This window comes from Chanos chanos, chromosome 13, assembly GCF_902362185.1.
Source record: "Chanos chanos chromosome 13, fChaCha1.1, whole genome shotgun sequence".
NCBI classification, from domain to species: Eukaryota; Metazoa; Chordata; class Actinopteri; order Gonorynchiformes; family Chanidae; genus Chanos; species Chanos chanos.
In genome coordinates this window covers 9,044,101-9,105,048 of record NC_044507.1, presented here as the reverse complement: position 1 = coordinate 9,105,048, position 60,948 = coordinate 9,044,101, and the positions used below count along the sequence as shown (strand labels likewise).

General features: G+C 39.2%; 2 protein-coding genes across 3 annotated transcripts; both read left to right on the top strand.

Annotated features, from left to right (window-relative positions):
• The first annotated feature begins 17,200 nt into the window (after positions 1-17,200).
• Positions 17,201-22,448, top strand: th (tyrosine hydroxylase). 2 transcript variants are annotated; one of them, XM_030789971.1, is made up of 14 exons: positions 17,201-17,305; positions 17,559-17,639; positions 17,803-18,009; positions 19,005-19,179; positions 19,276-19,364; positions 19,468-19,535; positions 19,627-19,677; positions 20,175-20,320; positions 20,607-20,742; positions 20,965-21,034; positions 21,126-21,182; positions 21,318-21,413; positions 21,924-22,057; positions 22,289-22,448. In XM_030789971.1, exons 1-14 carry the CDS (start codon positions 17,201-17,203, stop codon positions 22,446-22,448), a joined length of 1,575 nt encoding a protein of 524 aa, XP_030645831.1. The 2 variants fall into 2 exon arrangements, with proteins under 2 accessions (XP_030645831.1, XP_030645832.1); XM_030789972.1 differs by lacking the exon at positions 17,559-17,639 and having other exon boundaries at positions 17,201-17,284; positions 17,806-18,009.
• Positions 22,449-26,232: 3,784 nt separating this feature from the next.
• On the top strand, positions 26,233-31,004 carry igf2b (insulin-like growth factor 2b). Its single transcript, XM_030789808.1, has 4 exons — positions 26,233-26,408; positions 27,247-27,397; positions 28,835-29,016; positions 30,396-31,004. The coding sequence occupies exons 1-4, from the start codon at positions 26,334-26,336 to the stop codon at positions 30,630-30,632; spliced, it is 645 nt and encodes a 214-aa protein (XP_030645668.1). The 5' UTR covers positions 26,233-26,333; the 3' UTR covers positions 30,633-31,004.
• The last annotated feature ends 29,944 nt before the right edge of the window (positions 31,005-60,948 follow it).

The following is a 60,948-nucleotide window of genomic DNA, read 5'->3' as shown; positions in this document are numbered from 1 at the left end:
AAGCACAGAGAGACTGCCCACTATTGCGATATGCTCCTTTGTCTTAACATTCTGTGTATAAAGATTCAACTGCTACCAGTATCTGCTCTTTAGTTTTAGACAGATTAATAATTCTCAAATGTTACAAAGGTTACTCTGAAACAAGAGAAAATAACAAATTTCACAGAACATCTTGGACCTAGTACGCAAGAAATGATTAACATTGTTTGTGAATGGATGTACCATGTCAAGTTTAAAATTCAGCCCCCTACCAGTACAACTGAAGGAGCCAAGTGAAGTCCAGGGCAAAATGTGGATATTAACACAAGCACTGATTGTTCAGATGAACTTGTGTCAGCTTGATGGAGTCAAACTGTCTTCTGGAGCACTCGGTGACGAGAGAGAAGGTGCCCACTCCCGCTCCAGTGACTCTGAGTCTGCCTGTCCTCCCTCAGACAGATTGTCACGCTCAGTTAAGTAGAATGACACTAAACAGTTGAAAAGAAAAGCCAGCTAGTTTAAGACAAATGTTAGATTAAACTGAACTTGATACCAAAAAATATTATTATTTCCATTTTTTTGGAATCAAACAGTGCAAGACAGAAAATAGTGTTATGAATCTTCTGTTGATTTTCAAATGGCTGAACACAGCAGAACACAGAGATCTATTTTACATAATTGCACAAGTTTGCAGGATTCATACACAACACAGCAGCTATACTCTCTCTTAACTCATTCAAATGTTTTGCCACTGGCAATTATATAAATTCCGAACGACAATAATTTTCACAATTCCAGTTACAATTCAAATTCCAACAACCTACATTACTGCAATCTGCATTACTTTTACTCTGTATTACTCTTTCAACAAGGATTGGGAATCTTTCCTGAACAAATAGATGTTTCTTCCTTTTGCCATAAAAGGCAGAAGGAAACTTCAGTTGAGATCCTCAAGTGACACTGCATGCAGGCAACATAACAGTTAATTCTGCATTTTTAAAAAATATTTCTCTTCTGTTTATTCCAAATTGTGGGAAAATGTTTGAAATGTAATATGTTGGCTGTGCAGCTGCAATCTTTTGCTCACTGGTTGAACTGCACACAGCAGTACTTTCAACAGTTATTAAATCAATTAGTGTTCCATAGAATGTGTTGCAAAAGCCATTGACTTTGAGGAAACAGCACTCTCTACAGGTTTGGTGAATTTATGCAGGTGCAGTTATTCAGTGAGCTAGTCACCCACCACACTAGTCACACAGGCCCAAATACCTAGATAACTTCGCGGTGAATTACAGAGCCAGCTGGCAACACACTGAATATATAAGGAGTGTTAGCACAGCACAATATGCACAAAGGCAGGTGGGAGAGGATGAAGTGTGCCTCGTCCAACCTCCAGAGGGTGATGCTCAGATGACACCCCTTATTCCACCTCCAAGACCAGATGACTCCAGCTCCCATCCTGCACTCATGCTGCAAGAGGAGTGTAGCCTGTTCTTTCAGGAGTTTGAGGAGGTGCAAAGACTTTTTGGACCGGACATTAGTCTTGTTTGCCAGGTAAGAAGAAACCTGAAACAGTGTGTTGAGGGAACAAATGATGATCCATCTCAGTATGACAAGGTGATTGAGGAGAGACACCGCACTGTCTAGCCCTGTGAGTGTGACGCCACGTCAGGCCACTGAATCGCAGCTGATGTATTCCTCTTGTCATCATGCAGCTGGTTCTGAATCTAACAGTTTGTTGTCAACACTCCTTGGCAGGTCAACCCACTGTCACCTACTATCATTGTCAACCCTTCATTTGCCGTACCTCAGTTGCCTATTCATTCAAACCAGCCTGGCTCCATCGTCTGCAGCTTCCATTCGGGATACAGACCACGGAAATCACCTATACGGGGCCGGTACTGAGCTTTTCAAATAACGGATCTTCGTAGATCATTTGATACTAGAAGAGGCCCGTTTGGTAGCAGATTCTTATCCTCATTCACCCACTCCCTACACCCATACAATGGCTGTCTTGACTGAGAAAACCCCACCAGTTCACCCTGAGTAAGACAGCTGCAGTAATGCTGAGAAGGAAGAACATCCCTAGCCTTCAAGCCAAGGTGGAAGCAGCGATGCCTCAGCTCCAGAGTACTGAAAGGCGGCTGACTAAAAATCCTGAGAAGGCTCAAATGTACAACGCTGAAGTCCAAAAGCTGGTTGACGCAGGCTATGTGGTGAAACTCCATGACAGTGACATTGAGCTAGACAGCAAGTTGTGGTTCATTCCTCACCACATGGTTGGGCATAAAGGTAAGTATCACACTGTCTTCAATTGCTCATTCCAGCACAAAGGTGTGTCACTCAACAGGATGCTGCTTCCTGGACCAATGCTGGTCCCCTCCTTGTTGGGAGTTCTACTCCGGTTCCACCAAGACGCCATCGGCATCAGCGGAGATGTAAAGAGTATGTTCCATCAGGTGCATCGTCTTCCAGAGGACAAGCCTCTACTTCGCTTTGTGTGGTGGGAAGGGAAGACTGAGAGCACACCTACCATCTATGAGTGACAAGCTCTACCTTTTGGAACTACTTGTAGTCCCTGCTGTGCCATCTTCATGCTTCAGAGGCACATCGCTAACCACTGCGAGGCCAACGAAATGTGAGAGTCTCTGTTGAAAGGTGTTTTTATGTCAACAGTTGTCTCCAGAGCATACCAGCCAAGAGAGAAGCAAAACACTTCATTGACAAGTTGTGAGCTGTGCTGGCACCACGGTTATTATAATTAACGAAAACTAAGACTAAAACTAAAACTAGTAGTGAAAAAATAATTTCATTAACCGAAATAAAAATAAAAACTGTAGTTTTCAAAAACACGAAATCTAAATAAAAACGATAATGAACAATGCAACATGAACTAAAACAAAATAGAATTGCAGGTAAAGGCTTCGTTTTCGTTTTCCCCTGATTTGCACTGTGATTGCTTTGTGCACCTTAAAATTAATTTCTGCAGGCACCCCTGCAACCAATCACAGGTGAGCCCTCCTGCTGATCAAATGTAGCACCAACCATGTGCGAATGAGATTTTCTGAAAATGGCTAAAGTTGCAGGCAGGAAGCGGCACAGTCCTATATGGTAACACTTTGACTATGACCCCACAGCAGACAAAACTAAGTGTGTTCTGATGAAGAGCAACGGTAACATTTGTGGGATACAGCTAAAAGGGAAAAATCCCACTAATTTGAAAGTTCACCCGAGAGGCTCAGACAGAAAAGCACACAAAACATTCCAGGAGTTAAGGGAGCAGGAGACTGCTAACATAAGCTCACTTTCAGACACTGTAAGCTGAGGGTGGTGGGATTCCAGTACAACTGGATAGTTTCCCAGATGAATACAGATTGTTAAAATCAGGAGAACCCGTACCATCCCACAGCTAGCTGCTTACTTTAGCGCCAGAGTTTGACTCAGCAGCTGAAATCATCAGAGTTGGACGACGATTACACAGACCTGAAGGGCTGGCCATTTGTCAGCACCAGTTCCGTTGCTGTGAGTGCCATAGGTGGAAAGCCATGCCAGCAGTCCCAAAGATGGCAGACCTGCCACCTATCTGACTCTGTATCCGCAAGCCTCCGTTTCACTTCACAGGAATGGCCTGCTTCGGGCCATTCCTGGTCAAGGTCGGAAGAGGGAATGAAAAGAGGTGGGGCATTATATTCAAATGTCTCACCACTAGAAATGTACATCTGAATATCTCGACCAGTACAGATATTGATGGATTCCTAATGGCACTTTGAAAATTTATTGCCCACCATTGGACACCTGCAGAGTTGTACCACAGACAGTGACAGAGGTGGTTCTGTGGATTGTGTTAGTGGAAGTCGAGTGCATCCTGAACTCCAAGCCCTTGGGGTATGTCTTGTCCAATGTAGCAGACTAGGACTCCGTAACCCCAAACCTGCTGCTCATGGGGCAGCTCGACAGTGCCCCTCCCCCAAATGGTTTACCCCGAGTCGGAGGCCCTGAGCAAGTGTTGGTAGAGGCAGAGCCAAATAATCACGGATCATTTTTGGAACAGGTTCAAAACGTATTACATGCCCAACCTGCAAACCCGCCAGAAGTGGCACAGTTCACCAGCACACATCACAGAGGCCAAAGTCATAATGGTGATGGATCCACAGCTACACAGAGCTGTCTGGCCAATCAGAAGAGTCATCAAGGTCTTCAAAGGAAAGGATGGCTTCATCAGAACCACCAAGGTGAAAATAAATGGCACAATCTAAACTTGTCCAGTGGCATGGCTAGTAGTCCTTCCCAAGATTCCAGAAGGAGAGATGGATAGTGATCCCCCATCTTAGCATGGTGGGCCTTTCCAAGGAGCAAATATGCAGCATGTATTTGGGGGGGACTGTTATAAAGGCCATTGACTTTGAGGAAACAGCACTGTCTACAGGTTTGGTGAATATGTGCAGGTGCAGTTATTCAATGAGTTGCTTCTGTCAAACAGTCACGATAGTCACAAAGCCATAGGGATACGCATTAATAAGCACTTCATGTTCATGGGTGTTGTGTGTAAATGGCTATGGGTGAGTGTTGCTTACTTCTTTTAAGTTATTTGTTTTTATAGCTTTGCATGACATTAGTTGTTACCGAATTCTTATATTGCACATTAGGCTATGTTCATCTGGGCCAGCTAACGTAGTCAACCACTAACGCATCTCCCGTGGTCATTACTGTTTATTTCTGCACAACGATGATGTAATTCATTTCCTATGGTGTACTACTGACTCTTAATATCCAATATTATGTTATAATATGTTGTTGTTTCATGTAGAAATGTAGAGAATATACATGTATGTGGAGAAATAAGGTGCTAACCTTTCATGACGCAGCATCATTTAAGGCAGCAGACACACAGTTTGATCATGGTACTCTCCTTATGGGTAAGCTATTTAACTGATGTTGATATTAGTGCTTTGCAGTTGCAAATATAAAGACTTGTATTTGTATGTTATTTGTTCTTGAAAGGATGATTGCACTGGATGTTTCTAATACTATTATGTGTACCTGTTCATGACTTTGCAGATCCAAACATACCAATACAGACATGCATACACTCCAATGTATGAATATCCATTAGGGGTGTGCATCTCTCCCTTATAAGACGATCTGATACGTATCTAGATACATGGGCTACGATATGATTCTACGATATGATACGATACATTTTAAGAGGGTACGATTTGGTGCGATCGGATGCAGTCTGACACAGTTCTTAGCATTTGTTTAATGTAGACATTCATTTTCCATTACAAATTAAAACAAGCTAATTCTATAAAAGCGGCATTGCTTACCTTCGAATAGATATATTTCATAAAAGACTAAGGAATCCCGAGCATTTTTGTATAACCAAGTATATTTGGTTACCTTAGACCTCGCCGAGTTGCGGCTGGACAAAGTGTTTAATATCGGTGTCTTCATATTGGGTCTTCTTGCTTGTGCTCGCTGCACTAGCGTCCACAGATCCCTCGTCGCCCGCAGCGGTTTCACCATGCCATGTCACCAGGTGAGTGGTAAGATTTGTCGTGCTACCACTGTACTTAATCGCTGTTCTACAGACCTTACAAATGGCCAGACTTTTGTCCAATTTTCCTTCCTTCTTATAAGATCCAATTGTCTTCCAATCTTTACTTTTTAGATTTGATGGTGCACTGTAAACCGTGACAGCGCTGTCGGACGTGTTGTTCTTGTTTTTACCTTGTAAATAAGGCTGACTCTTGAAAAAGGTAAAAGGTCAACGCTAGACGCTGTGCAGATTTATTAGCAAATGAGGGGCGGTCATTGTTATTTTGAAAGGTATATGACTTGTAAGTTATACCAGTGAGTCTTCTGCAGCAGCTAAATACTAAAGTAGAATTAACAGCAAAGCTTCAGTCAACCGATTTGTAACTTTAGAAATGGGGCATCAACCGTTTAATGGTACATTTAGGCCGATCCAGGGGTCCGCGTATTGATGTACTTGCATGTTTAACGTTGAAATCGGTTTCCGATTTGTATCGATGAATCGTTACACCCCTAATATCCATGTACATTTACTTCCTTTGTGCATTGCCGTAAGACTTTGTATGGCTATTTGGATTGACTGTACCTTGCTATTTGGATTTATTGAAGACTGAGCATTGTTATTTGAATTTATTCTGTAAAGTGAGAAAATCTGCAATTGCCTCCTGTTATATATGCTCTGACCGGCATACTATGGTGAATGCCACTCCCACCATTGAGTTCACACAGTCCTTACCAAAACCAACATCACAGAATGATTTACATTTGATGTGCTCATCAAACACCATGACCATGTCAAGAAATATTGGATATTAAGTTAGGTAAATTTAGAGTAATGTCATTTCGAAAATATAAAATAACATTGTTATATATATATATATATATAGTAGTGCACTATTACCTCATTGCCAAAAAAGGAATATCATTACAATAATGCATTGCTTTACTCATAAGTAACACCCCATTCTTTGACAACAACGACACGGGGTCACAAGGTCAAAACAGAGCTCTGAATATTTGTACAAATGTCACTCATTAGGAAAATCACGACTCGAGATGCATAAGAAGAAGCTGCCCGGGTTCAGATGAAGATCAAATGTCATTTGGCAGTGTTGTGCTCTCTGGTTGCTGTCAGGCAGAGCCAGCGCTGTGTGGCAGAGAGGAAGTGACAGGACCGGTAGCCTTCCAGGCACAACTGGGCCATCCTTACCAGACTCTGTCGCCGTGTGACATTTAACAGTGCTTTTGTACTGGCTAAGGTTTTTAATACAATTGTGTAACATTTTAGAATAACCAAGCCAAGTAATCACCACCTCATTTGAAAACTGAGTGTAAAACCTTGGGAGAATATACACTGATTGAGAAACAAATTTAAATATCCTCAGCTGTCCGTGTTTTAGTTACTCAGTCAACTATGTTGGTGCCATATTGGAGTAAGATATATGTTGATTTGGAGACTAGTTTAGATTTGTACCCTTTAGAAAAAAAGAGAAACAGAAGTGATGTATTCACTCTGAATGATGTTAAAACAATGTAGACACTAAAAGGTGGGAGTATTAAATAAATGAAGTGCATTAAATACACTAAAAGGGCTCAAATCCTCCAGAGCTGTTAGAAATATTGTTCTGTAATAGGGCCAGTGTGATGTATCCTCAGATCATTGCTCAATAAACAGTGTGAAGGAGTAGGCCCGTTTGACACGAAGGGTGTAATTTGTGAGCAATAAGATGGCGTGATCTGCATAGTGTGGGATTCTGCCAGATAGACAATGGGAGACACCTGCAACTCACAGTAGGCCTTTTTACAGGCCAGACTACAGCTATACTCATGTCATTCACTCCCTTCTCTCTCTCTCTCTCTCTCTCTCTCTCTCTCTCTCTCTCTTTCTCTTTTTCTCTGTCTCACTCACTCAGCACAGGCAAAGATATGCAAGCGACTGCTCTCACAGCTGCCTGACAAAATATTAGCTGAGTGCATCATTAGGGTCTGAAAGGGGTGATGGGTTTTGGGGATGTTTGTCAGATGCCTGAAATGCGAGTGCCTCTCTCTCCCTCTCTCTCTCTCTCTCTCCCTCTCTCTCTCTCTCTCTCTCTCTCTCTCCCTCTCTCTCTCTCTCTCTCTCTCTCCCTCTCTCTCTCTCTCTCCCTCTCTCTCTCTCTCTCTCTCTCTCTGTTTTTGGGGGCTGGTCAGGCTGGGTGTTTGCTCCACACATGTGGCCATCATTGATAACAGCCCTCAGTCACCCTGTCTATTTGTCTCACAGTGGGAGGCGAGCCAATAGCTCCTATCTTTAGGATCTCTGACTGTTGTGTAAATCACACAGGCATATGTTCAAAGATGGAAGTACATCAATAAGGGATATTGTGGATGTTGCTCATCCAATTAAGATCTATTATTGTGTTTCTATGGGGGAAAAAACCATGTTTGCCTGATCAGTTAGGGTCAGACAGCACAGACGTTACAGTAAAAGGAGAAAGTCATTGACTGCGTCATAAAGACTGAAACTAAATTTGGCTCCTTTGACTTTGTGATGTAATAGAGGGCTAACAATGCCTTAAGGCAATGATGTCTGTTTAACCCAAGCCCTGGTCAAAGATCACACACAGATTGTGCTCTGTATGCGCATGAAGACCTGTACACACACTCACACACACACACACGCACATACATTATATTTATAATAATACACCAGTTATTCACGGATATGAAAAAAATCAAAGAAATTTGTTTGATGGCAACTGCTCATACATATTTCTTTTTATATGCTCAGAATAATACGATTGGGTGATTGAGTTACAATGAAGTGGCCAAACTGCACAATCGCATTATTGATGCAAAGAGATAAGTGTATGGACAGCCTGTCCTTGCATTCCCTGGTCTCCATTAGGTCCTCCTCAACCTAACTGAAGGGTAATGTGTTGTCTCCATGGCTTGATGAGACTCAGCGACACTTGTGAGAATGTGAGGAGGCGGCAAAGACATCTTGCTCAGCTGCAACCATTATTAAGAGGAAGTGATCAGTCTTGACAAGTCAAACTGCACGTCTGGGCGTCTGTATCACAGCTCTGGTGTGTAAAATTTTCGGTGGAGTGGCATCGATCCAGCTTATATGGCAGTCTCAGCTTTCTGGTCACGTAATGCTTCAAAAGCAATTTACTTTTATCTGCTCCAATAAGCCATTTTGGACACAGCATATTATTTGGATTGTTTTCCTCCATGCGTTCCATGACAGAAAACCTTTTAGCAAACTCTGTGCCCAAACACACACACACACACAGACACAGACACACATGCAAAGCTTTTTCTGTTCACATTTGTGATGTCATTGCAAAAACAGCCTGGTCATTTTTCACAATTTTTCAGTCAGTCAAGTTGTAAACCAATTCTATACTAAAACTATTGAACTTTTTTCCAGTATGTCACATTCCAATGGAAGAAAATATATAATTTGTTTTAAGTATCTAAAAGTATATGAATTTCATATAAGTTCAAAAAGGACTTGTGGAAATGCAGCTAGTCATGCTACAGGATGTTAGAGACATGATTTGTTTAATTTGTTTATTGTTTGAATTCTGCGCATGTTAAGTAAGCAGTTATTTGAAGGGATGAAAATTAACTTTAAAAAAAAAAAAATCCATGCAGCACACAGGTATTATTCAGAGATTTAACTACGTGCTACCCTTTCCCCCTTTAAAGACCCACCTCTGGCAATGGTTGCAAAACCAACGTAGTGAAGTGCATTTCCATAAGTGTGGTGTCTGTTTAGTATTGAGGAGGGCACTGTGTCAGATCTTGGCTTAAGGGAGGACACAAAAAACCAAATCAACAACATGCTGTTCTGGGGGGAGAATCATGGGGTTCGTCTCTGTGAATAATGTCAAGACTATTTCTCTGGGAATTAAGTTTAAAGTGATATCTCACAGGACAATTCTTCTTCTTATTTCCCTTTCATGGGAGCTTCCCAGAGTGCCGAATCTAAAGATGAAGGAGATCTGTGCGGAGAAGGCTGTGCTTTCTGCAACAAGAAAATGTCAGAGTTTAATTAGAAGGTACGTCAGTGAAGTAAGGGCTCTCATAATTATCACATTGGGCTTCAGTGTGCCCTGCGGCAGGGACTGCACATGGTGCCATTATGAAAGGTAAATCCAATAAAGCATCCACTCTCAGAGAAGCTTCTGGACTAATGTGTGTGTGTGTGTGTGTGTGTGTGTGTGTTTGGAGGGGGGGGGGGGGGGGGGGGGCAAATTTGCCCCCAGGTGAGAGCCCACTGCAGCTGGAAAGCAGGAGCCTCTCATTTTCACGTGAATCGGTTTTGAACTGCATCACGAGGACATCTTGGTCAGTCAAGAGCATTTTTTTTTTGTTTATTCATATTCATTTCAGTGATAGCATTGTAACGTAATTGTTATTGTTTTGACGGGTGAACAATGAATTGATTTTGGCAACATCTATGAGTTGAGTTCAGAATGTTAGTGTAAGTGTCACGTGATTGGTTGTGTCCTCATTTTATCATTAATCATTTTCATCTACTTCTATGCCCATTATATGTTCATTGAAGGGGAACATACAAATCATTTCTCATACTGAAGTGCCACCAACAAGTTCTCAAAACAATTATAATGATTGATGAAAAATATTCTTGAGTGATTTATCATAGTGTGAACAAATCTCTTTCCCCTCTGGAGGACAGATGATCTACAGTCACTGATCAGACATGACACACTGCTAGCCATATTCATCAGGACTTTCCTGGGCGTATTAAGAGTGACATATCCTAACATGAGGCACTGTTAGGATTAGTAAAAAAAAAATCCTTTTACAACCTAAATTACAGCTACTTGTATGGGCAGAAAACATTGAGGACAAACATTCAGCAGAGATCAGCACCCACGCTGTGTGGCTGTATTATAAATGTTGGTGGAAAAGTTGTCAGTAGTGTCTTTTAGATATATTTTATATTTCATCTGCCCATATTTATCAGCTTGACTGAGGCCAAGAGTAAACCTGGTGAATGGTCTGTGTGCTGTGCTAGGTTACCTCATAAATACCCGTGGTTGTGAGTCTTCAGTGCGGATATTGTAATGTAAACTGAAAAGAAAACAATCAAATTGATTTTTATGGCTTCATTTCGGAGAACAACACCTGTCCTTTGAGCTGTGGACTTGATCATTTGCTATGGCTTGAATGAATGAGTGAGGTTATTCATTGCTTTGTATTTTTGTCCATAAACTGTGTGTAATGTAGATTTATGGGCTTTGATTTTTTCAAATTGTATTTGGTTATTAATTTAAAAAGTCATGATGCATGCCATATCTCATCCTTTCACTACACTGCTATATTGCTCTTGTTGGTCCCACCTGGCTCACTGTGTGTGTGTTTTTTTTTTTTCTTTTTTTCGCTACAACCTTTCAAACACAATTTCCCATTCTGGCTCAAAAAGACGATGAGCGACACAGGCAATTGGTCTCCGACAACAAAAATAGAAACCTCTCATTTCAGTCAAAATACAGGGGTTATAGATTGCTCTCCCTCAAAACATGTTTAATTGTTGCACTGTAGATGGTAACAGCATCCTTCATTTTTTTTTATTAAATTGTCATTCTGTTGTTTCAGAGGGTAGATTGTGTTCAGACTACAGTAAATATGGTGTTCCCCTGTAGGTCATGTCAGAGGTAAACAGGCATGTCAGGTATCATGAAATATTAATATACAGTACTTATAAGGAGCTATAATTATGTACAGTGGTAAAAAAGAATGGTATATATTGAAGGATAACACTTTCTTTGAGTGAGCCTAATCAAAATGAACTAAATGAACTAATAACTGTAGCAAGCTCTGCATGTGAATGCTTACCATAGCGATGGCAAAAGACAGGATGCATTGTGTCAACTCTGCTGTATTTGGTAACGATGCCATTATAAAGCATCTTACGGGAATCAGTGGTAGTAGTTCATCCATTGTATAACTGAATGTTTGTGAGCATGTGTGTAGGCTGTAGTACAGTGTTATATGAAGCTTACACAGTTTGTATAACACTTTTGTGTATATAAACCATTAAGAAAAAAGAGTTACCTTTTGGGTCATGCTAAGTATGTACACCACACCCAGTCTTGCTTGAGACGGGGGCAGTCACATTTGCCAAGACAGCAGTCAACACGACTCATTGAGCACTCATCTTTCCTGGAACACTTTTGACAAATTACATGTGTAAAAAAGTAGTGCAAGTGCACTCTACATGATTAGCCATTTTGTATGGCAGCTGTATTTTGACACATTTGAAAGTGTCATTCCAGTAGGCAATTACATCCATGATGGATGCTAAAAGAAAACTTTGGGGAAAAAATGGGTTTGCTTTCGTAATCTGCTTGGTATATGTAATACAAATAACAAAAATGCTGAAGTATGTTGAAACCCGATTTGTTCTGTCGTGCCAATGGTATAAGGAAATTCTGGTTAATGGTTTGCTGTCAATATTAGACTTAATACTAGTATCACTTAGCTGTGACCATAACCTTGTTTCAGAACCTGAACCCAGTTATTCTGAAAGTCTCTATTTATAGCTCAGCACTCTGAGCACTGAACCTAGAAATTATTCAGAATAGCCTGAACATATATAAAATAATAACATTAAAGTAGCAAGTACAATAATACTCTTTGAATTCAATACCTCTAGCTAACTAAGTTCCTAGATCACCACATTGAGTAACTTGGAAATAATTTACCACAAACTCAAAGAATACAAATGAGAACGTACACATTTATTACAATGATCAAATTCAAACAGTATAGAATGAATCTTATGTTGAACAAATTGGGATTTAGTTAAATTTAAGGCACATCCGCTACACACACACACACACACACACACATACACAACAGCAATCTAAACAACACACAAGAAGACAAAAAACTAACGACAGACAATAATTATATCCTCGCTAAGTATGAAACTATCTGACTGATGTTCTAGTGGCGTTATTTGCAGACAAAAGGGTAGTGAGGGAAGGAGAGTACAGGGGAGAGGAACAACACGTTCAGGTATGAGAAACCAGAGATTCTGAGGTTGACTGTAGAAGCGTCGGTGCCGGGAGAGTTTTAAAGCAACGCGGATCCTCCGAAGTGGTGAGACTGGGCCGATTCTTCGCAGAGATGAGCAGGGCGGAACGGACGGACGGACTCGGTTGACGCTGTGTCAGAGCTAAACCAAACTGAACTGTAGCTGAACTGTAGGATAGCAGGGCGCTTGGCATTTCATCTGCTGCTATCCTTTGGTGGGTGTCTTAGCCTAGAGGGATAGTGAAGGGAATGTTGAATGGACTCGAGACAATTTACAGTTACAATTTACAATTTGGTATTTGGCAGACGCTTTTAGCCAAAGCAACTTACAATCAGTGCATCAGTCAGATTCCTAATACCTCATAAGGAGAGATCACAATAAGACTGAGCGTCAATTTACCCCTTCGTATTGCGCCCCTGGAGTACTTTGACAAAGGGTCCATTTTCCATTCACAGGATGAACTAATCATTGGTATTCATTGGGATTGTTGAGTCGTCAACTCTGGTGTGTGTTAGGTGTTACAGTGTCTGAGTTTTTGCATTTTCTCTGAATGCATGAGGGCTTGGGCCATGGTCAAAGGGACAGGGACAGGTACAGAGACAGAGAGGAGGTAGAGGGAAAAGGTGTCAAAAAAGGGTGAGAAGAAGGGGGGGTGGAGGGAGAGTCAATTACAATTTCTGATGTACAACCAAGTAAACTTTTATTAGCCCATGTATAGCAATGTGAAAAGTCCCTCCTCCAATTGCCGCCCGACAGTTCACCAAACAGATTTGTCATGTTTTGTAAGTAAGGAAAAAATGTTGCAACTTAAGGGTAAAATGGAGTGGGAGATCGACAGGCGGATCTGGGCAGAGGCGGCAGTAATGCGGAAAGGGATGTCTGGGCTACCCTCCTCAGCCTGGAGCCTCCATGACCCAGTCCCAGATAAGCGTCAGAAAATGATGATGATAATGATGCAACTTGCTCTTAGGAAAACATTATCTAAGCCGCTTATCCTGATTAGGGTTGCGGGGGGTGCTGGGGCCTATCCCAGCGCTCATACGGCAAAAGGCAGGGAAACATCTTGGACAGGTCACCAGTCCATTGCAGGGCAGACACACACATTCATACCATACCACAATCATTGCCCCTAGTGTCTCCAATTCACCTCACCTACATGTCTTTGGACTGTGGCAGGAAACCAATGCAGACATTGGGAGAACATGCAAACTCCACACAGAAAGGACCCTGGCCACCCAGCAGGGAATCAAACTCAAGACCTTCTTGCTGTGAGGCAACAGCGCTACCCACTGCGCCACCGTGCCGTCCCTTTGGAAATAGTACTGTCTGGAGGCAGTAACATACAGTCATAAGAGATAAGACTACACTCACTAAACCACACAAAACAATTCATTTTCCTCTCAGTAACAGGTGACATAATTTTTGCACCATTTACACCTGCAGTTGTACATTCCAAGATATGTCCAATAACTATATCCTATTTCCAAAAGCAAAAGGAGTTTTCCATTGCAGGGAGTGATTTCTCCGGAACAAAAGAAACGTGGACATTTTGTCTTTGAACTTAAAATTTTTAAGAGGACAGTGCTGGGCCACCACTCAGCATCAGCACATCCCTATGTCCACATACCCAAGCTTTTTGTCTGCGTCTGAGTTTACCATGGTCCTTATATGTTCTTGTATTGCATAGTAACGCTAACCAAACCTTAACTATTAGTCTTTAACCCTACAATCAGTATTTAGGAAAATGCACACAGCTCAATGTTTTTTTTTTATTATTTTGTAACATTCTTCATTACATACAAAAGAATATTTATTTGTTTTTTTCCCCATTCTGTGAGCCTAATGACCCTTAGGGAAACGAAAGGCAACACTCAATAGAAGGATAGAGTGTGGAGGATGACGAATAATCAACCCAGCTGGGCGCCCAGCAATTACTCTGTCTGAAGTCCAACAATTACGTGGGGAGAGCTGCAGAGCTCAATACATGCAGGCTGTTGGAGAATCAATACATAATTGCCATAATTGTTGTCATAGTGCCGGTGTGGGTTCCTGTGAAACTTCCAGAAAAGGAGAAAAAAATGAATAAACAGTAAGCAATGAATGGCAGTGGCATGTCACCTCATCAGGTGCAACATTTGGGAACAAAGGAGGCAGCGCGTAAGGTATCGTGAGGCTCGAGCTGACTGCAACGAGTCGGCTGGTCCAGGATTGGTCGAGACCTAACAAACCATGCCAACCACAACAGAGACCGTCCAGCTCTAAACTGGCAATGTCACAGTTGTTTTTTTTTTTTCCTGGGACTCAAACACAAGGTGGCCCAGTGTGAGCAGGAGTCATAAGAAACTGCTGATCAGTGACAATCATTAACTGTGGCATTACAGATATTTTGGTCTATCACTTATCATCATACATTTGCAAAAGTAAAAATAAAATACAGGAAATCTTAAGAGATGCTGTGCAACCATGTTTATTGAGATTGTTTTCATTATTAAGATTGTTTTCATGTCCACAATGATAATATCGTCCAGGACCTGTCTAAATGCAACAGGATAAGAAGAAATGCAGTGGATAAACAATAACTTGTCAGACACGCACCAGCTCCTCATAAAAAAATGTCTACTGCCACTCTGCTTTTCAAACTAGACTGATCTCGCAATGATGAAAAATAGAGCAAACACAAAGCACGCTTTAGCAAACGAGGTATATTTTGCGGATGACATAGCTGTTACTCAGTTTTTATAGTCTGGTCAACAGGAAGCTATGAATAGATACAAAACAGTTTCTTAAGACGAGATAAATTTAAAAACAAAATTAATAGCATTTCACTTTGTTTGATTCTGTGTATAAGAATCCTCAGTGGTGCCTTTCATTTTCACAACTTTTCATTTAAAAAAAAAATTGCTTATGGACTTTTTTTCTCTGAGGGTTATATTAGAATAAAAGATTATACTTTTCCCTATGCTGTTCTTTATTTTATATGGATGTGTTTTGCTTGTCAGAAATTTTGAATCAGACAGAGAAATGTTTTTTTAGGAGTTTGCTATGAGTTTGCTATGAACTGAGAATAAAAATAGAAGTAAATCTAATAAATTAATGGCTAAACCATCATTTATACTTACAAACTACTATCAAAGCCAAACTACTATCAAAAAACATTATACAAAAAAAATGCATGTAAAAAAAAAAAAAGAAAGAATGTTTCATAAGCATGGGTTTAGCATGATTTCATGGTCAATATGACTTTAAATAAGGTGGAGAATCGTACGAGATAGTCCTAATGTCAGTGTGCTTTATCTCCTTCCGTTCGTCTGTCCCCCTCAATAAAGGAAGCCCTTTTGTCTCCATGCCTGAGGCAACATTAGTGTTCTTTAGCATTTCCACTGTGCACGCTGAAGACATAACCCCTCTGTTTGACCGCGGCTTCCAGTTGTAACACCATCCAAGGCAAAGACTTTGGCTAATCCCTTTAGTGCTTGTGCCTTTGGGCTGCACGCATCACATCTTAATCATGTTACGCATCAAACTGTTTTCAGCTGGAGGTAACACTCCGCTTGACACTTGAGCAGGGAAAAAAAAAACAAAAACAAAAAACGACTTGCAACAAGGTTTTAATCACAATAAAATTTGTGAAGAGGAGGCAAGTGAATATTGAACTGAGTTGACAAAGTGACTCCATTTTCCATGGCAGACTTTTTACAAACCTATTATAACATGATTGCTTAATTTACAAATCTCATGACGGATTGTTTCTTATGAAATGGGAAGGGTATTGTACATAAGAACGAAAACATTTCTCTCTCTCTCTCTCTCTCTCTCTCTGTCTCGCTCACTCTCTCTTTTTGTAAATTAGGAGTTGTACATAGATTTTTTGTATAATCAATTAAGAGTTTCTGAGGTGCTCATGGTGCTCCTAAAACCATATGTTTTTAATACCTAATCAGTTATCGGTTACTACTCTGCAAAATGGAAATTTAATATTATGGATGCTATTTGCCATTACTTATTGATGAACAATAGTTATTGTCAGTTGAAGATTAGATACAGGGTAATACAGCTCAGCCAGAAAGAACACTGCCAATAGCACTTCATCTAGGTAGAATGTTCCCTACGAACCACACTTTCACCAAACACTTCTATAAGAATAGGCTATCCTGTGCTAATTAAAAACATAATTTATTGCAAGTTTCATTTCAAGTGCTTAAAACAAAGAAACATACATGTACCTAATGCTCTGTAGTTTGTAAATGTTTAACCTTAAAAAGTCTAAACTATCCTACCACACACTGAGGGTAGTTTTATAACATCAGTTTTTGTAACTCTTCATCGCTCAGTGGCTGAAAAAGGACTGTCTTTCGCTTGAGACACACTGGAGGACGTGAGAAAACGAAAAGACGTTGCGTAGCTGTGTTAATAGAATCAAATTAACCATGAATAGGGGCGCGAGAGGTAGGAAGATGTTTGACGACAAAAATGAGGGGGTCTGAGTTTGACGTCAGTAAAGAGAAATGACCCCTATAAATATGGAAGAAAAACATCGTCTGCCTGGAAAAACGATACTCACATTTCAAACGGATCAAGCGACCCACTGTGATTCCAAACAATCCTTTGTACACGATTTAAAAAAAAAAAATGCTAAAGTCTACCAGCTCAACATCATCCACCAAGAGTATCCGCAGGGCAGCGTCCGAACTTGAACGCTCTGATTCTGTGACGGTAAGAAGCAATATTATTACTGTTTCTGAAACTTACATCAACTTTATATAATAGCCTATCGTTTGCAGAGACTAATAACGCTGATTTTTTGAATAGGTTGATTCTGGTTTATTTTGACTTATTCTAGTAAAAAGAAGGCGCTTGAAAACCTGGCATCACCGGTAGAATTACGCACAAGAACGCGCAATAATAGTAGCAGTAAAGTAGAACACACTGTAGAAGTGGCTGTGATAGTAGCTCGAGTTCGAAGTACTAAGTCTAAGCTATACGACAGGTTTACATAGACTGCATTGAAGTTCTTATGCGCTTTTGGAGATGTAAATCGCTACCTTCCAATGTTCACAAGGTAAGCAAGGCTATGATACATACTATAGTTTGGAACGTACAAACTTAACATACCAAGTTAAGCAAGCCTGTGACATATAAAATAGTTGCCATAGACTTTATAGACTCTAACAATAAAAAAAAGTTCATCAAAAGTTGATAAAACTGTGCTACAACATATTTTTCTCTTTGAGCAGTCTCCAAGATTTGTCGGGAGGCGACAGAGTTTGATAGAAGATGCACGGAAGGAGAGGGAAGCGGCGGCAGCAGCAGCGGAGGCAGCGGAGGCCAGTGAGCAAATTGTTTTTGAGGAAGCGGACGGAAAGGCTCTGCTCAATCTGTTTTTCACTTTGAAGAATTCAAAGAGTCCAGCTTTATCACGCACTTTGAAGGTGTTTGAAGTAAGTGAGCTTGGATAATGTGACAAAAATGGTTGGAGCCTTCTGAGAGTTTCTTTTAGTTTAAACATCGCTATTTTAACAGCTGCATAACAAGATATACTTAGTAATAGTAGGCGGCACTGTCTGTTATTGCAGGAGAGGCGACTTTTAAATCGTTTTAGTGTCTACTCACGCGAAAATAACGTAGAGAGGAAGTAGGCACGGGTACAGAAAAGTGCTAGTTACGGTATAGTGTTTGGCGCCTGCAAAAATCCATCGGTCTGAGTTTTATGAAACTATTACATGACAGAAAACAATGCAAGGCAGAAAATTAGATAGCCTACTATGTAAATTTAAGATGAACAGATTGAGAGCATTCATACGACGTTAGCGCAAAGTGCTTTACAAGAAAAATACATCAGAAATACATCATAGAGACAATACAAGAAGACGTTTTATTTTGGTGTTGTTCATGCTGGCAGTAACTTAAATGTAACTTGAATGTGTTCAAGTATCAACCCTTCACGGGTACTAAGTGCAGTCTCGGAAGTACGCAAGCGACCTCTCGATCGTTTGAATTCTCAGCCATTGACAAAAAACAAATACTGATTCAAAATGTGTGTTTTTTTTTAAAAGTATGGGTTAAATTTTATTTTGTCAATAATACACATGCTGTCTCAATCTAAATAAATGAATTTGCCGTTTAAATTTAGATACAATTTGGAGCTTTCAAATGAATTTCTTACAAAACAAACTATTTTTCAGAAGCATCTCTCTTCTGATATTTCATTTACAATTACAAAGACTTATATTTTACGGTGATACTGAAAATTCACGGCACTAAAATTATTAAGATGTGTCAGCTGTCAGTCTTAATTGGATTTTTTTTTTTAATTCCGTAGTATGTCCACTGTAATTGTAGGTTACTTTATACTGAAGCTTAAATGCTGCATTATATAAACAAATCCACAAAGTATGGCTTTACAAATGTTAAGTGCCACTTCTGATTTTAACAGACTTTTGAAGCCAAGCTCAACCATCTTGAAACCAGACCCAGTAGGAAACCCAGGGATGGTCTTGGGGATCTCGATTATTTCGTTCAGTGTGAGTTGCACCTGTCAGATGTCAGCACACTCGTAAGCTCCCTGAAGAGGATTGCAGAAGATGTCAGAACCACTAAAGAAATTAAATGTAAGTCCTTTCTTGTCAGTACACTCTAACTGATATATTCTTACTTGAATGTGGTAGTGTCTGAGGCTTCACCTATTTTTTTCTACGTTGCTTCAGTCCACTGGTTCCCAAAGAGAATTGCAGAATTGGATAAGTGTCATCATCTAGTGACTAAGTTTGATCCCGATTTGGATCAAGATCACCCGGTCAGTAAAACCAATAAAATCCTTCTGTGTTCCTGCATATCGAGACAAGTGAAGACTTTGGAAGGTTCATGTTGTGTTTTTTTTTTTTTTTTGGTGCGTGTAGGGATACACAGACCCGGTGTACAGGGAACGACGAAAGATGATTGGAGAAATTGCCTTCAAATATAAACAGTATGAAAAATATTTTAAGCATTCTGTCTGAATCATTAAATCCAAACACTGTTGAGGCTTATATACCTGATCTGTATTTCTGTCTTATCAGTGGAGAGCCCATCCCCAGAGTGGAATACACTGAGGAAGAGATTGATACTTGGTGAGTATTTTAGAGAACTCTATAGCATCTGTATTACATAAAGATTTTTTAAAAAGGGTATTAGCTCAAGCATTCAAACTGAACTCTGTGTTTCCTAAACTCCCAAAGGTTGTCTCTTCCAATAATGTGATTATTTACGACATGAAAAAAAAAAAACGGATTTGTGAGTCTGCTCCATAGCAACATGCTGTTCTAACTCAATCATTGTATGGCAGAACAAGCTACACAGCTTTTCAGAAACTGGTTAATACAGAAAAAATCTACTTAAGCGAGACCCTGTATTCTATTAACACAGAGCTAGTAGTATTTTTTCCCTGTCGGATCAGGTGAATATCTCTGTCAATCATCTCTCTCTCTCTCTCTCTCTCTCTCTCTCTCCCCTCTCTCTCTCAGTAATGTTTAATATTGTGATAAGTAGCAAACTTGAATGGCTTCATTTTACCTTTATTCTTTCCTGTGGAATTTCATTTGTCTTTGGTGTATTTTTTGTCTGCTAGGAGACAGGTCTACACCACTCTTAGGGACCTGTACAACACCCATGCCTGTAATGAGCATTTAGAGGCTTTCAGACTGTTGGAGAAACACTGTGGCTACAGCCCTGACAACATCCCTCAACTGGAAGATGTATCCTGTTTCCTTAGAGGTACTAAGACTTACCAGTCGTATATCGTAAGGAGTACAAATGAATACAGTCACAGAAAGAATTGTTTTGGACTTAACTTGTTACAACAGTGTTTAAACGGGGTGTTTTTTCTTCATTCATTCAGGAGAAAACATTATAGCCTTCAGCCATAAACTGTCCAATCAAATCTTCTTCTTGTAATGTCTTTATCCATCTGTCTCTCTCTCTCTCTCTCTCTCCCTCTCTCTCTCTCTCTCTCTCCCTCTCTCTCTCTCTCTCCTTCTCTCTCTCTATTTCCTTCAAAAAGAGCGAACAGGATTCCAGGTGCGACCAGTTGCGGGGCTTCTCTCAGCGAGGGACTTTCTGGCTAGTCTGGCATTTCGAGTGTTCCAGTGTACTCAGTATATCCGCCATTCCTCCTCTCCTATGCACTCTCCTGAACCGTAAGAATCCGTCATTACACCTCAATCCATTCTTTATCTTAAATTTGACATATTTTACCAACATTTCATTCTCATTCTACTGGAATGTCTAAATGATTCTGAGGTCAAGTTAGCCAGTATCATTACCATGTACCTTGTAGTACTATGTTAGTGCCATTTGTCAGTTAATATTACATATGTATTTCATTGAATTAACAACAGTGGTGTGTTTTGTTGTTTTAGGGACTGTGTGCATGAACTCCTCGGACATGTTCCTATGCTGGCTGATCGGACATTTGCCCAGTTTTCTCAGGTGATTGGATCATTCATGTATCTGCACCTTTTAAGTAATCTGTTGTTGATAGGCTTGAGGACAAATTGCTAAACAGTTTGTTTTCTTTCAGAGTATTGGACTTGCATCTCTTGGAGCCTCTGAGGAAGATATTGAGAAATTGTCTACAGTTAGTGCATTTCATTACATTTCAAAACAAAACACTTTTTCCTTTTCTAAATATATATTTTTCTTGCCTCTGCCATAATGTTTTTTATATAACATTCCGTGTTTTGTTTTTTTTTGTCATGTTTTTTTTTTCAAGCTTTACTGGTTTACTGTAGAGTTTGGACTGTGTAAACAAGGCGACACAGTGAAAGCCTATGGGGCTGGTCTACTATCCTCCTATGGGGAACTGGTGGTGAGTAGCCAGTTAGACTTAATGATCACTGAACATTGGAACAGAGCTTTGGTGTAAACACATTATTGACGTAAATACAATTTAAGAAACCTTTGAAAGAGGAGTGGTACAAGCATGTTTCAGCTTACTATCTCAAAAATATGAAGGGGTGCTCAATAGCTTTTAAAGCACATGTAATGGGCACAGCTGCAGACCAATGTTTTGGCACACACCACCTAATTTTTAGTATAGTTTCCTGAGCTCAGAGAATTTGCCCTGCAGAGATAGTCAACAGATATTAACTTATCATCAATGACTCATTCAGCTACTACACATGAAAGAATCCCTCAGTAAGGGCTTAGTAAGCAAGTGCTTTATAACTGTCAAATTACCATCTTCACTGCATATTTGAATGCCCGTACTTGATGATTCACTTTTTTACATGCTTTTACACTACAATATCAAGGTAACATTTAACATGGCCACAAGGCTCTGAAATCTGATGGCTCTCAATAATTTTTTCGGCACTAGCATTCCCTCTCAGATGAACCAGACAGACGAGAGTTTAACCCAGAGGTTGTAGCTGTCCAGCCTTACCAAGACCAGACCTATCAACCTGTCTACTTTGTGTCTGAGAGTTTTGCTGATGCCAAAGAGAAACTGAGGTAACAGACCTCATTTGACCCTTTACTGATTTCATACCATGTCACTTACACATTCCATTTGAGGTTTTCATAAATTTAAACATTGCATGAAATAGGGGCACGGTTAACATTTTCATAGCCTTGAAACTATGATATATGAATATACTATTGCTTATCAAATATTGCAAACTAACTGCCTACAAAACCCCTGCATATTCTAATGAGGTCGCGTGTGATTATTTCTCCTATCAGAGTGTATGCGACGAACATCAAGAGACCATTTTCGGTGAGGTTTGATCCATACACTTCCAGCATCGAGGTTTTGGACAATCCTCTGAAGATCCGTGGGGGGCTGGAGACAGTGAAAGATGAGCTTAAGCTTCTCACAGATGCCCTAAACGTGCTTGCGTGATGTTCTGCGACCCTCTGATTGGCCTCCCTTCTCTGCAGTTTGACGTGTGGCATTTTCATTGTCCTGTTGTGCTTCTTTGTACATAAAACTGCCTAAAGTTGTTGCTTTTAAAAAGCTGGGTGGCTATCTTGAAACCTCACATTGGAATTTATTTCCAAAGACCTTAATGGATCACTTTGTGACTGAATTTGTGTCTGTTAGACATATACTTTTTTTTTTCCAGATGGATATTATCCATTGAAATTTAAAATCAAATTATAATTAATGAGTATGTTCAGAATTAAACACTGTATGCGTATTGAAATGATGACCTCTGTATTCATCTATCTCTTTAAAAAAAAAAAGTCAACATATAAGAATCCTCAATCTTTTCCAAATACGAATGTATTAATATATATTTCAAAGGAGTTATAATTTGCATGGAAATAAAAAATGGTGATGTTGTCATTATAATTCTTTAAATAGTGAACATATTTTGATAAAATAAAATAATGATAAAATATATGACAAAGAAAATTGTCCTCAGATATAATGTATAATGTGTTATACATGTTTTTTGCAATGTGATCATGTTTTCTGAATAACTGCCTAAACAATGAATTGTCTTTCAGAGTACACAATCTACATGCTGTAGCTCTCAGTTGCAGTTGGAAACCCCCCCCCCCCCCAAAAAAAACCGTTGTGCTTCTCTCAATGTAGTAATAGAATGAATACATCAGTTTATCTATGCTTGCCTTAATGGCAGTTTAAGTGCTGCTTCTGTAAAAGAATATGACAAAAAAATTAAATGATAAAAACATAGTTCTGTCCTGTGTATGTCTGATTTAACTGTATTTAATACAATTTATTACGCACAAACTCCAACATTAGTATATAATATACCCTGCACACACATGGCAAAAATATTAGTCAATCCTCCACAAACAGTCTCTGACAAAGTAGAACTGAGAATTCTGTCTTTTGACAACTATTTAATAAGAAAATTACACACTGTGAATAAAACAAATACTATCAACACACAAACATGTATAAGAGCAATCACTAAAATCCTGTTTTCAGAATGTGACCTCTGATTTATGAATAAAACAAACTTAAGAAATTGTTCACACATTTGTTACAATTCTCAATATCTGTTAAAGCTCACTTGGTTATTCTGTCACCTAAAGTGTCAAAGAAAAAGGTCACTGCACCAAAGCTTTGGCAGTTTTCCTGTAATCATAAAATTCCTCCTAAGTGCAACGCTGTGTTAAATTGAGCCATTCTGTAATGCTTAATGGGCTTTCCAAAGGACAACAAAGTGTCTTAAAATGACAAGGTCAATTTGTACTGCATTCTAATTCTTACAACAGTGATTTACTTGTATTTGAGATTGCTTTTTTCACAAAACAGTAGCTATGTTTTTTTCTCTCTGTCTGTCTATGTTTCTTTCTTTTTTTCTTTCGTTCTTTCTTTCTCTCTTCATTTGAGGGCGGGGACAGTAATATAGCCTACCTTGATAAAATTAAAATATTCATTTCAATAGTCTGCCAGTCTACTAATTTTTGACTTTGTAGATAATTGAAGACATCCGTTAGTGTTAATTTTATGCATTATTTCACACATAATAAGTATACTTCCATTAAATGTTTTGGATATGTAGATTCACAAATCTGTACACCTCTGTGTTACTAATAAGAATATTTGACAGACTGTTTTCATTTTCAGTGAAACTGAACAACAAAAATGACCGTTGAGTTGTATTACACAAATATCCACCAGGTGGCAGTGCGATGTCAAAGATGATGAGGTTTCTTTGCTGTCAGTGTCCTGCAGTTCTGATTCTGATCCCAGGGGAAAACTCTTTTCTTCCAACCGCCTCCATGTACTGTGATCATCCCAATGAGGGTAACATAGGACACATCACAGAACTCAAATATTTTGTCACTGTTTGCTGACCATTCTGCTGCTTTTTCTTTTTATTTCACAGAGTCAAAATTTGTCTGTTAGGAGACCCCTCCATAGAATTTATGTAATAACATCCTTAAATGTATGCTATGTGCAAGAACAACTGTAAGCAAAATGCCGTTAAACAATCTGTCTAAGCAAAAATCTCTCGTTTTATGGGGGCAGTTACATCAGTAAAGGATCTGTATACATGTTATTTGACACATGTGCCGGTAAATTGCCCTGGCTTAAAATATCAGAGCGCCCTGACCTCGGTGCACCCAAGTAATTAAGGCCACAATGCAACTGAATGAATGGAAGAATAAATGATTTATAACATGGTCCCACAATCCCTTTAGAATTTCCCGCTTCCTCTTATTGATCGACAATCTTGGAGCTGGCGGGGGAGACTTAATGTCTTTATAATGGTTCTTCCAGTAACTCTGACCATTGATAATTTATAAGAGCCTTCTCCTCTTCATTCGCAACGTTCTGTTGCCAACGGGGGCGCTAGTTGTCTGTAATATGTGATGGATATTATTTATTCTCTGTCTATCTGTGTACCTACATGTTTCTCTCTCTGTCTATCTGTCTCACTGTCTGTCCATCTCTCTGTGTTTCTGCCTATGTATGTATGTGTGTATGTATGTATGCATGTGTGTATGTATGTATGTATCTGCCTGTCTGTCTGTATGTCTATCTATCTCTTTCTCTATCTATTAGACCGGACTACCTACTCTTGTTTATATAAAATACATTCTTCACCCTCACTACTAGTTGAATGGTTTCCTCCAGTGAGGAAAAGACTCCACAGAATCACATTAGGATACTGACTGTAATGCCTAGTCATTTTCAGGTCTCTTGATTTATTCATTCTGTTTTAGCAGAGTTATGAGACACGAGCATCTCTATCCATTTTTAAAATTATCATTCAGATTTGTATAAATTTAAAGTGTTAATCACATTTTCACCATGCGATTTAAACTTACCTGTGTCATTTTCTGTTTAATTTAGTGGCTTTCAGCTATCCAGGCAGCTAAACCAGTCACACGAACACTGTAGGAGATGATCTTTGTGCAGATACAGTCCTCAGAGGAGGGGAAACAATATCCTAACATGGGGGCAAATAAGTACACTAGGCCAGTAAAATGGAGATGAAGAGTGGTTGATCTTGAGTTTGAGTGTCATATTTGTACTTTGAAAGTCTGACTTCATCCTCAGAAACATTCATGTTCAGCAGAAATATTCAGCAGTGTATGATGCTGAAGGAAGCTATTCTTTGAACAGGGGCACAGGACGCATATTAAAATCCAGAGCAAATCATGTAGACAGAGTACACATGCCTCACGTGCACATGTTGGCCTAGATGTATCAGATGATTAGTAATCTTTTTCACAGCAACAAACAGATAAATAAATGAGAGAGAGAGAGAGAGAGAGAGAGAGAGAGAGAGAGGTCCCTAAAGCTCTACATCAGTGGACAGCCAAAACTGAGTAAAACTACATCAAATCTGTCTCTGATGAAAGGTTATCAAAATATCCATGTCAGATTTTGTGAGGCAAAACTTGCAAGGGAAAGTGGTCGAAAAAATGTAACGTTAACTGTACCAAAAGGTACATTCGACGTCAATGGAGCTTGTTGAAATAAAAGGAAATAGTGGTTAATCGTCTCATGAGCTGACATGACCACCCGAACTCACCCACCCGCACCGTGATGGACCACTTTTCCTTAGAAGCCTCGCTTCAGACATGCGCGAGGCGTTCAGGGTAGGAGGGTGGAGGGGAAGAGGGGGAAAAGGGGCGGGTTTTGGTATATAATACTTCTCTCTGAGAACTTTTGCCTGTCGCCTGCTATTTGGGACAGCTACACACAACATCTCAACAGTTACAACAGCTGGGAAACTACTTCACCTGCAATTTCACTACCAAATACGATCGACTCTTTTTTTAAACAACCACTGACATGGAGGAGCAACAAAAACACGGCTACCACTCTGTTTGCCACACCTGCTTAAGAAAGGAGAGTAGCAGAAATAAGGTAAAAAAAAAAATGGACATACTACTTTGCAGCACATTAGTGCAAGTATAGGAAGCGCGTTTTTGTTTGTTCGTTAGATCATTCAGATTCCTTACAATATTTAATACGGGAGTATTAAGAATAGGTGAACGGCAAGTTAAATTCATATCAGATGGATAGACGGAATTTGTTTATGACACGACTTATGCTCTCTAGTTTTGCACGTGGCATTTATTCTCTACGTTTATGGTCTTTGACAAGCGAATCTCTGTTATAATCTTAAGTGTTTTATCAGTTCGAGGAGAAATTTAGTTAGTGCGTCCCTTCGCTGAACTCGATGTCGTTAAGCAAACCAGCTCGGCACGAGGGGGCGACAACACTGCGGTCAGAATTTTCAGGCTAGAGAATAAGGGCATTAACCTACATGCTGAGTATGGGGATTAAGATAGCTGAGTATTGAGTTTGCTACTTGTTGAACGTTGAGTAAGAAAGAGACAGATGTGATAACATCGCTTTTCGCTCACAACAAGCAATTCCTCTCCTAAGTGCATAAGTCAGATAATGCAAGCGCTGATGGTTGTGGAGGTAGACTACATGTCTTTTCGGCTGCCTGTTTTCTCTACGAAAAACATTATCTCTAACAAGTGATATAAAGTTGAAAACAGTCGTTTATACGACGCAAAACGGTGTCCAAACATGTTTGGTCATTGTTTGGTCGGCTTTTTTTGTTATTACTTGTAGCAGTTTACTGTACACAGACTGATGTAAGATAACATCTATGATATGATAACCATGTAGTGTTATCTCCCATGCTTGAAAATCTGACATAATTAAACATTCACGCACCTTCTCCCTCCAGATCAGAATGATGTCCTCGTCAAGTCGAATGCTGATGTGCGCGCTGGCTTTGACACTGTACATCGTTGATATCGCCTCAGCAGAAACACTTTGTGGTGGAGAGCTAGTGGACGCTCTACAGTTTGTGTGCGAGGATAGAGGCTTCTATTTCAGTATGTTCTTAAACTTCTTTTACCGCTCCACTCCCTTTTTCTGTTTTACCGCTGTGTGTGTATGTTTGTGTGTGAATGGCATACAATGGGATACCGCTGTGGCCGGGCACGCAGGTATTCTTGAGCGCACTTGCAAAGACCAGCTGTGACCGTGGAGACGCCAGCCTTTGCAATTGTGCTGACTGAGCGCATTCTCTGGCTATATCTCCGATTGCATATGAAAGGGACGCACACAGTTAAGGCGCACACTGCTAAATGAGCCACAAAGGGCTGTTTGTTTACTTGCACATTCCGCGAGGCAAAGTAATAGTACCCAAGTGGCATTCCATTCACCTCTCCAGAAATGTTCCCAGGCTACACTCAATTGGAAAAAGTTATTTGTCTCTTAAGTCAAGTATGAGATGAGGCTGCTTTATCAGTGGGGTTTTGCTGAAAATGGTTAACTAGAAATGTTTTTATAGTTGTAACATAAATGTATATGTTTAAAGAACAAATTGGCCCCTGTAGTTATTCCATGTGTTATGTACCAGAATGTAATCTGTAGAAAAAGGCAGCGTGGACCTTTAAATCTTCTTCCCTGGCCTTCAGTCCTAGTGCAGAGAGCAAACAAAAGGTCGATAACATAACATTTTAAATATTTGTCATCTCCCTCCCACCAGCATGGACAAACAGATGGGGCCTTTGTGTTCTTCTGGCCACTGAAGCCTCACTACCCAGAGAGATCATTATCCAATTGGGCCAGCACAGCCCCCCCCCCCCCCCCCCCTCCCGTTTTCACTCATGTTTTCTAACGGACCATCAAATATCGTCTGTTTTCTCATGAGATGCCTAGCGCTGTGAACAGTACAGCTACTACGGATGGAGCTTGTGTTGATTCTTGAGGTCATTTCCTCACTCCTTCTCCTGTCGTCTGTCTCCAGTATCTTTTCTCTCACATGCCTTTGCAACCCCCCCCCCCTTCTTTCTCACACATGCACATACTTTATCTGTGCTGAGCTGGCAAGGGACAAGGTCAAAAGGATATCCGTGATTTTCGCTATTTACTCAGCATAGGCATGGATGTGACCTCCCTCAGGTTCTCAATTCTCTGACCACTGCTACATGGAACATTTATTCAGTTGTGCATGTGTTTGTGAAAAAGACCTCTTAACAACTTAATTAGAAATCATCACTAGATTAGTAAGTGAAAACAAACAAACAAATAAACAGACTCTTATTTTGGCCTCACACTATGAAATGAACCATCATCTCAAGGAAAGTTTTCCTGTCAGTTGTGATTGTCTATAAAAAATATATGCCAACTAAATAGCAAAGTATCGGTTTCAGTATCAGTTGTATTTTATTTCTGTTCAGATTTATATTTTGTCACATGCCAGACATGTTGTGAGACTATGTCCTCTTCATCATGTAACCTTTTTCATTTGTCTCTCTCCACAGGTAGGCCAACAAGCCGAACTAACAATCGGCGCTCACAAAATCGTGGAATTGTAGAGGAGTGTTGTTTTAGAAGTTGTGATCTGATACTTCTGGAGCAGTACTGTGCCAAACCTGCTAAATCGGAAAGGGATGTCTCAGCCACCTCCATGCAAGTCATACCAGTGTTGCCAGCACTAAAACAGGTACATGAGCACCTCTGTGAAAAAAAACAACATCTTTCCACAGTTATCACTCTTTCCATCTAGATCTCTCTGTTTTGTATCTGCTGTACCCACACAAACTTGCATGTGGGATGTTAGAAAATTCTATGTTGTGAAGTGTTTTTTATCTTGAGAAATAGTCAGAAGTAAGCGAGTATTCCAACAAAACTGCTGACAGAGGTGGAAAGTGATACGATTCAAAAGTGCACAGGGATATTTAGGAGAGGTCAACTGATGTTTTTTTCTTTTTTTTTTTCGGGCAGTTCGTTTATGGTACTTAATGTACTCCGGGTGCTTGAATTGGTTTCATCAGAGAGATATCAACATTAAAGTAAAATGCAGAGATTTTCTTAGACATATTACAGATTATATAGTAGACACTAGCATGAATGTAAAACGTTAAGCAGAACTGAGTAGCTTTGAAAGATAGAGCTTTCTTATGTCTCTAGTCTAAGAACAGCCTTGAATATAGTTTTTAAGAAGTCTATGCAGAGCTTCAAAATAAAAACCACCGTCATCCTGTTGACAGCCCCTAAGACACATAGACATATGCGTGCACACACACACACACACACACACACACACATACACACACACACACACACACACACACACACTTGAGCATTGGCAACGATTTTGTCCAGCTGTTCTTAAGGCCTGAGATAGCCATCAAAATGAATGGTAGAGATAAACAGAGCAACATTACCAACACCAAGAGTGTGGTCTCAAGATTACAGGATGAAAACAGACATTCTGAAGAGGCGTTCTTGGCTTATATATCCCACAATTCCCAGGAAAGGAAGCCTCTCAAGTCTCAAACCAGAGTTTGATGAGTTTGTTGGTCAGGAACAGAAGTTTGTGCTTGAGTGTGTTAGGGGCGTGTGCCTAGTGGATATAAATGCTGTATGTTTGAAATCAATTAAAAGGTGCTTGGAGAAGAGGGTCACTGAAAGAATAGTACCAGATCTGCCCATTTTAATTGTGGAGAACAGAAGACATGGAATCTGGCTGTCTTTAGCTCATGACAATTTCAGCCTTGAGTCATTTGACATTTTGTGGTGATTTTATTGTTAAGTCCAGTCCATTTGTAGAACATCTTTCTCAGTGACCCCTACAAATTAACAGGTATTTGTGATTCTTGACAGACTTTAAATTTACAAAAAAAAGATGGAGCTACATGTTGTTCTATTTCTTGATACTTGTCACGCATGTGAACTGCTACTATGAGCTCAACCCATGTCAGGAGGGTCCATCGTAATTAGAACATCTTAAATAGTCATTTTAGTTGATGTTTTGAGTGATGAATACCCTTTACTGATTTAAACTAAAAGATCTTTTTCTCTCCGCTTGGTGTGCCTCAGGATGTCCCGAGAAAACACGTGACCGTCAAGTATTCCAAATACGAAGTGTGGCAACGGAAGGCCGCGCAGAGGCTACGGAGGGGCATCCCATCCATCCTACGGGGCAGGAAGTTCCGGCGACAGGCGGGAAAGATCAGGGCCCAGGAACAAGCAAACCTCCACAGGCCTCTCATTACTCTGCCTAGCAAACTCCCTCCTGTCTTGCTTCCTACAGAAAACTATCTCAGCCACAAGTGAAAATCCAGGATGGTTTTGCACAGACAAAAGATGGAAAAAAAAAAAAAAGACTAGGGGATTATAGCTTTGTCTCTGACGGCATTTCTGTGGCAGTCTTCTACAGCCCCTTTTCTCACCCTGCATACATGCTCACATTCTTCCAGTCTCTGCTCCTGCTACTTCATTCAAAAAAAAAAAAAAACACAAAAGACACAACACAAATGAAATAAGAAGAAAAAAAACCAGTTAACTATTAGGCTGAATGCAATTCAGGTGGATTCTTGGGGAAAAAAAAAAGAAAGAAGATAAGAAGATGAAAGAGATTAATGGATTGGAAGTGTTAAAAGGACACCCAACAGAACGTTTTTTTGTCTTTTTTTTTTTTTTTTTTTTTTTTTTTTTGGAGGACACCAGAACGTGAAGAACAGCTAGCATGAAAGTCACCATTCCACCACACCATTCATGTGAGACAAAAACGTATCTCTCTTTTAGTTCTTTTTCTTATTAGTTTGCACCTCTAACTATAAAGGGACATCCACACTGTAAGGAATTATTTTATAAAATTAGATTCCTGTTCCAGCACCTTTTAATCACAAAACGAAAGCAGAGAAGAGTCTGCGAATTGCACAACGCCACGGATTACGTCAAAGTTCTTGTTAAGTAAATAAAAAAAAAAGGCACTATTTTTTTATGGACAATGAACGTGTAGCTCAAATAAATGTCATGGTGCTAGCTCTGGGAATGGACTCAAAGGAAAGGAGGTTGAAAGGCACGCTTATTTTGGTTGTTTTTTTTTTTTTTCTTTGAATAACTATTAAACTTTCCTGTTTTAGGGAAAGTGAGACTTTAAAAAGAGAAAAAAAAAAAAAGAGTTTATTGGCTGTGGCAGTGTGGAGGGGGATGCTGCTGTGTGCACATGCTTTTTTTTTTTTTTTTTTTTTGGATGTCGCATGGGCTGTGCACACTGTGGCTGCAAGACAGGCCGCACGGTCCTGCACCCAGTGCTGCCATGGCGATTCAGAGAGAGGTAGCAGTGAGGGGAATGACGTTATTGCCTGGACTCAAAGTGCTCTTCCTGTCTGACTTGGCTGTGCAAAACCCCTGCCTTGCACTGCAGGAAGTGAGATTGTAGGACTTGGAACAAGTGGGATGTTTTTATTTTGTAATATGTTTGTTTTCTTTTCATGAAGATACTTCAAGGAAAAAAAAAATGGCAAACCCTGTCAGTTTCTGGTACCGTGACATTCCTATTGTTGCAAACTAGGCATTTTTGTTTTAATTTTCAGATTTTTTTTTTTTATTATTGTAAGGTTATTTTGCAGTTCTGAAGAAAGGCACAAATATCAATTCAAAGGGAAAAAACGCAATAATGTCAACTAACATTTATTTTTAATGTTTATCCGTAGTATTCACATGCTTTTGCCTGAAAACAAATACTTGAATATATATGTGTATATATACATATACATATATATATAATTAGTTTCCAGGGACATCATGTTATATTCTTTTAGTCTGAGCTGTACCTTGCATAATGAGCCGCGCCAAGCTTTTTTGTTTGTTTAAGTACAAATAAGGGCACTGTATTAAGGCATTATTTATTTTGTTATAAAATATATATGAAAATTGGTCCAAATAATATACGTAGCACTGATGCTCAACTGACAGATTTATTTTATATGCTCTCTGTTTTTTTCCCGTTTTACTTGTAATGCTTTTTGTAGATGCTTTGTACCAAAAATATTTCCTTTTTTCCCTTTTGGTATGCCACAGAGCAAATTTCAATCAATATTTTAACAGCAACAGTAGCCTGCATCTCTTAGGCATGTCATCTTAAAAATAGGCACATATTCCGAATATGCTGTTCTCTCTGCATGGCTCTCTGATCTGCCAAATGGATTTCTGATAAAAAAAAAAAAAAAGTTCATGTCTTACGTATATCGCTAGTATGGTGAAACGCCGGTTCAGTGTATGCACTGACTGTACTCAATCCACTGCAGTTTAAGCCACTATTGATCAGTGATGGTGAAGGTGATGGTCTTTGTTTTTTTTCTCTCTCGTGTTTCGTTTTTTTTTTTTGGTTTTGTTTTGTTTTTTTGTTTTTTTTATTTGAAAGTGGATATGTGAGAGCCAGAAAAATAGTGTTGGTAGGTTAGTGCCATGTATGGTTTGCTTTGGGAGGCGGTCTTCGAGGAGGCATTTTCCTGTGACAAATGGCCAGAGAAGACGTTTTTCTAGTCCCTTTTGGAGTGATTGACAGCTGAACAGGTCAGCCCCTTGGTGTGCGACTGCAGGGCATTGAAGTGCTGCTCGCCCATCTATGCCTGAGGTCACACAAAGGGGACCGTTCATTATAAAGAGCATGTCATTGTCTGCCCCCCCCCCCCAGCCCACCCTGTCTCTTTCATCAAAATGCCCCAGATCTTCCAATTGCCTTTAGGTGGGATGGATTCCTCCTCCAGTCCCTGCAACTATATCCATGTACATTTGTCAAAGGGCTACCACAATAAATCATATTTCGAGCAGTTTAAAGAGAGAAAAAAAAAACTCAGGAAATGAAATAGTCTCTGAGAGAGATTACAGATTAAAGATCTGTTTGTGGGGGGATATTCTTATCAGAGTGACAAAGCTGTGTAGAGTGAATGAGAGGGAGGGAAAAAAAAAAAGCACCACACCTAAAATCAACACTTTAATATGTGATTTCTTTACAGATGTCTCTTGAGATGGATTAGTTTCCCGTCAAGGGATGTAGGAAAAAAAAAACAAAAAAACGAGCCAATATCCTCTCTTATGTAAACCCCCCCCCCCCCCCCCCCCACTGAGTTCCTTTACTGCATTGCTATGTATCATGAAGCCTGCACTGCTTCAAAATACCAGGACTGGACCACTCTGCCTCATCTCTCCAATGAACACCTGTGTCTAATTCTCCTTTATCAGTTGTGTAACAAAGCAGTGCAATTTATTATTATTATTATTATTATTATTATTATTATTATTATTATTATTATTATTCGGATATCCCATATTTCTCATGACATTACATTGTTCTTCCTGCTAGGACTGCATCCACTCTTGATTTTTTATTTTTTTTTGAACAAGCTACTTTCATTTCAATGGCGTAGAAGAAAAAACATTCTTTTCGCTGAATATGAAGGGATCCCTTTGCCTTTCAATGGCAACATTTTAGTGTCAGTAGCCCACTCATCCTGTGTGTATTTTATTAATTTAACCTCTGCACGCTAGAACGTCCGAAATGCACAATTCATGTACTTTCATTTTTAATATCAATAAAAACATTTTATCAAATGTCATTTAGTCTTGTAGACATATTGGTGTGTGTGCATGCCTGTGCGTGTCTGGACACATTTTTGTAGGCTCTTTTTTAAGTTGATGGGTACTTTAAATGATTTAGTAGATCTAGAGGCCTACAAAGAGACTAGCCCCCTTAGTGATGCTTTTAGCATCTTTTCTGCACTGACTGATCTGTGATATGGGAAAGTGTGCCAACGAAAGAAGTTGCACTAAAAGTGTGACAAATATTCTCAGAGTAAATCAACAGGGGAGTAGTTGCACGACAGCCAGTTCACTCTGCACGCCAGGGTGTAACTCTCGGAAATTCCTGAATCCAGATCAAGTCAAGCAAACGCTATTCTAGTCACTAAGTACACTCGTGTGTTTTTGCGTGCAGCACTGTCATGATGCAACCTCAACAGAACAACACTTTTTTTTTTTTTTGGTATACGTACATATCCTCAACTTGTAATTACTCCTCTTTGTGCTAAACTCGACCAGTAAGCTCTGGAAATCATGTGAGTTTTGACATACCTGCTCAGATGTGTCTGCTGTTTGATTTTTGGCGCCAAATACATCAAATAATGTTTTACTGGCGCGTCCATGCACTGCTAAGAGCAATCTGTGTACTTTCTTCTTTGCCACTGGAGGAGATACCTGGAAACAATAGCTTAAATCACACAAAAATCACAAAACACATTCCTCTTCAAATAGATTTAACTGGATTAGCTGAGGACAGGAAAACTAAGATAATACTCTGTGATTCTAATCCTAACACCCTGAATGCAGGGTCACAGTGCAAATTACACAAAGTGTTTTTATCATTTGGGTTGTAGCACTTGCATGTGCAGAAGAAATTCTCAAAACATACATTTCATATCATGTATGCTGTGGATGACTTAAGAGCAACTGTGTATTCAAATCTCCAAACCTCTCAACAATCACTGCGTGTTACAAAGCAGAAACTAAGTTTTAAATAAGTGTAAAGAGTTAGTGGAAGTAAAACTGATTCTGTACTGCAATGGTAACTCAAGCATGGTAAGATACTTCAGCAGACATGTATATGTTAAATCAAATATCAAATATAATACATCTTATAACATAAACTTCCCACACAGTCTATCTGCTATCAGGACAGTCACCTCTACCACAGTAAATCAGTATAAATGGACAAACTTAACTTTTTTGTAGCATACTTGTGGCAATTAATTTGCATTGGAGTTCTACCCCAAACTTAAAGGTCAACTGAGCTTTCACTACATCTAGAGATATAATCATAGATGTGAAAATCTACATTGAGAATATTATTTTTGCATAGTCATGTTGTCTACTGTTGATGTGGACACAGGACTAGCGCAAGAACTATGGGAAATCTCATTTGATATTTTTTTAAACAATGTGTTAGTTCTCATCAGCACATTTTTAGATTGAAAATTTTAACATTCTTAAAATTTCGACTTATTTAACAGAGAAGATGTACAATATGGCTGCATGTGACTGAGAAAGCAATGATGCAACATGGCTGATAAAACATTAGTTGATTTATTTAAAGATATGAGAGCACTGATGTTGTTGACTTTGTCAGCTTACTAGCATGCTAACTGCATTGTTTCTACTGTTGTATTTTCTGACATACAATATTTACAACACAGTCAAACCTAGCGTGTTATTGTAGCCAATTAATGCCTGTAAATGTGTTTCTTGCTCACAGGCTATTATCTCCCTAATCTAGCACTTGATCGTAGCCAGTTAGCAAAAAACCAAAACAACCTTCCCCCTCCAAAAAAAGCCCTCACAAAACAAACAAACGAAAAAACACTGACATTTCAGGACAGTTCTTTTTAGTTGAATACTTAAGTACATTTTTATGGTACTTTTACTTCGATTGAGTAATTCATGTTTTTGGTGCTTATGCTTAAATTACTCAAGCTCAGTTTTTGACAACATTGTAGCTCCTTCTCCACAGTATCCCTCAAACTCGTTATTCTAAAAACAAAAAGATAGATGTAAGTACTCCGAAAAAAAAAGAAAAGTATGTGAAAAGTACTCTATTTATATATACTTTTATTTAGTGTTCAACCTTGGTCCTCGGACAGTTGTATTCAGAGTGGGCTTATGGGCTGAAAAAGCTGACTCTAGCGAAGGAGTCAGAGTGTTCCTTTAAAACCTTTTAGACCACTATGAGCTGTCTCAGCACAGAGCGCCGGGATTTGACAGATCACCTCATGAACCTAACTGTGCCCAGCAGGCAAGGTAGTATGTGCACTGTATCGTGTGTAGTTATGTGTATGTGTGTGCCTCTATGTGTGTGTTTAGCTGCTCGGTTACTTATGTGTATGCGTGTAAGGGCCCTCTAGAGCCAGTTTGTGTTAGAAACATGCTCGGATGATGGATGCCCTCAATATGGCAGGAGATGGCTCCACCTGGGTAGAGTTAAAGGAAAAAAGTTAAAAACCTTAAATGTTGCAAGATGCTGACCTGCTTTTTTAATTATGTGCAACGTGAGGCTTTAAATATTAACAGCTCCCGTGAAATACCATTACCCTGCAATAGATTCTAATTAAAGTCCTGTTTTCTGACAAAACAGCTAAATATTTTAGAAATGTAAATTGGCATTTTAGGTCACACCAGAGTGCATTCACTTAACTCTTTTTGGCAGAAAAATGAATCAAACATGGAATGAAACAGATCAAAGCTATCAAGTTCATTAGAGAAAATCAGTAAACAAATAAGTCAAATTATAATATTGATTCCAATACAGGAAAAACTTTTTAACCCACACACGCAAAAGACAAAACAGCACAACTGTGAGAGCACAGAATATTATTGCAATTATAAAATGCATCAGGGAGAAATATTTATCAAATGGTCAACTCTCAAATGAAATGAAACACAAGATATAGTAAGTAATCATGTCCTACAAAATAGTCCACGTATGTTCCAACAAGTTAGCATTGCTAGATAGGGATGAAAAATAAAACTGATTAGCTGGCTGGGAAACGAACAGATAACTTAATTTCACCTATTAATATGGACTCTATTGTTGAAAGATTTGCAGTTTTTGAAATGTGTTCTACCCTTGGCTTGACATTTTCAGTTGTTTCAGTGTTATTCAAACAATCTCTGTTGTTCTTTAGAGTATTGCTTCACCACAATTAGGTCTGCAAATGACGCAATCTGAAGTCGTGGGTAATTTAGCAGCATGGACTTGAAATGTGCTTGTAAAATTCATCTTGTTTCTAGAGTGTTTGACACAAGCATGGCATAGCCAAAATGAGCCCACACTTGAAGTTTAAATTCTGGATGCTGGTCAAATTTCCTTACTGAGTGTAATTAACAGCTTTTTGCGGCCAGAAAAGGTCCTCACTTTGTTTATGGACAGTGAGTTAGTGCCATGTAAGTGAAAGTGAAGGCAAACTGTCTTGTTCAGATGCAAATTCATATTTAAATTTTAAAAAACTAGACATATTGTACTTGTGGAGGAGAATGCCATTAAGAGAACCCATTGGCTCAGTCTACTGTTTATGATGAAAAGTAACTAAGTATGAGTTTCAAATCCTCCTTGGAAAATTCCGGAAATTTTATACTTCAGAACACATGCAAGCTTATGGCATGCGACTGTGCACTGTTTGCACGTATTGTGATCACAGACATCACCGGACACAATGAATCAGTATGTGTCTAATCAAGGGTTGTGAGTGAGCAAGTGCACGTTGTGCTTGTCCAGGAGCCAAGTGTGCAAAGCATTGATGTCCAAATTGGTTGTGATAGGAAGCAAAGGAACCATTGGTGCCATATGGATGGGACCATGACCATACGGTTTAAGTGAGGAAGTGGTGTAGAAATGCTTTGAAGCTGGCACTGTTGTTGGAAAGAGCCAAGCAGAGCCAGATGTAATGCTCACTGGACCTGTTGTTTGTGAAATGCAAATTTGGCCTTTATCTAGAAATGAAAACCTATAAGCGCAAACTATCTGTACCAATTGGAGCTGTGCAAGATCAACCAGATGACCAGATAATCGACAAAGATGCCATATTGCACTTCAAAAATAATAGAAACGGGAAATCTGTGTACTTGCCCAGTCCTAATAAGCCTAAGACTGAACAGTTCCTCCCTTCCATTGCCAGTTTAAATCGTGAAACTACTAGTGACGTTGCAGACAAGCTGTTTCATGGCACCATGAAATTCAACAAAGCTGTTATTTGTTGTGGACTTAACTGCAAAGGAACGCACTGATCTCTCTAGCCCGCGCTTCCAGAGTCTATGTTCTCTTCCTCAGTTCTTGTGGGGATAACGATAAATCTACTAGCTCCGTCTTTATGGGGAGATGGGTGGAAATCATCAATGTGGTTCTTTCATGGAAAAAAATGAGAGATCTGAGAGCTCTGTGGTAGCAGATTAAACAAACATGTTAGAATGCACATCTCCAGACACAACAGACTGACTGCAGAGCTGTTTTGTAAGGAAAATTGTTTTTCCCCACAACGTATTTGATCACTAACTTTTACAGTATGTCACTTCAAGATGATGGTTCTAATGACTCAGAGACGTCTTTAGGTTGTCAAGCATGAAGAAGAAGCGTCAAAAGGCCCTATATGTCAAGATGTCTTCGTTATCTTCAGAGTACATAATATGGGGCAATCTGGTAGCAGGATTTAACCCACAGATATATTAGATTATCTATCTCAGTTCTTTGGTCCTATTGCCATCCTCAATTACTGGACTAGTGGAGACATTCTGTACAACCTTGAAACTGTGAGATACAGCACAGCTAAGTTACTCCTCTGTCTGGTAGTGAGGGTTTCAGCCATGACTCAAAATAGTAGGGAAAAGAAAGAATCAAGGCTACATCTTTAGTCAACCTATACCACTAGACTTCAGCTCTAGAACATAATTTTGCCCCATACCAAAAATACAGAGAATGCCCCTCCATTGTTAACAAGTCAGAAACTATGGTTACATAATTAGGAATCCATTCCTCACAGTTCCTGGTTGATTAGGAACTGACAATTAGATCGCTTTGTGGAGCAGTGAAGAAATACAATCTCTTCTTTATGTGGTGGTCCTGCTCTAACAAACACGACACAGGCAGGATGTGGAGTGAAATTGATTTCATTATGAAATCAGGCCCTTTGGGAAAGGAAGAAAGAAAGAAGGAAGAAAGAGAGAAAACCAAACTAGATTTGCTGTATTTAATCATACTTTAACAGATGAGGATGTACACAAAAAAAAAAAACACGGCTATTTGAAGAGCTCAGAACAGTCTGTACAGGTCAGAGTAACCTTCTGACATGTCCCCTTTTCACTCTTTTGAAACCAAAGCAATTAGAGACAGCATTGCTCAGGAAGGAATGCATGAGCACGCTTTGGCCAAGGAGAGTCATAGTAGCCTCTGAGGCCTGGCGCGACCTACCTCTGCTAATCCTTTTTGAATAGTTGGCCGTGGCCCTGCTGCATCCCGTGAATTCGACCAACCACAAGTAACTCTTGTGTACTCTTTGACTGATTTCTGGTGGTGCCCAAAATCCATGTGTGCAGTCCTAACACTGCGCAAACACACTTCACTAATGAGATGACCTGACAGGTACGTCTCATTTTAGCAGCAGAATCACACAGCCGAGGTGCTAGTAGAAACAGGATGTATTTATGTAGCGTAACAGTATCAGGTCTTGTTGTTTGCATTTTAAAGCTGCCATAATTTAAAATCAGAGAAATGCAAACTCTTGAGACAAATGTGGAGTTTAAACAAATTGAGATTGCTCTTGATAGATGTAAATGTGTCTACTAGTAAACTAGTAAACTAGTTTTCCAAGTGACTTGTGGACCAGTAAACCTCAATGCTCATAGAGAATCTAGAATATTTTGTATAATTTAGAACACTGCAACTGTTGTAACTTGTTGACGTCATTTAATGGATTGCACTGGTCATAGCTGTGTTTGGTTATGCCTTGGGACAAGAGACATTGTTTTAATCTTGCTCCTAAGAAGAGACAAAACAACAATTACAGAACCATTCTGAGGCAAACACAGCATGCATGGGATGAAACGAAATCAACAAACTGAATTTATGAATCTCTCTCTCTCTTTCTCTCTCTCTCTCTCTCTCTCTCTCTCTCCCCCTCTCTCTCGTCTATCATAAGCTTCTTGCTATAGTGTTTTTGCAGTCTTCCTCTGGGACAGTCATCACTGGTTAATGTGGAAGGTTCTGGATTTACATGTAGCCAAGGACAACCAAAGGCTGATCTATGTCACAGGCAATGTTTTGTCTATGAGATAAAGGACTCCACAGAAACTGCTTTTCTGCAGAACAAGTACCCTGAATTGCCTTTGCTCTTGCTGTGCTTCACGCTGCTGGTGTCTAGACACACACTTGTTTTTAATAGCTCTTGGTGATGTGCAAAAAATAACTGTAAACAATTTCTGTGACCATGTTTTACATATTTGGGATCTGTGGTGTCAAGGAGCTGTAATCAGTACGGTTTTGATGAGCTATAGTTTTTAACCCTTTTCAAACAGATTACACAGTCATCTGGGTTCCTGTATCTAAATTAGCATAGGAATATACAAAGATCCAAGGTGGAGGGCATAGCTTTTAGTCTCCGGTGGAACTTTCACCCTCCTTTTCAAATGGTTAGGCCAAGCACTCTAAAGTCGTACAAAAAGAAACTTGTGAATGGTGAAGTCAATCTTCAGTGGAGTCATTTGTTATGACTGAGAATACTATTTATGACTGTACTGGTAATGTGCTGCCTTTGGAAAAGATGTTTTGGTTTCAGTTTGGAAGATAAGGGCTTTGATTTTGAACTAGTGATAGAGTGATCTTATTAAATGGAATTGTAAATGTACAGATTATGTTTTCCTCAGTATTTCATTTTCCATAGTATTTTATCACTTACTATGATATATAAACATCAAACTATCTCTCTTTGTCTATCTTGAACTTGCACACAGAATCCAGACTCACACAGTGCTCACTCATACACACATGCACAGTCAAAAACAACATTACAAATATTTGTGGTGCAATTGCTTGAAAAGAACATTGCCAAGGCATTTGCCCACTCCAGACCATTGTCTGTCCAGACAAATGGAGGAGCTTGGCAGATTGGGTAAGACTGCTGGTTTAGCTTTTGCTATCCCCTATCCAAAGACTGTCAATTTCATTTTAATGCTTCACTAATACGAATGGGACAGCATCCAGAATGCCTCTACACAGGGCTTGCAAAAGAACCTGCACATTGCAAATGACCTTGTCTTTTCTCTTTTCTCTTCCTCACACAAGATGAGGAACTAATGATGGATGGCAGTGTGTGTGTGTGTGTTTTGTGTGTGTGTGTGTGTTCCACAAAGATTGGCATTATTAGGATGGCCAAATTGCGCGGCAACTGCCGCAGAGTCTATTAACAAGAAGAGAGGAGCCAACCAATTACAGCAGTGGTCTGGTTCATGGACCACACAAAAGTGTGTCATACCATGTTTACTCTTGAGTTTGAGAACTGCATGCAACAAAATCGTACACGTTGTCGTCATTTATCAGTATCAGCACAGGATAGATTCAGCAGGGCACACAAGCCAACACATATCAATTGTTTTATTTGTCACAGTGCAGATATCAATTTTCATAGAGTTGGAAAGACTTGCAAAAGGTACTCTGGCCTCAATTCTAACTCAATTTTCCTGGAGGAAAACTTTGTTCATTTTAGAAAAGGTGTTTAAATTCAATGAAAGTAGCCTTGTCTGTTTTAAATTGTATACTATTTGCTGGTTAAAGACAGCAGGGAGAGGGAGCTTTTATCTTTTGATTCAGGAAATTTGATTGTGCTAAATACTCATCGGCCGTTTTATAACGTTCCAATTTTAGGGTCACATGAACATTAACTCAAGATCTCCTCCACTCATAGGACTCGGTAAGCTAAGTCAGCTAGACAATGGAGTTATTCATACGGGAAAATACACATTTCTAAATTATTTATGATAAAGGCTGCTGTATAAGCATGCAAGGTTATTTATTATTCAGTGCTTTAGAGCAAACAAACAAACAAACAACAACCAACCAAACAAACAAACAAACAAAGTGCATAAGCATGCAGCAGAAACCAGTGATGCTTGTTGTTCTCACTGACAGCTTATCTTTCAAACTGGCTCTTGCTGAGTTCTGAAGCTGGCTCTGTTAATGAGTTTTGAGAATGCCAGTGCTGGCATAACAGTCATGATTCCGTCCTTCAAAAAACAAAGCAAAACAAAACAAAACAACAGGAGTAGTGGTAAAAAGTGAACTGGATGTTTTTACCAGCTAGCCGTCTGGCTCCAACAGACGAATACTGCTAATGGGATGACTAAGAGTATCCTGAGTATACAGGCATGTGTAGGTATGCAGATATTGATTTTCAGTAAGAGACTATAGCCCATTGCAAATTTTTAGGAAATAATTTCTTATAAATGCGTGTGTAATACCACTACTTCACTGACAGATATTTATGTTGTTTACAACAACTGTTACAGGTTACAATAAAGTCAATGGAAAACTAACTGAAAATGTTTCTCCAAATGTGCAAATAAGAAAAGGGGTGTGGAAAACTTCAGTTGTGTAAAATAAGCATAGCTGTGTAGTTCAAAGTTTTGCAGGGGGAAAAAAATGTAATAGATTCCCATTCCCATCCCATTAACTCTAAACATTGCATTTAAATTTTATATTGTTTATCTGAGAAATTCACCATTCATGGCAAACCAGAAAGACTGGCATTGTTGTGAAAATATTCAACAAGCAGTTTAAGAGTTTGTCCATTCATGCTGGAATTAGCCGGTTTTGTTGTATTTTGGATATAGATATTTGTTTCTGAGACCTAAGACAAATGATGATGTTCTTTTTATGTGCAAATGTGCTGGAAAAAAGAAACAGAAAAACAGTGCATTTCCTTGACACAGCCTGTGGAAAGCAAAGATATTTTTGGAGGCCAACCAAATACGGTTACTCTATAATTATGATAGATTAAATATAAACCAACCAAAATAAATGGAATAGTGTTTTGGTCAGCAGTTTGGATGAAACTGGTTTTGTTCCAAATGGTCACTCGTTTAGTGGTAAACCTTGCATGTCAACAGTTTTGTCATAAGGGCATCATACTCTTATGGTGGACATGAGAATGAAACTTTTTTCACACACAAAAGCATCAGACAAGTACTCATTCTTTTCTTTTTTTTCCCCAAGGCATAAACAAACACCATAATTTTTCTTTTCTTTCTATCTTTTTTTTTTATTATTATTGCTTATGAAACCTTCCTTTGGGAACCTTTAATCCCTCAGTGTTGAGAACGTTTTCGGGTGACTATGAGATTGGAAGCTGGGTTTATCTTGGATGTGATGGGTCGTGCGGTGCAGATGAACGTCTCTTATTTTCTGCACGGCAGACAGACGCTGCATGTTCGCGATGCGTCGGACGTGTAATTTTAGGTCTTAAGTGTGCATTTACTCGTCTGGTTTAGTCACAGATATATTATTACAGTTACAGTAAGTGAGACACTGGTGGTATGGGTTGCTTCCTACGATGAACACAGGGCCAGACCATTTAAAGCTGTTCAGCCTTGCACATCAGTTTCTGCATATAAAGCATATAGTTTTACATGGTGGCACAAAGGGTGCTGGTTAAGACCTCCAGCATAGTGTCACTGCAATGTTGCTCTCAGTTATTTACGGATTAAGTATAACCTGCATGACAAAAGCCGAAATGGAAAAACTGCTTTTGTAACAAATATATTTGAGAAATGTGTACTGTTTTTCAGGTTATCTAAAATGGTACAAAGAGAACTAAGTTTATAATAGGTCCGCAGGTGTGATTTATGTGCTCATGCTAGAAAATTCTGTGCAGTATAAATTACTCAAAATATGTGTTAAAATACACAAAGACACAATAAATACATAATGAACAGACTTTATTCTTAAAACATAAAACAAGTCACAAATTCTTTGAACGATTTTGAAGAGCACCATGGCAATGTGACCATTTTCAGTCTTTCTTTTTTCTGTATGATGTCTGCCCTCTATAGAGTTAATCTGAAACATGCGTCTTTTGACAAGTTATTCAGCTGTTTATGGGAAATGTGATGTTTTTTTCACAGTGACATCAATCTAAGGGTGTCAAGACAGGGTGCCAGGCCAGCTAGTGTGAGTGTTCAGTGTTCAGGGAGTGTTCAAGGTTTGAGAGGATATGGGATGTTAAATTATTCATTGTACACACAATACAAGGAATTAGAGGATAAATGTTGCTGATTAAGAGCTAACTTTCATCACCATAGCTTCAGTGAGTGAACAGAATGTGAAATTCTGAGAAACCTTTAGTATGCGGACAATATTTTTCTAACAGTACAAAGACTATGCTGGTAAAACACAGAGATTCCAGCACTTTTGTAAAAGATATTGACACAACCTTAGTAGAACAACATATTACTCAGTTAGCAAATGCTGTCAGATTCCCGACAGTATTCTTGGTTTTCCATGTTTGCATTTCCCGACACATGTGGATAAGGATTACTCTTGGGTTTTTTTACTCATCAGTTTCTCGAACTGTTATGTTTCACATTCCTAAGCGGCCTACAGTTCCAATAATGCTACCAGCAGGCGCCGTTTGAAATCAGGAATTTCAAGCATCACACGTGATTCTTTACAGCTTTTAATAATTAAATGTGAATGAAGAGAATGAGAGAACAATGGCGAAAAGCAACAACAGCAACAACAATAACAACAACAAAAAGAAATCAGGGAAAGTATAGGGAGAATCCTGGTCTCTGTTTTATTAATAGTGTGTTGTGTGCAAATCATGGAGGCGTTATCATAAACAGGTGCCAAAAAAAACATGAGAGAGGCTGAGGCACGGAGAATGATCTTCCATCTGTTGTTACCCTTTACTCAGTGCCATAAACAGGCTAAGTGACGCCAGCATGAGTACTGTCTCATGTTTGACTTTGTCATGCATAGCCTAAGTCTGTTCACACATGGTCCGTGAGCACATATTTAGTCAGCAGCCCCCTGCGGAAACGTTCAGAGAGCGTGCATGTTCACGACATGAGGTAATGCTAAATCTATTTAGAATGACACAACTTGAGACTTCACTAGTGACTGTCACAGTCAGCACTCATGAGTCAAAAAGGGGTTCCCAGACATTTGTGTGAGCCAGCCACATAACACGCTTTAAAACTGTCCGATTAGTCGTGACATATGTCACACATTTTTTTGGTACAGAATGTTAGGAAAGTGGATGTGTAGTATATGAAGAATGCTGATACCCTTTGGAAATAAAGTTATCTGTGTAACATGTGTGCATGTAATGCAGATGATGTCACCTGTGCCCCTTTTGGATCTCGAAAATTTGAAACTTGTCATCTCCTTGTAGTTACGCTGTCTAATGCGCGGGCCCCACTCTTTTTAAAATGAAACATCAGCGAATTGAAATTTACGCAGTAATATAGAGTTTAAAACAACGTTGGTAAGTATCTTTGTATGATTTTGTTATGGTCAAATGTTACTAATGTCTTAAAACTTTCTATCGGGGAAAATATCGTCCCTAATAAAAATAAAAGAAGCTGATACATATCGCAAAATAACGTTATAATTATATTTAAGTTCATTTTTAAATGTCATGTCTCCTGTAAATACTCTTCTCATGGCAGTAGTAAATTTTTTGTCTATCACTTGTAATATAGCAAGATTTGTTATCTTAATCTGATGATTGAGATGTCCTGTTCTTGTTTCAAGTGACGCTGCTATAGACAGTCCAAATAAAATTAGGGAAGTCTGGTCTGCAAATTTATCAGACTGCTGTGGCTATCTTTAAAATGATTTAAAACGATTTAATTTTTTAATGCACTGTAATTTTTCTCTTTTACAGGGACATTTGGCAGATTCCCATCTGCACATTACTTATATAAGTCTTTTACATCATCCTACGTATGACATGCTGTAATTACTGTATTTACTTAAATTGAAATATGAGAGCATAAAACAAAATGAACTTTTTACAGCCTCAAGACAAGCCAGTTCAACGCTATGAAATATAGTGCTGAGTTTCAAAAGCTGACACTATCTTTGAACTTTTTTTTTTTTTTTTTTAAATTTGGTACCATCTCAAAGAAGTGCGTTGTGGTAAACTAAAGAGGAGGGACAGTAAAAAATACCTTTAAGCAGCATTAAAGTTCCAGAATTCCTCTGTTATTTCAGGGGCATAAACCATTACAACTGCGGGCAAGCCCTGGACTGCTGGCTGTCAGTCTTGACACAACACCTCAGTGATCCTATTTGCACTTTCCGCCTTTTGTTGTTTTTCCCTCGTTTGCTCACAATGGCACCCCACTGCCTCTTTCAAGAGGTCACAATCCATTTTTATTGTCTTAGCTCCACTAGACTCACTGCTGGACAAGACACGTCTTAATTTTCCCCCCACAGTTTGTCACTACGCATCCAAGAAAGAAGAGGGGGGGGAAAAAAAGAGGACATACTCTAAAAAAAACGATTTTGGCTCTCATAGGAGAAATCTGAACGGCGTTTGGGAAAATAGTGAAGTGGCTATACAAAGCTCTTTTCAGTGGCAGAGGATCCCCTCCTCCCAACCTCCTGATTAGTCAGCAGTCCGCTATCATACAGGGGGACTGGCCTAGTTCCGCGATGGAATGTGACCTATGACATCAGTCGGTCTGCTTCAGAGGGGGCAAAGTCTGAGGTAGGCCCTCTAAATATCCACTTTTCCCCACTTCAAACAGGATGACATAGTTTGAAGACTTTTGCAGTTTTTCAGTGTCCTAAATAAGTGACCTTTGACATTTTTTTTTCTTTCAAGCAGCTGAGAAGGAGTGAGGAGGGGAAAGAAAAGGAAAACAAAAAAAACGTGAGAACAGAGCAGGAGAAGAATGACTAATTAATCCTCCCTCCGGTCTCCTTCTCGAGCTCTTTGATTAAGCGGGAAAGCTCTCCGCACAGACGCTGAAATGCTTTCGTGTCACGTTCTTTATCATCAATGGCAACTCTAAATTAATTACTGGAAGAGAATTACTGTGCAGAGAGCACTGAGGGGAAGAGTGACACGAGGCCACATAATTCATCTCAAGCTTTTGTTAACCTTGGGTTCTTTTGTCTCCTGTCAACATCTTAAGCCACCAGACAATAAATTATCAGAGAATTTCCTCAAAGTGGTACGGTGAGAGAGGGAAAATGTACTTGAAAAAAAAATAATTGTAACCTGATGTTTCTTTGACAAACTATACGTCTGGAGTTATTTTTGCTCTTGGTTGTGTATGAATTTTGAGAATATCGTGATGTTAAAACAAACAAATTGCAAACACAATCTGTTTTTTTTTTTTTTTTTTTTCGACAACATTTTTGTTTTGAATAAAATGGATTATATTTGCCGCAGCGGGTACCCTTTCCTGGGCAACATCATCAAATGTTTTTGAGCACACGTAATCTCAATCATTTTCGAGCAATTACATCACTTTTTCCCAACAACATCTGTGAACCCACCTCAGCTCGCGCTGGAAACACAGAGGAATGTTTTCTCTTTCTCTCTAGAGGGGAGGGAAGGAAATGACTGGGAAATGGCCTGAGTGTTTTCAACAGTGTAAACAACAGATCACAGGAGCCTAAACCATGCTTATCAGAAATGAAGTGGGTGAAGTTCTCTTTTGCACTCTTGTTTGGACATCTTGGCAACAGAGTCTCCCCGTATCAACCCCTAAGGTCATCCCATTGTTCTCTCGCATTTCGGCTGTGAGCTTCAAAAGAACACGTTTTACCTCCCAGGGTTGGCAAACAATTCCACAAACACAACTGAATCACCCAGCTTTGTAGGTCAGAATCCTTGTGGGCATTCCTGATATGTGGCCCCCCCAAAAGAAAAGACGAGCAGCAGAAGATGTCAGCTCTTAGCGCAGGCAAATATTTACTGGTCACTACTGGAAGAGGAATGTGACATTTCTGTCTACCGTTCACCACTAAAGCACAAGCAGTTCTCTCAAGGCGTTTTGCCCTCGTGTTGTTGCTGGTGATGTCAAGCTTGCTTGTGGTTGCACCCAGAATCTTGTAATTTACTTCTGTTTCTCATGGTGTTGAATAACAAATATTTGTGATCAGCTGCTTCGATATATTTTTTTTTACTTTCATCTGTCTATCTTAATAGAGAAGACAGCAGTGTTTAAGAACTGATCGCTCAGTCAGGTAGGGTGATCGGGTGGACAGGACTATTCTGAGACTACACGTGCAGTGCCCCCTCCCTGGGTTTCCAGATCCAGAGGGCGGCCAGGGAACAAAAAGTCTGGTGTTGACATGGAACATATGTTGGTCCTTAGCAGAAATGAAACTCATTACAGATATTGCTCTCTGTGCTAAGACACTATCGTAATTCATGTTAGAGTCAGTCAGCCTCTTACTGAACACAGATGTTCAACTGTTATGAAGCAAGCCTAAGGCTCATCTAGCAGGACTCTTACAGCGACTGTCAGTGTGTTGAGAGAAGTGAAGGAGCTGAGAGAACTGAATCATTTTTGTTCATCTGATGAAAGCAACAGAGAAGATAAGGCAGGTGTGGGGTTTCTTCTCTTTTCTCTCTTTTTTTTTTCTGCTGACATCTATTTATGAGTTTTCATCTCTTGAGTTTTAATTACAGAATCTTGTGCGTGGCAAGCAGTACCTGATGATCTTAAATAATCCTTCACATTTAAAAGGGCAATGTATCCCATCATTTTGACAGCCAATTAAAAAAATAAGTGGAGATGCTGGCAGAGAACTGCCTGAATTTTTATGAAATTAGAGTATTGTCCCACCTGCCGTAGGGATGTGACTGGTGTGGATACGTTATGTACCTGGTGTGCGTGCGTCAGAAATGGATGTATGGACATTTGATGTTAAAGTATTAGCAAGTGAAATATAAAGCAAATAAACACTGTAGCCGCTGTATACCGACTTAGGACTGTGGGAAGAATTTTTAGACCTGTTTGCGATTTGGCAGAGCACTAGGCAACCAGATCCTTTTAATACACAGCAAACAAAGTGAACAGGCAACCTCACACATAGACAATTATCAGCCGGATGATGACTGACTGGTGTAGATGACCCATCACGTGAATTTTCTTATTGTCAAAATCAAACTTTTTCCAGGCCTTGTTCTGAGGCCTTCAAAGCCAGAGTTAAGAGTATGCAGCTGTGCAAAACAATAGTGAAAACCACAGTATGAAGGAAATTAGCTATTTATTATACAGACCCAATGACCTGGAACTCAAACTTAAACTGATTTGCTCCTTGAACCTCCAAAACTCTTCTACCTTGATGACATGAATGCACTATAATGTCAATAGGATGGGAAGAGGACAAACACTAAAACCAGCATTTTATCCACAAAATGAACACGTGGATCATGGGAAATAACCTTTGGTGGCTTAGCACAACAAGAATAAAACAAAGTAAAGCTAAATTCTAATCTGTAGACCTGTGCACATGAGTGACCACTGGATGAATAAACAAAGTGAATGTCTGCATGTGTAGGAATCAAACTGAGGCAAATAAAAGATGGGAGAAAGAATACATTTGGTCACATGGACACTTATCAGGCTGAGTAAACATTGGCATAAATTCAGGTGCTGCGGTCTTTTTATGTGATGGACAATCTCACTTTGAACCCATCTGACAGTCTGGTCAGAACATCCAAACGTATGGGATAGTGGAGACAACGTGGCTGAAAAAGATTTATGTCAAATGTCACCGTGTTTCAGTTCAGTGTTAGATCTCATGTTACTCTTTGCACTTGACCTTCCTCTTGGCTCCATGGGAGATGTTCTTACTCATATTTGTTAGAACACGATGCCTTTTATTTATCAGTTTGTCAAAGTTCCAGTGTTTTAAAAAAAAAGAAGAACTGTGAGTCTTTCTCACATCAAGACCAATGATTTCTTTTAGTAAGGTTAAGAGTTCATTTACAACGGGATTCTGTTTTAAACCGTTAGTCAACCAACATTTTGAGTTATGTATCTTAATCTCTGGTGCAAATGAACCACATTCTTGAACAGTATAAGAGTATCTAAGTTACACTGAGGGCTGGAGGACATGCAGCTGTTTACCAAGGCAAACTCCTTCTCACAGTGCAACATTTCTCCACCTCTTTATACTCATGGAAACTGTCACACCTCTGACAGACAGCTTAAACTTATCCTTCAGTAGTCAACTGCTGCTTGTGCGCTGTCCGTGGTTCTGAACACGTCTCTACAAGATTCCTGTCTGGGCAGCGTGCCTTCCGCTTTAGCTTAGCGGGTCTTTAAATACCAACGTGCCCAGCGCTTTAGCACAAACTAACAGCCTCGCCAGTTTTTTGGTACCTGAGGGCATGCTGTTAATGGTTTTTGAAATTGGGCTTTCGCATATTTGCGTGTTCAGGTAAATCCATCTATGCTTCCAGCCCGAAGAGTCTCCGACGAAGTCAAAATTACTTTTGTGCATCTGTACACTCCATTACAATGGTCCATAGTCTATCTATCACGGTCCTGTTATACCTTTGCATTTTAAAGAACAAAAGGTAAATGTTGAATATTAGCAATGTGCTTCTTTTTAGAGCAAATCCATAAGAGTATTTTTTTTCCTGTCATTTTCCAAAAATAAGATATGTGTGTTTGTTATTTTTTTGGGTGGAGGAATAGGAGGAGGTGTCAGAGTGGCAGTAAAAGCATCTCTCTTGCGCCGACACATGGGTGTTCACATCCTGCCAGGCGAGAGTTAGCAGGGCAGTGAGATCAAATGTTTCTCCATAACATTGTGTGTAGAAAGATGCCCTGAGCAGATTACGCTTTAGGAAGTGTACGCCACCTCTGCTAGCCCTTTGAAAAATCAAACTGAGTGACTCAACTACTTTATCATAAAGAACATCACTGACAAGAGATCACAGTGTCTCTTGAACAGAGAACTGGATCTGAGTCTTTAAGGGCTACAGAACTAAACAATCTGCGTCATTGCTGACATTTTCTCTAGAATTATCCAGCATATTATTGTTAAAAGGTAGGAAAATTGCATTTTTTTTGTGGGAATACAGTTATGTTGCATTAAATACTTCTTGCCCCTCCTACTTTTGTTTATCCTTCCAATACATTTTTCAAACTGGTATTATCCTGATATAGCTTACTAATTAAGCGCTATTTGAAACACAAATACAGTTGATTGGTGTCTATAATTCACAATGGGTAAAATTTGGACCTCATCTCAGTAGTAACTGAATTTCCAATAAGTTTGTCTGCTCCAAATATTTTAAATTAATTAGTCACTGACTGGTCAAATATTTGTAATAGTTCAAACTCAGCAGTCTTATGGTTTGGTCGATAAGCAACCCTATTCTTAATCTCCCATTATTGTTCCCATTACTGATAAAATACCCAGTGCCTTTTGTCCACCCACTCACATCACACCCAGGCAGAGGGCAATCTCCACTGACCCTCTGTTGACTTTTTTGTGGACGGACATGATATTTCCCGCAGGCTAACGGGGCTTCTATCTTCAGAGTCAATAGTTTTATTGCTAGTTTTGATTCTCATTTTGCTATAGAGTGTGCCCACTAATTACCTCACTGTTGATAACTGTTGTTATGTAACACTAGTCATGGTGCGCCTGCTCTTCCATCAATTACATAATTTAGAATATGTGTTGCTGATAGCCAAGAGGGACATTTACGAGTTTGGTATCTGTACATCACCATTCATTGCTCAGTACTCATGCCCCCCCCCCCCCCCCCCTCCCCTCGCCCTTTCCCCTCCCCATCCCACTAGAACCAGAAAGAACTGCATAAACATTGATATGGACTCCTCAAACTTTGCTTAATTCTCTGGGATTTTGTGAGCTATTACTGGCTACATGACAGTTGCTGTTTGGTCAGCCCATGACTGAATCTGTAATAATTTAACTCGGCAGAGATAACACTGACAGGGAGAGCATAGATAAGTGGTTCAAGTCAAACACTGGAGGAGAGCATTGACACTCACATGCAATTATGAAATACTTTTTCCTGCACGCTCAATAGCTGGAAGCAGAAGTGGTGTGCTGTCTTCCACCGGATACCTTTTTTTTCTCCCTCTCCAAAAAGTTATTTTTTGAAGCACAAACTACTTTCATATGTCTACCCATATTGGAAACTTTTGTCTGAAGGACATTTTCCATTTTATAAGGACTTAAAAAAGATTAAGGTTTGGATGGAAACATTAAATATAGCATTGCAACATTGTGTATACTGTCACACTCTAGATTCTGACCATTGCTGTGGAGAAGTAAATATACAGTTGAATATGTTTTATATAGAGTTGTCTATTTGGAATATAAGTTGAATACCACTTGCACATAGAATTAAATTTCATGCAAATCTCAACAACACCAGCAATTTGTGGATCCAGTTGTTTTTTTGTTTTTTTTTTAACAACCAGAATGAAAAAGTCAAGACCTCTTTTAAATTAGACCACTGACATAAAATAGCATAAAAATAACTCAACATGTTTCCATTTATTGTAACTGGTACCAAATTTTCTCATCAATTAAATTCATTATTTTCCGTAGGAGTTGCTATAAATTACAGGTTTACTTTGAGAGTAATCTATTCTTGTAAGCAGTTCTGGTTGTATTTGAGCTTAGATTTTGAATTTTAATTTAATCTTCATCACATTATTTAATCACATTATTTTCAAACAAATATTTTTACTCCACCATTTGGAACAGTTAGGCACATTTGGCACATTTTCAAATGCCTTTTTATTTCTATATTAGTGTATAACTATTTTTCTTTCTATGGTGGGATTAAACAGAGAGAGAGAGAGAGAGAGAGAGAGAGTTGGTGGCTTTGCTCTGATATTCATGGAATTTGTTATCTAAAGATCAGCTTCAATATTTTATACTTAACCAGGTCAAGAACGTCAGCAAACTTAAATTTTGCAAATATGGCCTATATTGTATTATCAGATTGAAACATTTAGAGTTTAGAGGGGCACTTAATCAAGCAAAATACTTTCTAGGTAACCTAAAGTTCACATTATTGATAATTATTGAGATAACATGCATAGAGACAGACTGCGTGATGGATTACTAGATGGTTTTGCTGATTTCATGAAAGTAGATGGTTGCAAAATTGCAAATTTACAAAATCACTGTAGCACAAACCTAATGTAGCTAACAGGGCTGAGGGAGTACAGGAGCACACAAAAATCCTTTGTTTGACTGGGTGCTTTTGCTTGAGTGGTAAGCCTACTGTATCTCCTCAACTCTTTCAAAAAAAATGGGAAAGCTGCCAGTTACTAACACACTGAACATTTGACTGAAACATTTTGGTAAGGCAGATCAAATGGTTCTGACATTTTAGATTTGAGATCCTGCCATGAGACACAAAAGAGTGAAATCACAGAAATACTCCACATTTATGGGTCTATCTGTTACATATCAGGTCAAATGAAGAGCATTTGCTTGCTTCCTGTGGTTAGGATGTTTGATTGGCAATTGAGCAGAATTGTGGACAGAGTATACTCTGTTCTCTGTAGGTTATTCACTCCCATTCACAGAACTTTGCCAAGAGGAAGACAGCCAAAATCCACCCTGACTTAGATTGGTGGAGCTGGGCTCACGTCATTCATAAACTCATTGAACCATGCTGTTCACTGTGGAGTGAGCACCTTTGCAAATGACCCTGAATAGACCCTTACACCCTTTCAAATTTCACAGTTAATTTAAAGTCAATACATTCTTAATTTAGACAAATCCAAATTCCCCACTGATTTTAAATTCATCGAGAAAGTTCACCAGATCATTTCAGTTTTAAGAAAAAGCAGACATGCACAAAGCTTACTGTAAGCGTGATGAGCAGTGGATAACCTGGAATTTGGCTGTGGTTGGATCTTATTGTAGGTAGTAAAGAGTGTTGTGCAGTTGAACTTATCAAACTGCGTATGTTACTTGCTGAGCCATTTTTATTTTAGATGTGTTAAACTTTGAGTCACCATTCTGGACATGTGCCAGTTTCTCATCTTCGTGGGAAAATGTGCAAAACGTTGCCCTGTACACATATCATGAGAATTTTGCTACAAAGTAAAGAAGGAAAACCTTTGCCCAATAACCACCCCTGTAGAGATAGTAATGTTTGATCACGGCGCTCTTTGACCTGAAGTTCGTACCTTCATATTCCACTCAATGAAGAGTTTTTTTTTTCCCCAAAAGCTTCATGGAGACTGTTTATAGTTTTATCTTTACACTTGTTATTATGTAAAGACATGTACAAAATGGACTTTTCCCTCTAGAGAGGCCACATGGTAATGTTATTGTATTTTTCCAAACATTCCTCTATTGCAAACTTGAGAGTACTCATATTATTGTTAGACAAACAGTGAATAGTAATCAGAGCGGTTCTGTCCTTCTTGAACTCCTCTACAAACAAAACCAGACGATGAGTCTGCACCTCAGTCACACTATCTGCTGCTGTACACCTTGGTATAAACTGATAGTGATCTGCTGCCATCTGCAGTTATGGGGACAAGGGCCTTTGTCTTTAACTGCTGGAAATGCCACTGAAAGACATGTTTGGGTGGATGGCTCACTACTCTACCATTTTCCACCGTTGAGCAAAAATGACTATCTCACCTTGGAAATTTTCCGGCTTCACGCGGCTCAGTGCTATAATTTTTTTATAGAAGTGCTTACACAAGGACACTGTGAGAGCTTCATAGACACACTCATTTAGGCTTTGCTTGACATCTATAAACCTCATCACATGAGGCTACCAAAAAAAAGAAAAAAGAAAAAGAAAGAAAGAAAAGACTGTATCTGTTGGACATGTTTATTTTTTCCCTGGTTTGTCTGCCCAGCCGTTGGTGTTGACCATGTTGGCACTTTTAAATTTTTTTTCCCCCTTCTTTATTCTGCATTTTTCTTTTCATCTTTTGTTGTGAATTGCAGTCTTGTGGTTGAATTTCATTAGCAACAACTGAACCAACATTTTCCTCTTAAGTAAAATTCAAATAAAAATGAAAAGACTGGATGTTTCCAGGCTTTAAAAAAAAAAAGACATTTATATATATAAAGGCACGTGTAGACAGCTGAGTACAGTCCCATAACATCATATTGACATGTCCGTGTTTATAGTTTGCCATTTAATGTGGTAATGATTAAAGAAGGAGCAGAATTATAAATGTTGAAATGATACCCATTAAAACATTCAACCAAATTACATACTCTTTTATGGGTCATAAATAGAGAGAAAGCAACCCCATGGTTTTTCCTTTGTCCAAAGCAAGTGTTTGGCTCTGTTTGTGTGTTTTATTTGAAACTATACACTAATGGAGAGAGCAGGTCAGGTGGTGGCAGGGAAACCACTCTCACGTCACAGTAGGGGGTTCACCATGGACATTGTGTCATGCATCCTGACCACTTACCAAAATGCTATTACCACTGGTTCCTAAGAACACCTTATCATGAGAACCCCCTCCTTTGTTTGTGCCAAGGCATGTCCATTAGGATTCAAAGCCTTCCATTTGAACTCAGTATTTGACTATTTCGGATGTTACTTTGAACTCAGAAGGTACGTTACAAAACATACTCGTAAAATGGGGGTTCGTGAAAAACATTTCACTTTGTTCATAACTTTGTTTAACTTGTCAGTAATCAGCATGACCAAAAAAAGTGCTTTTTTCCACACCTTTCTGTGTAAATTAACATGTTTTCTTTGTGACAGTCTTACATCTCTTTGTGTCAGGTTTTCACGGCACTGGTGAATATTTCTCACTTGAATAGTGTCTTATTCCGCTAATTAGATCCATTTATAAAATGTTATTAATCACAGAACCTCTTCAGCAAGATTCATTCAGCTGATGCACTGATCTGTTGAGACATGAAAAGAGTGATAGAATAATACTTCTACAAAAGATTGTTTTTGTTTTTGTTACATTACCACACCATAATAAATGTAAGTAAAATAACTTAACAATGCTTAACTCATATGTTTAATCAGTGGTAAAATAATCACGCGAGAGAATCTTTTGACGTGTTTGCTGTTGCCTGATTTTGGCCCATTTGATCATTATTTGTTAGCAACCAGCCATAAAACAAATTGCTTCTTCCCTCCACAAGTGTGAGCTTTTTATTCTAAACTTTTTGTTTTGTTTATTTCACAAAAGAATTCTTTAATCTCCCCGAATCTGGCTCCATATCATTTTACTGTAAGTGGATCCAAATGCTCTGTTAGCCTTTGCCAAAAAGCAATTCCAGTAGATCTGATATGTAAAGAATAATACAAAAATGCAAATAAATACATGTGCTAGTAAGTGCAAGACATTGTACTTCAGTCTGTGATTAAATTACCATGGGACTATGACTGAAGGTCTTTTCCAAATGTGTAAAATGTTCCTGGTGGGAATGGATATGATTTATACTCCCTGGAAGACAATAAAAAGACTTTTTCCTCCCATGCTTATTGCATTCATCAGACTTGTTCATTACACACATACACACACACACACACACACAAACACACACACGCACACACATACACACACACGTTGACATGCATACACACACCTCTGAGTAAGGCATAGCTGTTGAGTGCTAGTCTTTGTCATTAAGTTCACCACATTAAGTCTGAGAAATCAGTACAGTCTGGTGACGATTATAAATTGGCTTCCCGGAAGACAGACAATGAATGTGACAATGGGTATGAGGTAATTTTACATTTTTTCCTTTTTTCAAAATAATTTTTTGATGGGTTTCTTGGACTGGTCTGCGGTAGACCCACCAGTAAGAGAGAACCCTGCTGTTTGGCCCACAGACTGGTCAGAAAAGCCTGGACCGACTGCATCATGTGTGGGTATTGAGTGAATCATTCAGTCCAACATCTGGACTCTGCTTCTTGTCTGTAAAAGCTGGATTCTGTCAGGGACTGATAAACAAGGATTTGACCAGAAGTACCTAAACACACTCAGACGTTGAATAAAATATATTTCTGAGGGCTGGCCAGTAAGCCACAACTTATTTACACTACGAATCTAAAATGATCAGTCTTATGTGTTATGACTAACATCATAAACACGTTGCCGCATCTCAACCATTGAGACATTTGTATATGTTTTTCTCTGTATCCATGTCTTATGTTGATGACGTAGAAGCATTTTTTTCATTGAATGCATAACCTGCTTGTTTTGACTGATTTACGCAGTTTTATAACATGTCCCAAATCACTTTCATTAATAATAAAAAAAAAAAACCTTGATAACGAAAGAAAGACCTAAAACACTATTTTTTTTTTCTGATTTTTTTTTTTTTTTTTATTCCAAAAAATTATGATAGGAACAATGTCACAATGGCTCCTTTATGGTGTGGTTTCATCTAGCTGTAGCTATGGCCAAGAGTGGTTGCAGTGTTTAGGTGACCGCTTCATAAATCACTTTTGGCGCTCTCTCACTGAACAGGCTTGAGGAGGGTGTGTGTGTGTGTGTGTGTGTATGTGTGTGTCTGTGTGTGTGTGTGTCTGTGTGGATTTGGCTTGTGATTGGTTTGGCCCACCCAGTCACTGGAGTCTCTTACTCGTGGGTGAAAGATGAGGGGTGAGAGAAGAACTTATCACCGACCTGGACAGGCTGTTCCTTAAGGAGCCAGTTCCTCCAAGAGACTGCATTTAATCAGTTACCAAAACTGGCTGTTTCTAATCTGTGTTTTGTTGCTCGTACGAAACACACTCTTTTTCCTGTATCAGAGTGTGGCAACAGAAAATGTTCTGTAAATTTGCACAACTTCGATGAGTCAGGGAATTGCTGGGGATATTAAAACTGTGGTAATTACTGAGGGGTTTTGTGCTGATAAGGCTTTGTGCTCTCAGAGGGATGCCAAAAAAATGTTAAAGCAGCCATGCTTTTTTAATTTCAGTGTTAGAACTAATGTTTTGTTTTTCAAGTTAGTGTTATAAAGGCTCCAAACCACAGTACAAAATTATTGGCACAACAGTCAACCTGAAATATTTAACTCGGCTAAGAAGATTGGGTTTCTTAATCCAGTTAAGTGGATCAGATGTTATTTAGACTTATATTCTTCTTATGCAAACATACTGTACTAACTTGGAAGATAACAGTTGATTAAGATCCAAGAGCCTACAAAGCGCACAGAATGTCTCCAGCCAGACCTTCTCTTGTTCAAAATTATGGAACTTTCCCCCTCTTTCAGAGACCCTTAATTACCTTAAGAAAATGGTGGTGTAGGCAGGTTTTATCTTTGTGTTGGCTACAACATAAATCGACGTATTCAAAATATGTATTCAAAGGATTCATCTTTTAAACAGCTCCGGTATTTCGCTCAGAGATTTGATTACGAAGCGTACTGTTTTCAAAGGAACGCAATCCCCTTTGCCTTGATTAGAGGAGATCTGGCATGCCGAAAAACATCCAAGTCATAGGTAAGACAGCATAAACAACACATTAAAAAATGAAGAGAGACAATGGACGAACGGCTTCCAAAGAAAACCTTGAAGGGAATGTGTGGAGGAAAAGACGGAGATCTTGTGGATGACACTCTTCCTCTTATGCCTGGGAGAGTTTTTTTTTGTTTTGTTTTGTTTTTTTGTTTTTTTTGCACACAGCGCAAGTCCCAAGCGGACACAACCAGGGCCGAGGACAAAGGATCAGACTGCGAAAACCACACATGAGCTGACCAAAACAACAACTTCATTGTGCAGCCCTCAGTCCTTATCGGAGACCCCTCTAATTTCCCCCTTCTTCTCGTTCTGCTGTTTTTTCATGTGGCTGCATATCTATGAGGAAGCAAAAAAAAAAAAAAAAAAGAGCTTGCAGGATTTTTTTTTTTTTTTTTTTTTTTGGGATGAAAAAAAAAAAAAAAAGGCGATTTAAGGCCTTGTAATTGAAAACACACACTGAGTCAGAGGAGTTCGGCTACCAGGGGAGGGAAGAGAAAGCCCCAATGAACAAAGGTTTGAATTGCGAAAGAGACAAACTCGACTCTGCGTGACATCTGACTAAATACTCTCATTGTTTTTCTCCCAAAAAACAAGTATCAAATAACCAGAGAGGGGAGCAAACAGAGGAGAGGGATGTCTGTAGAGCAGAGACCTGCCATGTTGACTTCCTTCAGCAAGCCTAAGAAACAATCCAAACGGTATTACAGAGACTTGCCCATGAAAAATGTTTATCCGTATAACTTTGCCAAAGACTTTGTAACCCTGTGCACTACATCTTGGAGTCATTTCAGTTTTTTTTTTTGCTGCAGAGAGAAAAATAAAAAAAAAATACCATTAATAGCGTAATGGTCCTGTGTTACAATATACTCTATATTATCATGTCAGATAAATGTATTGTAGTGCTCTAGAATTTCTAGGCCTGTGCATGATTCTAAACACATTTACACACACGCAAAAAAAAAAAAAAAAAAAAAAAAAAAAAATGGAATTTAAGGGCATGGCAGGACATTAGTGATTTGGAGCATGAACTCAGTGGATGTTTATCCTGAATTTTTACTCTTCCCACTGCATCCTTTTCCTCTCTCACATCCGCCACTGTTATCTCTACTGTTCCTCAGAAATTATATATGTATTTATTTACTGTGCTGATATGAACACTCAAGAACGTCTGGTAGCATTTTTGAGAATGCACACATGCAGCAATGGTCTTTTGCTGTTTTGTTTTGTTTTTGTTTTTGTTTTGTTTTGTTTTTTTTTTAAAACTTATTTTGTTTTTGTTTTCCTGTCTACCAGTCTCTTATCTAATGGTTCCTTTGAGCCTTCATGCCGACTGAAACCCTGGTATTTTTCTTGGCCGCTCTCGTGAAGTGCATTTTTTGCCTTTTTTTTTTTTTTCTCAAACTTCCCATTGAAATTCATGATGAGTCAGATTTTGAGGGCTTGGCAAACCAGCAGGACAGCTTGTCCCCGCCTCTCAACGAAGCGCCATTGTAATGTCGGGCTAATTGCCTTGGTATACACTAGAACTCAGTCTGAAAGGAAGTGGACAAAAGTTCACGATAGGTCACTTTGGCCTGCTAAGATGAAAGCAGCTTCCATTTTTAATGAGGATTAACCCAAAAACTCCTTTTTACTCGTAACTATAGAGGCTGGCAGTGTCTTACACATGTCCCCACATGAAAAGTTCTTTTAGCTGTTGGAGGCCCTCTCTCCATGTAACTCTCCATACCTCACAGTGCCTCTATGCAACACTCATACGCAGACTTGAATGAGTTCAGGGCTAACTGCCCATATGAAGGCATTTGATGCAGTGTTTCCCCTGCCATCCTCATTTGGAGGTTAATGTGTCAGTTTATGAAATGCTGTCCTGCGTGAACCTGTTTCAGAGTGGGGCATCTCCCTTTGTCATAGAGTGCACTGTCCTCTCAGCTTTGTGCCAGTCTTCCATAGACGTAGACCGGGGGTTTCAAATAAACACACAAACGTGCGCTTGCGGACACTTGTGCGCGTGCACGCGCGCACACCCACACGCATACACACACGCACACACAGCTCGCACACACAGCTTCAAAGGGACAAGTGAGAGAGAGAAAACTGACAACTAGTGTAAAGAATTAGTCAGTCAACATCGGTTATTCAGCTGTCCCAGGGCCAGCTGGTGTGAACAATAGGGCTGCAAACAATGTTGTTGATGTAGTAATGTTGACGTAACGTATGGATTGCATAAGAATGCGCATTCGTCTTCTGAAAGTATTCTTTCTTTTCTACAACTAAGATTCATTACTCTTTCATTCTTTTATCATATACTCAGGTAAATTCCTGTGTAAATCTCATTAACCATTTTTTTTTCTCTCAATGGAAACGTACTGTTCAAACGAAATAACAAAGGAAAAACACAAGAATTTCAATGAATAGAGCAAAGCATGTCAGGTATGCGGCATAAATTTGTCATTCTGTCTTGGCTGTTAACAAGTGACCAACAGTATCCTCTCATTCACATGCCAACGTGCTGTAAACACGTCTGTTTGTTTGCCCGTGGGAGTTTGGGAGTGTGATGAGAGAGCCATAACCCGGCGCAGTCGCTTTGCATGCTGGGGCAGCCCCAT

Coding starts and splice junctions, on each gene's coding strand:
- th (XM_030789971.1), top strand. CDS start 17,201: ATGCTAAAGTCTACCAGCTCAACATCATCCACCAAGAGTATCCGCAGG. Junction 20,321..20,606: donor TGTATCCTGTTTCCTTAGAG/GTACTAAGACTT, acceptor TCCTTCAAAAAG/AGCGAACAGGATTCCAGGTG. Junction 21,183..21,317: donor ATATTGAGAAATTGTCTACA/GTTAGTGCATTT, acceptor TTTTTTTTCAAG/CTTTACTGGTTTACTGTAGA.
- igf2b (XM_030789808.1), top strand. CDS start 26,334: ATGGAGGAGCAACAAAAACACGGCTACCACTCTGTTTGCCACACCTGC. Junction 27,398..28,834: donor GGATAGAGGCTTCTATTTCA/GTATGTTCTTAA, acceptor CTCTCTCCACAG/GTAGGCCAACAAGCCGAACT. Junction 29,017..30,395: donor TGTTGCCAGCACTAAAACAG/GTACATGAGCAC, acceptor GGTGTGCCTCAG/GATGTCCCGAGAAAACACGT.